Source organism: Tamandua tetradactyla, chromosome 4 (assembly GCF_023851605.1).
Source record: "Tamandua tetradactyla isolate mTamTet1 chromosome 4, mTamTet1.pri, whole genome shotgun sequence".
Lineage (NCBI taxonomy): Eukaryota > Metazoa > Chordata > Mammalia > Pilosa > Myrmecophagidae > Tamandua > Tamandua tetradactyla.
The window spans coordinates 84045878-84117966 of NC_135330.1; the positions used below are offsets into that span (position 1 = coordinate 84045878).

At 42.2% G+C, this 72089-nt stretch overlaps 1 long non-coding RNA gene across 3 annotated transcripts; it reads right to left on the reverse strand.

Moving 5' to 3' along the window:
• Positions 1-20022: 20022 nt before the first annotated feature.
• On the reverse strand, positions 20023-51784 carry LOC143679105 (uncharacterized). Of its 3 annotated transcripts, XR_013173558.1 has the most exons (5): positions 51583-51784; positions 51388-51460; positions 20891-21048; positions 20516-20653; positions 20023-20276 (listed from the first exon to the last, which is right to left on the reverse strand). It is a non-coding gene; the product is annotated as an uncharacterized LOC143679105 (long non-coding RNA). The 3 variants fall into 3 exon arrangements; XR_013173556.1 differs by having other exon boundaries at positions 51388-51784; XR_013173557.1 differs by lacking the exons at positions 51388-51460; positions 51583-51784 and adding an exon at positions 22758-22825.
• Between the last annotated feature and the right edge of the window lie 20305 nt (positions 51785-72089).

Consider the following 72089-nt stretch of genomic DNA (forward strand, 5'->3'; position numbering starts at 1 on the left):
TGCCTGCCCATGGCAAAAAATATATATATTTTTATATAAATAAAATAACAAATTACTTCTCCCCTGAGTTCCTCAATTTGACAGGACTGGAAACATGAACTCTGATTGTATTTTTCAAAATTGCTCCTATTTACAGTTACTCCATTTGGAAATACTGCTGCGCTGACAGCCAAGGTCACGTCCCGTACCCTATGCACCCGCAGACAGGTAAACAAGGACACAGTGTTTAAAGGCGGACACTAAACTTTAAAAATCAGAATTTTAAAAAGGCCCCATGAAAGCTCAATTTAGTTCAGTGAATTGTCTACTGTGGAGAGTTTTCCAGTAATAAATCTCAAAGCTCAGACTGTCCCAGCAAAGGCCAAGCCCACCCTGTTGGCCTAGCTTCCTGGTCCACTCTTCTGCAGGTTCACAAAGTGACCGTAAGGCTGAGATGCGGCCGTGTCCAACCTCTGTCCACCCGCTGCAGTCGCCCCTCCCTTTGCCAGAGGGCAATGGCGGTAATGTTCACTGCCCCAGGAATAGGGGTCTCCTTGTTTCCAGTGCCTCCTACTCCCCTTACCGCAGCTAATTTCTGCTTTGTAAAACTGTGCCTTTGTTGATTGTCTGTCAGGACTGAGGAGATGGGCTCAGAACTACTTCCCCAACACAAACGACTTCTGTTATCAGCCCACCTGGCGGGATCTTTGATTTTCACAGGCTAGACTGAAATGGGAGACTTAAAAAAAAAATAAGTGCTGTTGTTTTTGTAATCATCCTGTGGGTCCTTGAGGTTTTCCAGCAGCGTCTGTCCACCCCTGGGGTCTCCAGGGCCCCACCAATCTCCAGGGGAAAATGCTCCCGTTCTGACCTCTTCTACCCTCCTTGCCAGGGAGCTCTCACTGTCCACCGAGTCCTCTGGGTGCCAGGCTGACTCGGACACCCAGGCAACTCAGGGGATGTCCTGGGAGGACTGGGGCAGCAGCTGGGCGCTCCGAGCCTTCACAAAAGCTCTGCGTGTTCAGGTGGAGCTCCGGGCAGAAGGTTATGCTTCCTGCTCCTTTTAAAGCTTTAGCAGGCAGTGCAGAGAGGCTTCCCTGTGTTGATGAGAAAGGCTTTTTGGCCCACAGGTTTCCATAAGCAAAGACATTAAGCTGGTGGGTGGATTAGGGTGTGGCAAGAGGCCATGTCGGGAATAACATGCTCATGTCAGGTAGCAGCGGAGTTCCAGTCTCAGGGAACCATTGTTACTGCTGGTGGACTTCAGGCAGCTTATGTACCTCTCTGAACTCGGGTTCCTTGTCTGTGAAAGGTGATCAGTCAATCAAACCTATCTTGCAGGGTTGAGATTCAGAGTTCAATGGCTATTAATTATAACTAACATTATCGTTGAGCTTCTTTATCCCCTTCTCCAAAATAGGGCTTCATGCTTCAGGGTGATAAGGAAAGCTCTAAATCAGATTCAGGAGAATATTTCTTTTTCCTCATGCTGCAATGCAGCGCAGTTGCTTATTTAAACCAAACCAGCTGATTCTGTGTTTACAAAAACAAAGGATGAAACTGTGGATCTTGTGTTTATCCCTTTTTTCTTTCAGGTCCCACAGCTTGTAGAAAACACTGGCACCTCCAGATCCCTGATGGGGTTCCGCCTCCTTCCCTTAGAGACACTAAGGCTGGGATCCCAGCTCAGTCCGAATGTCAGTCCGGCTCGGATGCTCATGGCTGTGTGGCTTCAGGTGAGTTAATTTCCTCCTGTGCCTCATGCTTCTCATCTGTAAAATGGATATAGCAGTCCCGTCCTCTCAGAAATTGGGACAAGGGCCAAAGGAGAGGCTGGATTTAAAGTACTTTGCACCAGGTGAGCTTGGGGTGCACGTCACCAAATGAAACGTATGGGTTCTGTACATCTTTCAGAAAGCATTTTCTTTCTGCTTTTACCCCCCATTTGCATGCAAGAAAAGAAAAGCACCTTTAACTGTATCTTATTTCAGATAATCTTTGAGTATTTTCAGAGAATAGCGTTTTGTCTTCACTCTCTGGCTTATGCCCTTTGTGGGAAAAGTGTATTTTTAAAGCAAGTGTGCTTTGGAGATTTGACCGTGGTTCTGCATATAGCTTTTCTACACGTAACGTAAACTTGCTAAACTTGACCAACCCGCAGCCTCTCCATTTTGCCAGATCTTGTCTGTCCTGATTGCCACCATGTCCCTAAATGCCTAGCGAAGCCCCTGGCACATAGCAGGGGTTAAATGAAGGAACTGAATCCAACAGCTGTCCCAAGGCTCAACGGAACTTTGTGGGGAGAAATGTCAGGAGATAAAGGTGGTAGTGAAAATGATGCACTTATAGACATCGTTTAGCTTCTTTTCTCCTCTACCCACTCTTCGAGAGTGAGCCTGTCCTAGTTCATCCTACTGCATATGATTTATTGAGGAATCCCAAGTTTCTATCTCCAGCTACCTAATGAATATTCACTTGGGGTGTCTACTAAACATCTCAAACTTGACATACCCCATGCGAAGCATGTCCTCTCTTCCCTCTTCCCAAAGCTGCCAGCCCCACTGGCTTCCACATCAGTAAATGACATTCCATCCTCAAGTGGCTCAAGCTGAGAACCTTAGAGTCAATCGTCTCTCCATTGTTTCTGCTACCCACCCCTACCACTTCCCAAAATATACCCAGAATGGTACAACCACTTGGGAAAACAGTTTGGAAGTGTCTCAAAAAGTTAAACATAAATTTAAAACCTTGTGACCCATCATTTCAGTCCTGGCTGTCTATGCAAAAGGAGTAAAATCACATTCCACACAAAAGGTGGAAACAACCCAAATGTTCATTGACTGATGAATGGATGAATAAAATGTGGTATATCTGTATCTATATAAAAGAATATTACTCAGCAATAGAAAGAAATAAAGTACTTTTACTTGCTACAACATGGATCAACTTCAAAAACATCATGCTAAGTTAAAGAAGCCAGTCTTAAAAAAACACATACAATATGATTCCATTTATACAAAATGTTCAGAATAAGTGAGTCCACAGAGAGAGAAAGTAGATTAGTGGTTGCCTGGGGATGGCTGCAGGAACAGAGTGATTACAAATGGACCTGAAGTCTCTCTTTGGGGTGATGGAAATGTTCTAGCACTCAGTGGCAGTGATTGCTGTGCAGTTCTGTAAATTTATGAAAAAAATCACTGAATTGTACATTTAAAATGAGTGACTTTTATGATAGGTAAATTATACCTCAGTTAAGATGTTTTATACATTTATGTGCTCTCTCTCATTCTCTCTCTCTTTCAATTTTCCGCACATCTCTCACCAGCACCCACTCTTGTCTCTCACCTGGATATTGAAATTGCCTTCTTCTTTGCCCCACTGACACCCTCCCCCCTGCCCCGCCACCACCTTGTTCCCTGCCCTCTGGCCTCCATGCACAGCCCTTTAAATGTAATGAATATCACATATCTCTTCTGTTCTGCCCCACCCCCTTGGCCTCGCTTCCTGAAACCAGGTATTTACACTGCGTGTGTGTGTGCACACATGCGTGCACACAGGTCTGCATAGGACCCCTGTGTAAGATGTTATAGGATAGTCTTCAAGAAGGACTCAGCACAATGCAGCCTTGCGGCAAACAGCCTCGAAGAGCTCGCTGAAGAAAAAAAGGAACAACTGGCAGAACGGCATTTATAGAACAGAGGATGGCAATTCTCAGGACCAGCTCTTCAAGAAAAACCCAAGTCAGAGACAGTAGATTCTATAGAGCTACAAATCAGGCAGGAGGGTTGGGGAAAGCTGTTGTTTACATGCTGGGTAGGATGGGTGGTTCTCCTGTGTTTCCCTCAGTACAGCTGACGTTACAGGTATTCAGACTTGGGTCTCACTGGAATAGTGAGTGGCTCCCTTCATCTGTCTAGTCTGTACTGACAGAAGAGAATTTAAAACTTCTATTGGAGCATTCCGGAGAAAGACAGCAAGCATTTTCGAGCTCTGCAAGCAACCAAAGCAGTCATTTCACCTAAACCTGGTGGTGTCGGTTATCAGGGAAAATGCATCCTCAGGTGCTGAGGATGTGAAGTCTCCTGTGCTATGCAGCAAGCTTGGCAGCCACATAAGGTTTAAGAACCTGTTCTTGGCTCCAGGAGGCCCAACTAAGCAGGTGAGTGGGATCTGAAATCCAGCCTACCCTCTGCTCCCTACCTGGGCACTGTACGAGGCTGGCTCCTTCCAGAGGGGGCGCTTTTTCCCGATGGTCCCGTCACTGTAGGCGTTGAGGGGGCATGAACAATATGCCCCAGCTCTGCTCCCCCTGCCCCCCACCCCTGTAGTCTGACCCCCCTGGAACTTGCTGCAACCTCAAGAGAGGGAGATTGGAAGGAGCATACTTGCCAGAAGGACATGCTCCCACACAAGAGTTTAGTATTACTCAGCCAATAACCACAGCAAATGAGAGAAGGGAAGAAAGGACCTTCCCCTCCTAATACATATCCACCCCCAGCAACTCGGAAACCCTCAAAAGAAATGGTAGGAAGCATTTGACAAGGATGCTAATTACTATTATGACATTTAGCTGGCTGTCAGCATCATTCCAAGAGTAACATTTATGTTGAATATCTCATTATTTCCCAATGCAGCAGAGGCCAGAGACAAGGGCCCAGTGAACTCCTGCGGAAAGAAAACAAGGCCGGCTAGTGCTGGGTCTCCATGGCAGCAGGGCTAATTTGGCAGGACAGCCAAGACAGAGCGCTGAGAAGGAGAGGTTACTGACAAAGCTATCTTTGATACGGAGGCTGCAGGGAGAGGAAAGCAGTCCAGGAAACCCATTTCTAAAGACCATCCCAAACCTTCAGATGTGATCTTTGCTCTAAAGGGGGATACAGATAGGAGGGGGAGTTTTAATTCAGAGAGAACTCTTGGTTTGGCCTCTGAGTTTGCTTTTGTTGCAAAGCGCTCCCAAGGCTCAGGCTGGCCCCTATCACGTGGCAATTCTGAGCTCTGTCTCAGCTCCAGCCAAGCCTTTTTGTTCGGGATCACCTGCTCCATCTCCGTTGGGGCTGGAGACTGGCCCGCTGCACAGAGGCGTGATGTAGCTTCCTGTGTAAGGAGGGTACGGGGAGCATGGAGGACCAAAGTGCACGTGCACGCACACACACAGACGCCCACACACACGCACATTCATTTGCCTGTGTGATTCTGCTTTTTCATCCTCTCCATAACCAGTTCTTCTTTTGTTTTTTTGTTTGTTTGTTTTAAGATGAAAATAGGAATAAATGTGTAGTAACAAAACCCAAGGTGAGCACCTACTGACAGTTCTAGGCTTCCCAGGCTGAACCGCCCCTGAGGTGGGAAGCTCCTTTCCTGTTTAAAACGTCACTTTGTTCATGTCCCTATTACCTCCACTGATTCGAATTCCATCCCAGGTGAAGCCGTTCCTGATTTGCCTCATTTGGACATAATCTCTTCCCCTTCTGCATTCTGTAGCACCATGTCTCTCTCCTCCTAATATTGCCTTCATTGTCCCATAGGCTTTCCTATTTCCATCAGATTGGAAGTTTCTTGAGGGATCTTGACTCAGTTCTACATGCAGTCCTAAAACACACCGGGTAGGTGCTGGAGGACTGCTTGTTGAATGAATAAATAAATGAGATTTGAAAATGTCACAGGCCCTTTTTATTTGGGGAAACAAGGCGATATACATAGAATGCAGTACAGGATGACCTGTCTAGCTAAAAAAGAAAAAAAGGAGGGGCTTCAGAAGTCGGTGGATGCAGAAATAGCCACATGCTGAGCAGCACAGGAGAACTGGGTGAGAGCAGAGGGGTCTCCGCTGGGTTTTGAAGGATGGGAAAGAGCTGACTGGGTACAGGGGGTTTGGGAGGGAGGAGGAGGGGCCCGGGGAGCCAGAGGAGGGGAAAAACAATCTAAGCAGTTGGGCATGTGAATCTGCCTCTCAAGAATGAGGTCTGGGCTGCTAAAGAACTGGGAGCCATCAGGACAGAAGTGGAAGCTAATGCTGGTCAAGGCTGATGTGATTGCCCAGGAAGGAAATGTATATAGAGAGAAAAGCAGAAGACCAAAAGGGGTCTTCAGAGGAAAATAAAAATTTCAGGGGCCAGTGGAAGGCGAGGATGGCTGTAAGGGGATAGGGAAGGAGTGGTAAAAGGCGCTGGAGGAAAGCCAGGGGAAGCAGTCTGACCATGGTGGACAATGGTGAGAAGTAAAGCTCAAGGAGGGAGCAGCCTCCAGTGTCACTTAGACCTCATGGGACAAGGATTGGTTGGAAGTGGATCTTTGCTTCAAAACTGACCACACAATCACACGCTGCTACTTTTTAAAATGAAACAGTATATTTCCTACCAACACAAGAGGGTTGGTATTCATTCATTCATTTATTCACTCATTGCTCCACGCACTCAGCTCTGGCTCCAGCTCCTTCTTCGGTACACCACCATCTCCCGCTGCTGTGGGTTTAGGTCCAGGCGCCCTGTTGACTCAGCACCCTCCTTAGCCAGGAGAGTCCCCGGAACCAGCCTTTTCTCCTCCTTTGCACTGCTGTTTGTCCTGGACAGTTAAGCTGTCCCCTTTCTCTGAAATCTTTGCTCATCTCTCCTTCTCCCTTAACCATCTCTGTTCACCAGAATCCTACTTGGCCCCAAGGACCAATGCAAATACCACCCCTCTCTTAACCCTCCACTAACTCATATGTTGGCTTTAATCTCTTCCTCTTCCAATTCCCTAGAGACTGAACTTTCACACTGCCCCGTTTGATTTACTGGGTTACACATTTCATCTCCCACTTTAGATCATAAGTGACTTTGGGTCAGGCCTGCCTTACTTACAATTTATTTTTTGTTTCATGGAAGGCCACAATAATCCACCTGGTAAAGCTAAGTGCCACCCAACTCTTGTCCTCACCTGCTATTACAGGTCTTCTAGCATCCTACAGACGAGTCTCCGAGCAAGGTCTGCAAGAACCCAACTGGTGTTGGCCCTGCCCACCCTGCTGAGTGCCAGGCTTCCTCCCTGGGAGCCGCTGCCTTTGCTCCTCGGCCCACGGAGTGTTGCCTGTGGGCACTGGTTCCCCCGCTGGGCACCATCACCAGGATAACCGTCATCCTAGACTTCACAAGGCGTCCGAGTAGCTCTCTGCGTTCTCTCGAGTCCTCCACTCACAAAGGGCAAGTGCTGTTCCATGATCAAGTGGGAAAATGCCTTTTTCTCCCAGCCTCAAGACTCTTGCTGCTTGAGTCGCAAAGTCTGATTGCATTTTAAATGAAAGAGCTCTTTTTAGTTTTACTTTTAGCTGCCCCCAGCCTCTCTCCTTATGGCTTATACCTTCAAGGGAGGTAGCAACCATGCTAAAAGAAAAATATGCAAGTGATATTTTTCAGTCAAGTAAATCAAGTGATGCCTGGTGTGCATGCAGGTCTTCCTGGTGAAGGCTAAGGTTTTGTGACTGAGTCAAGCTCTTCGGCCTGGTCCCCTTTCTCCTTAGGCTGCCCTTCAGGCCACCGGACTCTGTTTGTCCCCGGTAGCTGAGCAGAACTATATCTACACACACACACACACACACACACACTGTATCTACACACAGAAACACACATATACTCACACACATATTGCAGCAGTCATTTGAGCAAACTGACTATTGGATAAAGTGAAAATCTTTTATCATCCTCTGCTTTGGATAACGTGTACTTTGCTGGTTTCTGATTTTAAAGGGGAAACTCATTTAAAAAGCTCTTTGTTGAATAAATAAAATAGAAATTGTCACTTCCATTTTTCCAAAGTAAGCACATTTCTGCATAACAGAAGATGATGACTTGACATTGTTGGTTTCCAAATATGCTGTTACAGGAAAATCCCCTCTACAAACTGTTTGTGCTTATCACTGAGTAAAGAATCCCCACAGAACAGGTCACTTTTCTGATTTTATAGAAACATGGATTAGAGCAGTAGTTCCTAAGCAGTGTTGTGTAGGTTGGTTTCTTTTTTACGCCAAAAAGTTTTGTTGACCACTCTGAATGTACTTTTGACTTCCATTGACTGAGGAAGTTCATAGCTAGAACGGTAATACATTTACACATGTAGGTTTTCTTAACCATACAACAACTGTGGTTAATTAACACAACAATAATATGGATGATGGCAATGCAAGGACTATTATTACTTGCTAACATTTATTTGAAGCTTTACTATATCCCAGCACTGGATATACGAAGTGCTATACACGTGTTTAATTAATTAACTCAATTAATTAATTTTCCCAGGATCTTTGCAATTAAATTTTATTTTTCATCACACCTTATAAATGAAGAAATTTTGAAGGCTTAGAAAGTTTATGTAATTTGCCCATATTCACATAAATGGGATTTTAATCCAGGCTTGTCTGCCCCCGATCCTCAATCACTGTGGACAGGAAATATACATTAATTTAAAATGGAGTGGATAGAAATGAAGGGCCTTCCTTTAGGATTATGTTATTTTAAAAAGTTAAATAAAAAAAGAGAGGACAACATCTAGTCTACATGAGAATCACAATACTTTCAAATCTCAAATACCCACCTTTTCCTTTTTTTCTTTTTTTGAATTTACATGCATACAAATGAACAACCACAATCTTTCTTTCAGGACACTTTCTCATCATGGGCCATGGCTGGCCCTCTTTATTTTTTTCCTGCTTGTTCTTAATTTCTAATAAAAAATTTTATTAGGAAAGTTGTAGGTTTACAGAACAATCGTGTGTAAAATAGAGTTCCCATGTACCACCTTCTTATTAACACCTTGCTTTGGTGTGGTAGATCTGTCACAATCAATGAAAGAACATTATTATAATTTTGCTATTAACTGTAGTCCATTGGGGTTCACTACACTGTATCATCCTATTCTTTAAATATATCTATCTACAACCTAAAATTTCTCCTTTCAACCACATTCCAGTATATCACCCAGTGCTCATGTAATAAGTACCTGATCCCACAACCCAACATAAAATTGAGGACCTCAACAGTCTCTCCTGTGGGGTCCTTCCCTTTGCTTCCTGTGGTCCGGGTGCCCATCATCTTCTCTCCTCTTCACTGCTTTCCTACTTTGCTTTTTATATATTCTTAACACATAGATATCAGTTCCTAATGACTATTGTCATTATAGCCATTTCCCATCAGTTCCTAATGACTATTGTAATAGCCATTTTCCATTTCCTGAGAAGATGTCACATTTCCTGCAAGCTTTAGGGACTTACTTTCTAATAACTAAGAGTCATCCGTATTTGACTACTGTTGTAATATTCATTTGACTACTGCTTGAATAGTTAATTGTGTGAATATACGACAGTTTATTCCTCCCCTTCCTGTTGAAGGGCATTTGGGTTGTTTCCACAGTGTTTCTGAGCTTTTTGTGCATGCTCCTAATGTGTACTTCTTAGTTTTAGGTCTCTCTAAGTGTGGAATTGCTGGGTTGCAGGGTAAGTGATTACCCAGCTCTGTGGTCTAGTCCTAAATTGTCCCTCAGGTGGTTTTACTGATTTCCAGTCCCATCATTAGTTTGGAAGATATAGTATAGACCCATATCCTTCCCAACATTCGCTATTGTCAGAATTATATCTTGTGGTCTTTGTTTGCAATGTACTGTTCACGATGAAGTTGAGCATCTCTTCGTAGGTTTACTCGCCATATCTGTTTCTTCATTTATGAAGTACCTGTACATGTCCTTTGTGGGCTCTCTGAATCAGATCACTCGAGTCTCCTTGTTTTTGTATATGATAGAGAGAATAGTGCCCCCTGCCCAAAAGATGCCCATGACCTAATCCCTAGAGACTGTGATTATGTTGCCTGATAGATGTGACTGTAAGTTAAAGATCTTGAGATAGGAAGATTATCCTGGTGGGCTCAAAGTAATCACCTTATAAGAGGGAAGCAAGAGGGTCAAAGTCAGGAAAAGGTGATGTGATGATGGAAGCTGCTAGAATGCAATATACCAAAAATGGGTTGCTTTTTACAATGGGGATTTATGAGTTTACAAATTTACAGTTCTAAGGCCATGAAAATGTCCAACTCAAGGCATCAACAGGATGATACCTGAACTCTGAAAACAGGCCGCCAGCATTTGGGACTCCTCTGAAACATGGCTAGGCACATGGCAATGTCTGCTGATCTTTCTTTCCTGGGTTTCATTGCTTTCAGCTTCTAGCTTCAGTGGCTCCCTCTCTCAATTATTCTGGTGCTTTTTCTGTGAGATACTCTTAATTTCATCTCTCAACTTCTATGTGTTTTATCCTCTTATAAAGGACTCTAGCAAGAGGATCAAGGTCCACCCTGAGTGAGATGGGTGACATGGCAATTGAAATAACCTAATCAAAAGGTCCCACCTACAGTAGGTCTGCACCCGCAGGAGTGGATTAAAAGAACATGGCCCTTTCTAGGGTACATAACAGCTCCAAACTCCCTCACGGAGGTTGAAATGATGTGCTTTGAAGATGGAAGGAGGGGCCATGAACCAGGCAGCCTCTAGAAACTGAGAATGGCAGTTCTCTGTTGAAACTTTGATTTTATCCCATAAAACTCATTTCAGGTGTCTGACCTCTAAAACTATAAGATAATAAGTCTGTGCTATTTAAAAGCCACTTGGCTGACTTGTTACAGCAGCAATAGGGAACTAGTACATTGTGAAGGCTTTCTTAATTTAATATTCTTGATATTAGTTCTTTTTCAGTTATATGTGTTGAAAAATCTTTCTAGTTTATAATTTTTCTTTCTAAGTTTTGTTAAGGTGTTTTTTTGTTTGTTTGTTTGTTTTTGATGAACAAAAGTTCTTAATTTTAATATGGTCAAAATTACCAACATTTTACAGTTAGCTTTGTTTAAGATAGCCTACCCTCTTCCAAGGACTAAAAGACATTCACCAAAATGATCTCTAAAGGATTTTAAATTAATGGAGAAAAAGATCATGTTTACAGATAGGAAAACTGACTATAAAGAAGATGTCAATTCTCCTCGATATAAACAAATCTATAGATTCAATGCAGTTCCAATTGAAATCCCAATAGAGTTTTTCATAGATTTCGACAAGCTGATTTGAAAATTTGTAAGGAACATAAAGAGCCAAGAAGAGCCAGGAGGACAAATAAATTTCTTAGCTTGATGTTTTAGTTCCTCCAGAAGCCTAACCTACTGTTGCTTCTTTCTCACTCCATAAAAAATCCCAGCCGGTCCTAATGGCATGCTGGTTTCAGCAAGGCTGAGGTTAACTTACTCACTTCCAAGAGAACATGAGCCATCATGGGGTAGCTACTAAATGTCTGGACTCTGATGTTAGCTTGCCTGGATTCAAGTCTCCATTTTGCTGTTAGCTTTACGAATTTTGTTAAGTTAGCTTTTTTGTGTCTCAGTTTTATCATTTATAAAATGAGGATAATATTTGTACCCAATTTGAGGGCTGTTATAAAGACCCATGAGATAATCTATCAAAGACATCTGGCACAGTGCCTTTAGTTAATTGTCAGCTCTTATTATTAATATAGAATTTCTGGGCCCATGAATCTCCCAAGCTCCCCCAGAATCAAGGAAGAGGGGTGGAAACTCTGATTTGTCGAGTCCTTGCTCCCCTAAACCCCAATAGTCCCCATTAGAGATCAAAGTAGAGGGAGTGAATCAGTTTCTCTAAGTTAAATGTGTATTGGAGAGCATTTGGCTCACCAATTGTATTCCTATTGCTGATGCAAAGAATTGCCACAAACTTTGTGGCTTAAAACAACACAAATTTATTAGAGTTTTAGAGGTCAGATATCCAACATGGGTCTTACTAGGTTAAAATCAAATTATCCGCAGAACTGCATTCCTCTTTGAGACTCTGGGAGACAATCTGTCCCATGTATTTCCCAGCTTCTAGAGGCCACCTGCATTTCTTGGCTTGAGGACCCCTACCAGCCTGCAGTTACATCATTCCAACCTCTGCTTCCACCATCACATTCCCTTCCATGACTCTTCTGCCTTACTCTTCCTTTTATAAGGACTCACTTGGATACAGTGGGCTTACTGGAATAATTCAGGGCACTCCTTTGTCTCGAGATCTTTAACTTAATCACACCTGCAAAGTTCTTTTTATCATATAAGGTCACATAGTCACAGATTCCAGAGATTAGGACATGTACACCCTTGGAGGCCATTATTAGCCTGCCTATTACAGCAAATAGCCATATTTTTACACAGAAAGGATGGAAGGCTTAATCGCATCACTGATATCAACAAGAACCTAGGAGGCCAGCTGAAGGGAAGGGAGGTGGCAGAGAACCCCGCCCCACTCAAGTCTCTGCTTATGGCAACACTGTGTTTCTGCTCTGCCTGGAATACCACACCATTGTTTTAGGTTGCCAAGCAATGAAAAGCAAGACTCTCACTCTCACCTTCACAAGACTATCACTAGGGACCCACAGTGATAGTCAAAAATGCTGAAAGACTCTTTTCTCATTTTCTCTTAAGCTTTTTTCTAGGATCTTGGTGCATTTCTTGATGTTTTATATATATATATATATACCTTACCTTAAAGTACATGCAACCAGGTAATTTTGAGACCCAGAGTATTATTTTACAGATATTATTGGGGGAAAATATTGTAACCTCCAAGAAGAGATTTAGAAGGCTGTATGAGTAAAGCATCAATCCAGCAAGTGCAATATGTACCCAGGACATAAGGAAAGTAATGACCATTTCTTTACCGACAATTTCCTCTGTGTGCTGCATTATTCTCAGAAAGTCAAAAGAAAATTGATCCTGGCACAAAATCATTAGGGGATCCAGGAAATGCAGGAGGGGAAGGGATGACAGAATGAGTTATGTAAGTTAACTTGAAAATGCTAAATGCATTATTTATCATCCTAGTGCAAAGAAAAAGTCCAATTCTGAAGGCAAGGAGTTTTAAAAGCCCAGGGAGGCTAAACTAATTGCTCCTTCAACCACTTTCTTTCAAGGAAATGATGCAGGATAGAAAAATGCCTCTGAAAGCATCAGACTGATGGTTCTTCTCTGTCAAAGAACAAGAGGGGAGGACCCAAAATGCTCATGAACAGCTCTAAAAGGGAACTGTGGAACTTGACTGACTCCGTTGGCAATTAGGCTAATAAACTGCCTGGACTGGACTTCATTTCTGGAAAGGTCAGGGTGTTTCTGCAAGGCTGCAGCAGAGGGCAGTGAAGGAGAAATGACCTATTTTCCGTTTGATAATCTACTTATTGCTTTGCCATGTGAAGATGAAATCTGAGGGCACAGGGAAAAAAGAGAGAGGCTCCCACAGGGGGTTGTTAAGGCAGCTAATCCACAAAGGGTTTCCTTGGTCCACCCAACTTGGACTAACCCTGGGCCAGCTCAGTCTTGCCCTCGGTAGGGGCAGTGGGTCTCCAGGAAGCCCAGGCTAAGCTGGATGGAATATGAGAGATTTTCCTTTACCCATGGAAAGTGTGATAGCTCTCATGGGCCTCATGGCCTTCATCATCATAATTCCCTGCTTCCCCTTTTATGGAAGTACCCTCACTTCGCCATTGTGGGAAGTTTAAGTGGAACTGTCAGTCAAGGTGCCTATTCTCTCACGTGGGTGTCACATACCCAAGATCAGCCAATTGGGGTCTTTCTCACAGGATTATTGAGCAGATGATGCTAGGATGGAAAGAAGCCATTGTGGCTGCTCCTGATACCCCGAGAAGCATTGCACAGTTGCAAAGCATTGTCCTTTGATCTTCAGGCACTCCATATCTTTCCAATTGATGGCTTTCTTAAGTTACACAGAGTTGGTATCTGTTGCTTACAACCCAGGAACCTCGACTGCTTCAGAAAAGAAAACCTGGAGGTTGTGATATGTGGGTATTTATCATTGTGACATTGGGCCCCCCCAAAACCCACTCCCAGGTTCTATTCAGCTGCTGTTTCAGTTTTCTTTTCACACCTCTGCCTCACCCCCTTCAGGTGAAATCTCTCTCTGATTTTCTTCCCTCTCCTCAGTTCTCCACAGTGTGGAATGACCTGGTGGCAATGCCCCACCAGGGGAAATTCCGAGTGAATTGCATTTTGAAGGCCAAACCTTGCATTCTGACAGCATTTTTTCTAAATGGAGAAAATATGGTTTTATCAACAGATAGGCAGTTTTTTTGAATAACCCTATTTAAATAGTACATGTAGTCACATGAGAACATGTGATAAAGTTTCTACTGAGACACAAGTGGAAAGCCATCCTGGTGTTTGCCCTGGCAGGTATAAATCTCTAATAATGCCCTGACTGTGAAAGTGAAGACAGAAGGCCCCATGGGTCCATCTCTGAGCTAAAGGTGAACTAAAGTGAGTAGCAGGGGAAGCAGTCTCTCTGAGCTCAGCCAACTTGCCGAGCAGAAGATGTACATCCTTAGACACTAAAACACAGTGCCATCCAAGAGAGCAACTACTGCTTGTGGGGGCAGCCATAACTTTTACTCCTAATTCAATATAGGGCAGAAACTTTTGATTAGATTATCTCTGCAGAGATGTGGTGCCCCCAATTGTGGGTGTGACCATTTGAATAGATGGCGATGTGATGCCACCCATTCCAGGTGGGTCTTGATTAGTTTATTGGGATCCTTTAAATAGGGAAACATTTTGGAGAGAGAGCCAGAGCCAATGTAGAAGTTTAGCTATCAAGACAGACAGAAATAGCAGTAAGCAAGGACTCACAGAAATAGCCAGAATGAAGAGAAGAAATCTCCAGCCTCAGCAGATGCTAAGTTAAGAGATAAAACCCAGAGTTTTGTTCGAGAGCAGCTAACTGAATGCCCACAGATGCTTAGAGAGCTGATGCCAGCTTCTGGCATCAGAAGCTGGAAGCAATGAAACCAGGAACAACGACCTGCAGATGCCAGCCACATGTCTTCCCAGATCATCCTTTCTTGAACCAAATTATCTTTCTCTGGATGCCTTGGTTAGGACATATTTATGGCCTTCGAACTGTAAACTTGTAACTTTTTAAATACCATTTTTAAAACCCATTCCATTTCTGGTATATTGCATTCTGGCAGCTTAACACACCAGTGTACCTCCTATGGATCAGTCGACCTGGTCTATGGCTTCATCATCCTGTAATAGCTGCACTGTCTTTTTTACGGCCCCCTAGAAACCATCCAGCTATGATGCCCAAAGATAGTGTTGGGCAGAGCTCTGCTTCCTTCTGGTTTACTGATGCCTTTTACATCGCCTGTAAATAATTTTTCTTTGAATTAGGGTTTATGTTTTGCTAAAAGATATTAACTGTTATTTATGCTATACTATTAAAAGCAGATGAAACATCAATTGATCCATTGGGTGTCCTTTGGGAGCTATAGACAAAATAATTTGAAAAGCTTTTTTCAGTGTTTTTTTAATTAAAGCTCCAGATGGTTGTTTAAGATGTGTTGCTAATCAAAAGGAATGGCACCAAAAACAAAATAATATCAACAAAAGAAATGCATGAATGAATATAAGTGTAGGGCGTGATTCATGTATTCAGTAAACTCTAATGGAAAGAACACTGGCTTCTCAGGCAGAAAAATCCCGATTGACATCCTGCATCTGTTACCTACTGGCTGTCTTATACTGGGCAACTGAACCTTGCAGGATTTCAATTTTCTCATTTCTAGAGTGGAGAAAATGGTATCTTTTTCAGAGATGTTGGGGCATTAAAAAAGAAGATAATGTCTACCTAAATAGAAAACACTTCATATACTAGGTCACACTAGAAATCATGTGACATGACTTGACATATAATAAGTGTGCAATAAATGCTATCTGTTACCATTTTCAATAATAACACTGCAATTATTACCATATTTGATTAAAAAATTCTCACATGCCTGTGATATGCACTTGGCATATATAATGAAAATTAAACTTGCCCTCAAGGAATTCATTATTTAAACCAGGTAACCAGGCAGGTATATTAGTATACAAAATAAAATATTGGATACTTTCCCTGAAATATATGTTTTCAGGATATAATAGATTGTAAGTATGTTAGCTGGTTGAACAACCTTTTTCTCACAAAGGTTTCTGCCAATTCTTCCACTGGTGGTAACTCATTACTTCTTTTTTGAACTGAGAGAAAATGCTGGAAGATATATTTCTGTTAAAGAACTTATATCCAAAATATATAAAGAACTCATATAACTCAATAATAAGAAAGCAAAATCTAACCAAAAAAACAGTAATAAAAAGGACAAATGAGCTGAACAAAAACTTGGCCAAAATAGAGATAATAGTTAAAAAACCACATGAAAATATGCTCAACATCATTAGTTATTAGAGAAATACAAATTAAAATCACAATAAAAAGGTGTTACTAATAAGAGCTGAAGGAGAATGTGAAGCTATCAGAATTTTCATATATTGTTGGTGGGAATGCATAATCTATAAAGCCATTTTGGAAAACAATTTGGCAGAGTCTTACAAAGTTAAAGATACTCAAACTCACCATATTGTTCAGCAATTCCAGTCCTCACTATTTACCCACATGTTCACGCAAAGATGTATACTTGAATATTTATAGCCCCAGTAAAAACTGGTGTGGTAGTTAGATTCGGTTGTCAACTTGTCCAGGTGAAGGCACCTAGTTCTGTTGCTGCGGACATGAGCCAATGGTACGTGAACCTCATCTGTTGCTCATTACATCTGCAGTCGGCTAGGAGGCGTGCCTGCTGCAATGAATGATGTTTGACTTAATTGGCTGGTGCTTAAACGAGAGAGCACAACGTAGCACAGCCTAAGCAGCTCAGCATACCTCATTTTAGCATTCACAGCTCAGCCCAGGCCTTTGCAGGTGCAGAAAGAAATCACCCCAGGGAAAGTTGTTGGAACCCAGAGACCTGGAGAGAAGGCCAGCAGAGACCATCCTGTGCTTTTCCACGTAAGAAAGAACCTCAGTGGAAAGTTAGCTGCCTTTCCTCTGAAGAACTAACAAAATGAATCCCCTTTTATTAAAAGCCAATCCGTCTCTGTTGTGTTGTGTTCCGGCAGCTAGCAAACTAGAACTGGTAATATTTCAAATGTCTCAGTATTTCTAACAGATAAATGGTTATCTCAAAATTACCCCCATAAAATCACTCTTGATTAATTATCTCTGACTGACTGATTACAAATATTTGCTTCCAAATGTAATTGTGTAGGAATAAAGAAATTTTTAAAGACTTATCTAATACCTTGGAGTTCAAAATACTCTTCAGACATTTTCTCATTTACCTTCACACTGTCTCTAGTCTTTTGGGAATCAGAGATGTCATTCCAGTTTACAGATGAACCCAGGAATGAGGATGGCTTGAGAACGTATCCTTAGCTAAGGCCTTGAACAGAATGGATTCCTGGAACTTAGCAGGGGGCTGGCTTTTCTAAAGGCTGGGTTGTTAGGCAATGTTTGCTTGATGTCAACTCCTATTTCCTCTTCTGCCCAACTCTTTCCATTCTTCAGCAGCACAGTGAGGAAGGACTGAAGGCACTGGCTGCACCTTGGGGCAAGGCACTCAGAAAGATCCCCCAAAGAAGGGTGTGCATGGCAGTTACCATTTTTGCCATTCGTGTATGCTTCCATGCCTGTCTCCTCACTAGATGGAGTTCCCTGAGTGTAGGGATCATGAGGTTTTTCCTTTGTATTTTGAGAGATTTTCTGGCTTCAGTTGTGGTAGGTGTTCAATAAATACCTGATGATCAATAATGAATGTCTGTACCCACTGCCAGTAGGTACATACTTCCATAGCTTAGAAAAGAACCCAGGGTATCTATGTTCCACTCTGATGTTGTAGACAAAACCATTTTTTTTCCATTGGAAAGTATAGTACGATATGAAGGCACTCAGTAAATATTTTTCAGATGAATGCATGAATGAAATAAGAAAGTGGATGTGTTATGTGGGAATTAGATAATCAGAAATTGAATTTAATGTAATTTCTCATTACTTTAGATAAACTGAAGAGAAAATAGTTTGTCTTAGTTGCATAAAATCACTTTTTGCAAAATTCACTCTTTCATTTATTCATTCATTAATCAAACACTTTTATGGGGCTAATTATGTGTCAGGCACTTGTACTGGGTTAGGGACACACAGAAATGAATAAAGAACTCACAAGCTGATAGACGATATAGACATATGGGACTAAAATTGCAGTATTGACTCAGTTATAAATTCACTTTATAGCAGACCAAGGTCAAAAATATGTCCTTGAATTCATCATCTATTTGTTTAATTCTGGAAATGGAGATGAGGGTTGAGATATTGGATATAATGCCTAAGAAAGAATAGTTTATAACAAGCATGTTTATGTGTATGTGAACTATGTTTCTAAAGTGTTGAAAACAATTTGTTCTCATGCATTCTAAACCCCTTCCTTACAATATGGTTTGCTTCATCAGAGTGATTGAGCAAATATTTTTCTCCTGGTTAGTGCAAAATCAACATCTGTCCAGTCTTCAGCAGGGTTAGCACATTTTCATTAATAAGATACAAATTAATGTATCAGTACTTGTTGGGGATTGAATCATATCTCCCATAAAAGGCATGTTCAAGTCCCAACCCCTAGTTCTGTGGGTGTGAACCCATTTTTAAATAGGACCTTTGAAGATGTTATTAGTTATGGCATGCCCAAAATGAAGGAAGGTAGGCCTTCCGGGTATGACTGGAGTCCTCATACACAAAGGAAATTGGATGTGGCAGGGGAAGCCATGGGAGGCAGTCAGGAAATGGAAGTCAATGGAACCCAAGAGAGAAAGAAGACACCACCGTGTTGATTGCCATGTGTTGGAAAAACCAAGGAACCCCTGAGTTCGCAAGCCAGCCAGAAGATACCAACCCAGGGAAGAAGCAAGGCTTCTAGCCTCTGAAACCGTAAGCCAGTAAATCCCTGCTCTATTTGTTTTAGCAACTAGAAACTAAGACAGTATGGTATTTTGTTTGTGGTACTTAACTGAAAATTTTTAAATGTGAATTGGGAAAAAGGGAAAATAAAGCCAAGAGAAGTCAACTTTTGGTGTTTTTGTGGATAATACCTGCTCCTGAGCCAACTGGTCAACTTAGGCTGAACAGAGATGAACACAGCAGAATGTGGAAAGATTATGTCTATAGTCTACATATTCAAATTCTGTAACTTCCTGAAATATGAGACTACGAAGGTATATATAAAGTATGATTTCAACTTACCCAGAGAAAATATATAAAAGTAATTATTTAAAAAATAATTATCTGTAGCTTATAGTGATTTTGATTTTTTACATTCTACTTTGTTATTTATATTTTCTAAACTTTTCTACAGTGTTCATATGTGAGTACTAAGGAAAACATTATGAAAAAAGACATACAAACAAAAGATGTGTTCAAAGAGGTAGCAAATATACTCCTTTCTCTGTTGTGAGAAACCTAAGACCATTCCAAGCTTCTAAGACTTTGACCTCTATGTGACCAAATAAATTCTTTAAATTTTTAAATAGCAAAGCATATTCCCATTAGTAGTATTTTCTACATGTCATTTAAACTTGGTGTTTTACTTAAAGCTTGTAAAATTACCATCTCTTATTCCACACTGGCCAAGAGAAAGGCTGGATGTTTCAGGGTCTTTCATGAGAAAACAAGTAATTGTTGCTCATGATCAGAGGCTGTTTAACATTTAACTCAAAAATATTTCTTTTGAATTACTTTACTTAAGAATAAAAATGACGTAGGAATCCCTCTTTGCCCTTTCCTCGGTTCCAGGCTGACAGCTTGAGCATGTTTGGAAAGCTCTGCCTTCAGGGTGACAAATGGAGAGCCCCAGATAATCATCTGCTGTTTTGGCTCCTGAAATTGTGCCTTCTGGGGAGTACCCACCAGCAAGCCTCCATCTAGTCAGATGTGGATGCTCATAGCAAATTATCCACAGTAGACATGTCCACCAAGTCTGATTTTCTTTGCTACTCAGACCCGGTCAGGGTCATCCGTCATCCCCATATCACCAACTACATTCATGGTTGTGTTTGGGAAAGAGACACTAACTTTCTTATGAGCTTTAGATACATAAGCTTAAGAAAGTAACAGTGATATCTATAAATATTTAATGCACTCTAAAACCAAATGAACAGGAAGGATACATGAGCTCTTGTTAGATTATTCCCTCTTCTTTTTTTCTCATATGTTAGTGTAAAACACTGAGATTTGATTTTATTTAGGGAAGCTTTCCAGTTCCTGCTGCTTAGACCATTGGAGCAACCCTGTTGTGACAGCCCCATGAATGTTAGCTTCGCTGGTCTCTTCATGTCTTCAGGTACCATTCCCAGGGGTGTCAAATTAATGATCTGAAGCGACCAAGTTGGGCATCACGGAATCGAGGTTCTCAAGAAAGAGAAAAGAAGTCAGAGTAAGTAACACGCCCAGCTCCCTTCTTCCACGTACACCTTGTCACTGTCTTTTTACACCAACCAAAGGCAATTCTGCCCCAGGGCTACCATAAGATATTGATACATACCAGCTACAAGTGACAAAAAGCTGCTTGGGGCAAGAGGTCCCCTATTTTCCAAACTTCTTTCCCTTTTACCTTGTCACTGTCAGATCTGAGACTCAGGAAGGTCAGCCCTTGGGGCAGAGTGGTGACAGCAAGCCTTCTTGTGCCACACACATTGCAATCATTTGAAAGATGAGTCAGGCTTTGGTGAACTTCTCTATTTGCTGTATGCTGTGAATATAGAAGCCACTAGATTTTACCTTTCAGTCATGACACAGTTAGAAATCTCAGCCCCTTGCCTCTGAACCAATATGCCCTCTGGTCTCTGAATGGCCCCAATGCTGGCTTTCCTTACCTGGCTTGCTCCTCTGCCTCCCAGTGCCACAAGTCTCCTCCCATAGGAAACTCCTGCTCTTGTTTGACCTTTCAGCTACTAGCCCTGGACTCCCACTATTAATCAATACCTACCTAGCTGATGCTGACTTCTCTATGAACCACAGGGAGTTGGACAATCAGTTCCTTTCTTTCAAAGTTGATGCCTCATTAAGGATGAGTCTGCCCATCTCAAAGTGGCTTCCATTGGTAGGCTTCAAGAGTTTCCTCATCATTATTGAGGTCACAATTGCCTTGGAAAGAAAAAAAAAACCCTTGTATCTATACTGAGTGCCTTCCTGATAGCTCTAGTAACAGGTTTTTATCTTTTGCTCTTATTTCTGGGCTGCCTTCTCCCCAACCTTTCAAATAGAGGCCTATTTGACTTTATCCAACGGAAGCCTGGAGTTAGTAACTTGAAACATGGCTTAGTGGCTGAAGAACCATCTTTTTCTTCCTCCATAGCTCATCCAAGTTTTGGGGTACCTGCTCATTTGGGGAAGGATTTTAGACAGCCTCTATGCGTCTGCTTTTCCTCTCCCCTTTCAAAAACTAGTGTTTTGAGAGCATGAGAGGAATGGGTGGGTGGCATTGAATTCTTCCTTTGGATCCCACTTTGGGAGGAGGCTTCACAAGGTTTGTTTACTTTTTCAATGCTGCTGGAATCCAATGCACCAGAAATGGACTGGCTTTTATAAAGGGAATTTATTTAGTTACAAATTTATAGTAAATTTATAGTTCTTCAGAGGAAATGCAGCTGGCTTTCCTCTGGCTTTCTCTGTCACATGGAAAGGCACATGACAACATCTGCTGGCCTTCACTCCTGGCTTCTGGATCCAAACATATTTCCCTGGGATGATTCCTTTCCACATCTCCAAAATCTGGGTCTGAGCTGCTGAGCTCTCTTCTGACCTCTCTTTTTAAGCCTCACTCATTGCAAAAGGCACTCTCCTTAGCCGACCACAGATATAATCAGTCATAGATAGAATTCACGTGGTGATGATTTAAGTCCACAGTGACAGAACAGCTGGGCACTATCACCTGACCAAGTTGGTACCTGAACCTATTACAGCAGTGCTGAAGTACATCCAGGCTAGCTTGGGGCATATCTCCTGCCCATTTTATCAGGGCACATCTCCTGTTCATTTTATTAGAATGAGGCCCACGCAAGACACAACTCTTCCTCTTGTGGCTCTATGGAGAGAGCAGAGTTACTCCACAGCTCCTCTGGCTGTTCTGAATCTTAAAGAGTAAGGACTCACTTGGGTTTGTCTAGTTCATGACTGAGGGAAGATCTCTGCCCTGAAGTGAGGAAAGAACATTTGTCCATTCTTGATTCATGTTTTCAGGGCATTACATTAGATTCAGGGCCACTTCATGGCAGTGGTATAGGGTTCTGCACTCAGGAGGTCCCCACACTTGGTTTAATCCTCTGCTGTCATCATCATGAAATTCTTAATTTTAAATGAGGGGTCCCATATTTTCATTTTACACTGGGCTCCACAAATTATGGAACTGACTCTAATTTGGTTTCTTATGGGTCTGAAAGAAAGCTCCATTAATTGGTCCCAGATTTCACTGAAAGAACAGAAACCCTAAGTGTGACTAGAGCAGTGCTTCTCAATAAGGGGTGACTTTTGACCCCCAGGGGAGAGTTGGCAATGTTTGGGGGACATTTTGGTTGTCAGTTGAGGTGGGGGAGGTTGGTATCTATTGCGTAGAGGTCAGGGATGCTGTTAAACATCCAGTAATGCCTAGGAGAGTGTCCCACCCACCCCCAACAAAGAATTATCTGTTCCAGATTGTCAATAGTGCTGATATTGAGAAACCCTGTTATTAGAGCAAGAGAATAGCCACAGGAGACACCTGATAAGAAAAGTCAGCATTGCCCTAAGGAGATTTCCTAGCATGAGAAGAGGCTGACAGTTTACCAGAGCCTGAGGTGGGAGGGGGAATCTCTTACCACATCACCAATTATTTCCTTCAGCCTAGCCTCACTTCCTTGGATAGAACACAGCTATAAAAATCAACAACAATGAACAAACAGGAACCTAGAATCTTGTAGAAATCCTGACTCTCTGTGACTAGGTAGCTCTCATCAAAGCTGAACAGATCAGTCCGCTTCTTATACCCCTGTTTTTATAAGGGAGGGCAACATTTTGGAAATGGCAGCAAAGATGTTCTCTGTCTCCCACCCTGGTCAGAGAGGCAGCTGCTGTTGGATTTTAACATCATGTGCTATATTCCTGCCATTTCAAATGCAGAGAGTAAAACAACCACCCAAGAAAGGCTCACTCTGGAAATGGTGCACAGCTTAGAGGCTGAGAGAAGGGGACGTTGTTTTAAATGTATTGTGTAGGCTGGGAATTGGAGGGTGGGGGAAAATGTCTTGTATGCTTTTTACTACGTTTTTAGAAATCAAAACATTATGAATGTGACAAGCAGATGGCCACAATGAAATCAATCTGCCAGGTGTTTTAATGAGACTGAGCCCCCAAAGTTAGCAATGCATTCTGGGAGTGGAGCACAATTCCAAGAGTTACCTAGGATACCTCCAGGTTGCTGTCTCTATTAAATAGCAGCCTTTGGCATGTGCGAATGCCTCAGGTGAAAACCTTGAAAAGCTGCCTGTATATTATCATGACAAAGGGACCAACCGACTGGGGGTCTATTCCATATTTCTTCCTCATCCACCTCTTTGTTATTCAAGGCAGATGATGGTTTTTTGTTTCCTTGTTTTGTTTGTTATAAAGAATCATCTTGGAGATCTTTGCTCTGGCTTGTAACTAAGCAGCGAGGTTTTGTGCTCAAAATAGATGTTGTTTGTAATTTTTCACCCCAGTTACCTTAGAAATTTCTCCAGTGATTTCTTTATAGAAGCAGACGTGTAAATCCATCACCGCCACCCACTGCCCCCGCTTCTTAAAGGGATAATGAGCTGGTATCATTCAGTCATCCTTTTCACTGATTACTGCTTATTAAGCTTCAGCATGAAGCTGAGCCTGTGTTTTCCCTCAGCCTTTTTATCTCCTAATGTGTGTGTGCTATGCATATTATGATAGGAAAATGCTAATGCTAATTTACACTGCACAGCAGTGCTGCCAAAGGAAGCCACCGATCTGCACAGAGACAACTGTCTGGTGAACCAAAGGGGGTGGCTATGGAGGGACGCAGTGGGATTAGGGAGATATCAACAGAAGCAGAAAGTAATCCACAGCGGGTGTGCTCCTGGGTGGGTGGAACTGGGACACGTGCTGGCAGCGCTGGCATGCAACCTTGGCATAGATGGTACAGAAGTCTTTAAAACCATTTAGTTACTGTGCTTCTAGAAATGAGACCGGTCTATATAAAACCCAAGAGAGCCAGTCCCACTATGCTTGGGTCTACTCCAAGCGGAATACACATTATTCTGTTTTCCCCGTAGCCCCAGGCCAGTGGGATTCCTCTGAACCAAAGATGTGCCGGACAAAACATATCCTAGAAATATCTGTCTCCAAATATTTCATTCCCATGTTTACTGACTTGTTTATTTGAGGAACGTGACTGCTGGGAGTATAAGGAATTTACTTTCTTGAGGTTGCCTTCTTGGAATCCCTTGAAGGAAATTCATGGGTGCTAAGACTGAAAATAAGTACCCCCCCCCCAAGTGTGCTGTTACTTATGGTAATTCAGTTAATCAAGTCACCATGTTCTTTAATCATGAAGAATAACAAAGCTTATCATACATTCAACTTGGAGAAGGATGTGACTGTTTACATTTTTAGCTCATTGGAATTTTGAGGGTTTCTGTTAGCTGAGTCAGTAAGTAAGCCTTTAAAGAGAAAATTCACAGCTGGTAAAGATTCAGAAGATAGTGCTTGAGCTCAGAGTATTTTAGAAAATTGATATTCCTGGATATAAATGGCCACTGAGAAAACAGGTAACAGCTAAGGGGAATCAGGGCTGGGAAACAAAGAACAGTTTGGCCCTATCCTATATTTACTAAATTTCTAGCAAAATGAAGGAAACATCTAGAATCTGAAGAGTCAGAATGGACCTTGGAGATGATTGGTAAACCCCTTCCGCTTAGTGTAGAGATGGTTGACAGATAGTTTACAGTTTCCTAAATCTCCAGCTCTGCTCAAAAACTTATATTGACAGGGAGTTTACTACCTCCAACCCTTCCCATGATGGACAGGTCTAATTTTGGTTAAAACTTGCCCTCCACATAACTTCTACCCTTTGATAGAAGGGCAAAGTGGGATAGAATCAGATATCAATAAAATCAAATAATATCTGAGATAATTGGTACCATCCAGTCTAATAATAATATAATAATAATAACACCATGATGGACAGGTCTAATTGTGGTTAAAACTTGCCCTCCACATAACTTCTATCCCATGGTAGAAGGGCAAAGTGGGATAGGGTCAGATATCAATAAAGTCAACGAACATCTGAATTATTTGATCTCTGAATTTCATATTAGCTTCAGAATTAAGGTTTATTAAATTAAACCTATATGAATGCGTAGAATTCAGATGATAGGAAAAATCTCTTTTAATTGGATTAGGTGTGTCACTTTCTTTTAGATGAAGATGTAGCAAGTTTAAGAAATTTTGAATGACTGCTTAAAAGAAGCAGGTGAATCAGAGGATAATATATTAAGGCTTACAATGATTCAGTTGCTATAAAAGGTACCAATTTTTCCGTTGATATTTCAAAAGTTTTCTGAAAGCAGAAATATTTTGGTACCCAACATTTTTCTTCTTTGTAATCTATGGTGTATGTCCAAAACATGGCTGAATTAATACCCACCAGAATGTTAGTTCCGTGAGGACAAGAATTTTTTCATTCCTATTAAGCACTGTATTGTCAACTTCTAAACTGAGCTTGACACCTAGTAATTATTCCATAAACATTGTTGAATGAACATATATACCCAATCTATAGACATACACATACACACAATATGAATTCTTCTGTTCTAATACTTCTTCTGTTTGGAAGAGACAGAGAGTTTTTGTAATCTGTCTAACTCATATGGAGATAGTTATGGAATATAAGCGGCTATTTTTTACTTTGTTGTAAAATTTATTATAAAATAAATGTAACTATAAGATTGTTCATGATATTTTATCAGGTGAAAAAAAAGGTTACACAGTAGGATATAAGGAATAATCCTTTGCTGGTTTAAACACGCATGCACACATGAACATACACACACATTAGCACACCGAGAAAAATGTTAGAGGAATTTATACCGAAGTGTGGGCAGTGTTTGGTAGAGTTTTCTTCCCCTCATTCTACATATTTATATTTTCCAATTTTTGTCAATTAGTATACACTACCTTTGTATTAAGAAAACCATCATAGTTAAATTTTTAAAACGAATTTAAAAGGCAGGTGTCGATGATTGTTTGTGGGAAATAGATCTGGCCCTGCAGCATGAACTGAAAAGTCAGCAGGACCACAACTGATTCCCGGAGGCTACCAACACCAGTTTTCCACATTTCCTCTTTAGTGATTTGGATTTTCCCCCACTGGCCAGGAATCCAGATTAGGCCATCAGCCCCAGAGCACTTTCAGAGATCCCCATGGACATCTCAAATATTTCTCACTATATCTATGTTAGTTCTGAATTGTCTCCCTAGCTTGACAAGATGCAAGTGGGAATGCCTAACATCTCTCATGGGAGATTTTAGTCTTTATGTAGAAAGGGTGATTAAGAAGAAGATAATCAACCACTTTTCATCTCTTCTTGAGCCAGAAGCAGAAGAAATGAGCTTAAGTTGCAGCATTAAAAATGAAGTGCAATGTCAGGTAGGCTTTCTGGCATTGAAGAGGACTCGTGGATGGAATAGGGACTGAAAGAGTTTGTGCAATTGATTTCTCTGGAGATCTAGAGTTTCCCCTGTGGGGATGGTTTCAGCAAGTCCAGTAAAATGTCACTTCCTCCAAGAAATCTTTTCTGACATCCTACCTCCAGAGATCAGGGACGTTGCCCCTGCACTGTGCCTTCTTAGAACGTGGGCATCCACCTAGTCACTTCATTATTATTGCTTATTTAATTCTTTGTCTTCACTCCAACTATATTAACTAGGACAGCACTAAAGGAAGGGGGAAAAAAAAGGAAAGAAGGAAGGAAGGGAGAGAGCAGAAATGATTCCTTAATTCAACAATCTTTATGTATCAGGCCCTGGGAATATAGCACTGAGTAAGACAGACAAAACATCCTTCCCTCATGAAAGAGCAGATATTTCCGAACAACTTACATAATTATTTCATCACAATTGCAATGAATGCCATAGAAGAGAAGTACATGATGCTAAGAGGATGAAGGATAAAAAGATCCACACTGGCCATGAGAGAGAAGAAGCCATCTCCCTGTATGTGATATCCAGGCTGAGACCTGAAGACCTCTGAATATGTGCTGAGGTACCTGTCTTTGTCTACAGGAGTCACCGAGAGAAAGAAAGAAGGAAATCCTTAGCTCATTCTGCGAACTCAACACCTGCTTCCCAGTACCGACAGTTGGGTCCAGCCAACTGATGAGTCAGCACATTTGCCTACAGTGAAAGTACACCCTTCCCTGTCTGCCACAAACTAACCAGACCAAGAGACCAAACCACTGTGCTGAAGGACATGCACACCAGGAAGCCATGGGCTGCCAGAGCCAGAGAGATCAGAGGGTACAGGGTGAGGCTCTCTGAGCCATGCAGGAGGCTTCCCTGATGGAGGAAGCTGCTCCCTTTCCACACACATCTCTCTGGAGGACAGTCCTAATTTGCTGCTGGCAGAGAGACAAGCAACACATTGGTCTTGCCAGCTGGAAAGAGAAAGGAGGTTGAATCCAAATGACCAGGCAACCCCATGTGATTGAATTGGGAATAAGACTCTTTTACTTTTTCTTTTACATGGCTGAAAACAGAGTGGAAGTTCTTGTCAGACTGAAAATGGGGGGGGGGGGGAGGAAAGAATTAATATAGTGCACGACAGCACCTCACTACTAGAGGAATAAATTATAAAGGCAAGGATATGGGGGGGGGGTAAGCATATAAAGGGAAATGGAAATATTTCAGTGTGACTACTACATGGAGAAGATTTAAGGCTGGAAGGGTAGCAGGGTTTTCCCCTGATCTGCCATATAAACAAGTTTAAATTTTATTCTGAGGGCAATCATGAGACACTGAAAGACCTAAGTGGCAGTGTAACACAATCAGATAAAAAATTTAGAAAGATTACTCTTCAGAATAAAATATGGATAGAAGATAGGGAAAGTTGGAGACTTCTCCTCACAACCAGGTAGAAATTTTTATTACTTAACAAGAGAGAGAATAAAAAGAAGAAGTGATCTGTACAGGAAAAAGATCACTGTGAAAAACATGGTGAGGGAATGTTGATTCAGTTCCATAAATTAGACATATCGGCAAACATTGCTTTAGAAGATATAGAATGACCTTTACTTCCAGGTCTCTATCTCAGAGTTCTCATCTAAAGTGCATACCATAGTGCTTTCTGAATGAAGAACTTTAGTTAAAAGACAGTATCAATAGGTCTGTTAACTATATAAGTGTGATGTAACCAAACAAATAGAAGATGATTCTTGATGGTGATTGGAAGGAGCAGATAAGGAGGAGAAGAATACAGAATGAAATGTAAACTGATGGTGACATCTGTTGGAACTCTGAGCTGGCTTCTTGTGTGACAACGTACATAAAATAGATAACGGGATATTTTCCCAGGTTGAATCTCTTAGACCCCTCATCTGCAAGGCAAAATTGGTCAGGTTGAGTCACCATGGGGAATTCAAGTATACTCTTACCCACTACTTTACATTGCACACATTGTAGAACTGTGAAACCATGGACAGTTTCGGAGATGGTGATGGACAGAAAAACATGGGGAAATAGAGAATTCATATGATGTATGTCAACTGTACTTACTTCCTGGCCCTCCCATGATTTTTAGCCATGGGTTATCATTTAAGGGAGGATAGATGATGACAGATGATAGATGATAGATAGAAGATAGAGTTAATCAACCATGTAATTTGAAAAAAGAAAACAAAAACACAACACAACACAACCTGTGACCATAGCAAACATTGTGGGTGGGTTCTATAAACTCAAAAAACTTACCAGGCACTCGCCTATTGTAACAAATACACAACTGGGATTCGGCTTTCCCAGGGACCCCTGAGTAAGGGGATAAATAGAGGATTTATCTTCCAGGATTTATCTACCTGTTTCCCAACTTTTTAAACTTGTGATAGCAGCTAGTCCTCCCCTGACATGAAGATGCTGTAATTGGTATAAAAATAATTATTTTTTTAAAAAATGAACACCAAGAGGTGGAAATGTCTTAAGTACATTACTGGTTGTTATTCAAGATAAAGTAGATTTTATTTAGTTGGCAATCTGAAAAGAGTAGCTTTAAGAAAAGCTGTGAATCAGCAAAGAACTACAAAGAAATTTTGACATAATCCCAGATCAGCTCCTGATGACCTTAATGACTGTGAAGAATTCTCTTTTTGCTTTGACAATTTCTATTTATAAGAATAAAGGGAAACAAGGGTTGCAAGGGTAGTTCAGTGATAGAATTCTCACCAGCCATGCAGGAGACCCAGGTTCGATTCCCAGCCCATACCCTTCCCAAAAACAAAGAAAGAAAAAACAAACAAACAAAAATTCAACAAATAGTGCTGCAATGACAGGATACTACATGGAAGAAGAATGAAATGTGACCCCAGGCATATAGCATATAAAAAAAGTCAAAAAAAGAATAAAGGGAAATAGAATCATACCTTTAGAATTAATATTTTAGGGTCTTATTAATTATTGAGATAAGTGTTTGTAATAACATAAAAAAGCTAAAAAACAAAAAAAAAGAATAAAGGGAAACAGTATCAGCTTTCTAGAAAATAATATTTCGGGGTCTTATTAATTATTGAGATGAGTATTTGTTCGCTTCAAACACGTTTTATAATGTCTATTCCTGGGAACCACCTCACTTCAGAAATACTACATTCTCTTTCTTTCTGTTTTCCTCATCATAATATACTTTTAGTGGGCACATTAGGTTCTCTTAGATTCTCTCTCAATTCAGGGATTGTGCAGACTGTGTTCCTACTCATCCATTAGTGTTGATTTAAATGTATAACATGTTTGTATTCACAGAGCATGAATCACAGAGAAGGAGGGATACAAAGAGCTCATTGTCAGTCAGGGTGGACTAGATTAATCTTTACTAACAAACAACTGCAAAATCTCAATGAATAAAATAAGAGGTTTCTTTTTTGCTCCTGCTATATATTCACTGTGACTAAACGGAAGTTCTTCGCGTCATCTTCACCCAATAATCCAGAATGATGGAATTCTAACTGGGAAAATTGCTGACTCATGGCAGAAGGAAAAACGGGAAACCACATACTAGCTCTCAAGCTTCTGCTCACAAGCAACATGCTCCTGCTCACATTTCACCAGCCAAAGAAAGTCACAGGACCAAGGTTGATGTCAACAGGGCGGGACTATATAATCATCCTACAGGGATGGACACAAAATTTTGCAAATAACAGTAGAGTCTACTCCAATCATCTTTTTCATGTCCCTTCCTTTAAGGCAGGAAATACAGTGATACCGGGATGTGTTTCTTTCCAATTAGTTCTACCCTTGATCCTTCCTAAGATGATAGCTTCATTGTTGAATACTCTGCAGCCATCCCGGCAAGGGTTGACAGCACAGGGTTAATTCCATTGGTTTGACAGCCTGTTGTCCCTTCTTCTGTTCCCCAGCGACCAGGATGTCCACGGGGGAAATGAGCCAAGTTGACTCTGCAGTTAAGAGGGCTGAGCCAGCAGCATCCCTTATCATCCTTATCATGGATGATTATGACATCATCCATATCCTGTGGGGGGCAGGGTTAGCACATCCAATTGGTCTCACAGGACACAATGACACATCCAGGAGCATGACCTACCTGAGACAGCAAATGGCACTTTAGATTCACTGACCTGCAATTACATCAGTGAGCCCTCATCGGGCTAGGAAACAATAGATTTTCCTTTCTAAGTGGTGGTAGAGCACTATTTTGGACATAACCCAAAGCAAAAGAGAGATCTGAGTAGAGCCTCAGGGTCAGAAAGTGCCTCTCTGGGGTCTTCCAATGCACTTAGAAAAAGGCACTGCACAGAGTAGATTTGCAATAAGCATTAGCTGTGAAAAAAAATTATCGTTTAGATCATGATGAACCTAGAAATAAAAGGCTTTTTTTCTTTAAATGCTACCATTATGAGGCTTGGCCTGAGTTTCTAGCAAACCAAACAGCTAAGCAAGCATAATTTCAGATTTTCTCTGCCACTGTTGTGTAGAAAATTTTATTGCTGGGTGTGGAAGTTTGAGAGAGTAATGTTCCCAAAAAGAAATCTCATCAGTTCTTTGTAATGCCCAGCAGTTGCTACTTACTAATTTGTGTTTTTAGGAAATTCCCTCAGAGACCCAATGCTCTATTTTCCTCAGATTACCTCCATTTAGCTATTTATGATGTACACCATTTATATTGGCATCATTGAGTTCAAGACCACCATGACTCATAAAGGTGCCTCTTTATTGTTCTGGAGAGACGGAGAGGAATGGGAAGGCATTCAGCTTTCAAAACACTTCTTTTTATAAAAAGGTTTCCCATGGTTCAGGCATCATGTTGTGTTGGGTACGGCTATCACAGACAAAGCTGGAGGTTGTGACTTCAAGACTCTCATAGATTAAAGGGAGAGGAGATTGTTGAACATGCAATTAACAAGGCAAAGGCCTTCATACCTAATAAATCCACAGGCACTGGACTCAATGGAAGCATAGAGAAGAGACACCCACCCAGACTACAGTATCAGAGGGGAAGAAAATCTTAAGGATAGGAAGATGGAGAGAAGGGCTTTCCAGAAGAGAGCAACAAATGCCAAGCCAGAATGCTGAGGAAGACTCTCATATTAGGGGAACTGTGAGTATTTCAGGCAACTGAAGCATAGTGTTTCACGTGGAAAGTGGAGAGGAGTAATGAAGAGTCAAACAAAGGAGAAGGCAGATCATGAGCTCCGTATATTTTCACTAAACTGTTTGGACTTTAGCTCTGAGAAGAATGGGGGAGCCACTGAAGGATATTGAAATTGAGGAAAAGTGCGATTGGCTTCATTTTAAAAACATAACGCAGACAGCAATAGTGAAATACAGAGTGGGGTGACAACAGAGGAAGCCAGGAGACCAGACAGGAGAGTGTTGAATAATTCAAGCAAGCAATGATAACCAGGAAGGCTGAAGATGAGGAGACAGAATGGACAAGACTTAACGACCAATGAGGGTGAGTTGAGTACACCAAAGCACAGTGGGCCTTGAAGTTGAGGGTGGCGGTGGCATTGGACCCAGGACCAAAGGGAGCACGGTTCAGTCAAACAGCAGAGTGGCCACTTCCTAGCCCCATGCACAGAAGAAGATACGCCACCACCATCCCCACCTTGTTCTGGGCTGCTCTTTGATACGAGTCACCTTTTCCCTCATCGCAGCAGTGAGCCCAGGCCTGCAGGAGCTCAGGAAACACGCAGCCTACCTCTGCACCCAGTGGGTGTGCTTCCGGATCGCATCCGAAGCCCATTCGGCCTGAGTGAAACTTTCCAAGTGATTTTCCGCTTCAAGGCCCTTCCACATGATCTTCCCTCAACTCTCCACCAAACTCTTACAACTATTCAGGTTTCTGCAAACATCTCTTATTTGTAAAAGTATTGCCCAATCCCAAAACCTAAATTAAGTCCTTCTGGTATATTCTCTGTAATGGCCTATACTTCACCTTTGCAACATTTAGAGCAACATACAATTGTATATTGGGGCAAGTGTCTATTTGTTTTATATTTAGCCTCCTAAATAGACCATGAACTTCATGGGGGCTAGAACCACTGTGGCCCAAGTGCCCAGTGCTGGCTCAAAACAGATGCTTAGTAAATATTTGTGGATGGTGAAAGGAATGAAATCGGTAAGACAAAGAGGACTAGATTGGCTTCCAGGTGCTGGCTTTGAACAGTGGGTGGTTAATGGTACCCAATTCCAGTCATTAAATTTAGGATAGATCTGAAGGGAAGACACATTATAAGAAAAGGAGAGAAGAGCCTCAAATTTGCATAAGAGTCATCTAGTCCAAGCCCCTTGCTTCACATTTTATGAGGAATCTAAGGCCCAGAAACATCAAATAACTTGTCCAAAGTCATCAAGCATAAATTCATAAGTGCCAGGGTTTGAGGGCCTCTTACAGATCAAGTAGTCCCCACATACTTCATTTTATAGATGAAGGACCTACGGCCAAAGGAACAAGTTAAAACTGACCCTCCTACGTGGTAAACTCACTCAATGTATTCCCCCAGAATACCATTGATTTTCTTTAGTGCAGCATCTCTGAGAAGGTAAGCAATACAAGAATGGTGACTTTTTTCTCCTGGACCATAAGGAGTTCTTTTTATAAGGCCAAGTGTGGGCTGGCAGAGGTTTTTGATCTATATAAAGTAGAAACAGGCCACTTGGTGCTAACAAGGGGCTCCATGGATTCATCTGCTTTGCTTCTGTTGGAAGATCAGGGTAGCCTGTCTTATCATTCCTTCCTCTGCCTCCTGCTTGTCCTCCTGCTTTCCTGCCATCACAGCATTTCCTCTCCTGGAAACCTTTAAGGGTTCTTTATTGCCTTCAGGTCAAAGTCCATTGTCCTCAGTCCACTTCCAACTACTCTTCAATAGGCATAGAACTTCCAGTCAAAACTACCTCCCACTGGCTCAAGAGAATGACCTGGTATAGCACACTCAAAACCTGAGTTTCACTCTATCCAACATCCAAGTGCTGTGTCAAGAGCAGAAACCTGTGATGGGGCAAAAGGCTGAGGTGGTAACATATTGAAGAGTTTTACAATTAAAGACAATGCATTTTTTGTGGATAAGGGTCTTGTTTGATGCAATTAATAATTCTATACAAATATATTACACTTATGTAGTGTCTTTACATTTTCAAAGAACTCTCCTTTTTCTTACTCTTTGGTAACAATACCTACAATATTTTGAATCATAGTGAACAGTACCGTGTTGATCACTTTGCATTCATTAACTCATTAATTCCTTCCAGGAGCCCTATCAGGTCAGTATTATCTGCCTCAATTAACAGATGAGGAAGTCGAGGTTTAGAGAGGTTAAATACACAGATCCAGATCAGGCCCATCTGACCCCAGAGCCCATGTTCTACGTTGTTACGTGACATTCATTACCTTCCTGGAAATGCCCCGTGGAAAGATTAAATCAGTGCTTGGCTCTAACCAACTAGCCCTATCCTAATAGAATGAGAGAGTAGTTCCCTCCTTTTACAGATGAGGAAAATGAGAAGGAGCAGTTAGGAGCCCAAGCCAACATTTCGCAGCAATGATGACATGAGAATTTGAGATCTCCTCCCTCTTTCCCTACCTCCCTCTCCTCTTCCACCAACCCCCCCATCCTCCCTCTCTCTTTCCTTCCCGCCATCATCAATGAAACACGTATTAAGAATTTGTTGCGTACAATACACTCTTCTATGAGGAAAAGTACAGAAACTCTTCCAGGAATCAAAAGAGATCTGGGTCATTTCCAGTTTTGTGTAAGTGAGTGTGTGTTTCTCTTGAGATGCCTCATTTGGCAAAAATCCAAGCACCTAAAGAAGAATTTTAAACATTTTTATATTGATGGTTTGCACTTAACAAATTAGTACTTGTATTATAATTATGATGTATACAGGATAATTATAAAATTTATAAAAATATCCATTCATACAATGTAATTGCAGTGTGATCTAGAAAAGGATACTCTTTTATAAAAGCATGTACTTTAATTAGTATGTACATTCTAAAAGTATGTACTTTCATTAGAAATGTAGAAAAGATAAGTGTCTCAATCATGGTAAAGTATGTGTGATAGTAGCTAAAACTGTATTTGGAGGTGACATTGAAAATTGAAATCTGAGGCTCTTCATAAGTGTTGGGTCCTGACTAAAGGGTGCTGCTGCCCTGACCCCCACTCCCACCTTATGTGTTTCTTCCAAAACACATAGCCTCTTCTCTATTGTCAGCAAGTTGAGTATGACATGAATAATTCAGGGTCATAGACTTAATTACTGCCACCTGTGATTGTCAGTGATGATAAAGAGACTGTATATTTGGGGGTGATTGGCCTGAGAGAATACAGTGGAGGTAGGCAGGGCAGCAGCGCTGCCACTACCACAAATGAGCTGCAGAACCTGTGCTTGACCTTGTTAGGGTATGACACTGCCAGGAATTCCTGCGTATCACCATGCAGTACATCTCTTACCCATATTTGCTTGTAGGAACTTCTGATTGGTGAAAGATATTCAAATCTTTCTGGAACTCAGTCCTCAAACAATAAAATATAACATCGCACAGGTTTTATGGGAGGAGTTATGGAAATAATTATGCCTCTAGTGAATCTGAAGTACAAATAGAAAAAAGTACAAATGGATGAAGAATCTGACACCAGCTCTGTGCATCCTTAAAATAAGTCATCCACATGCCACAGTTCGGGGAACAAATGGTTGACAGTCTTTGCATAGAAATTATGATCCCTCACATCAAGCTGTCCCTAAGAAGACATCAAATTACGCTCTGATTCTGCCTTTGATGGTTTTCCATTCAGAATCCTGAGCCAGTTTCAAGAATAACTGAGCAAGTCTTTTCTTTTCAACCTTCTATTCAGCCCTGGTTTGTCAGGGCTCTTCTGACATATACAACACATGGCTTAGCTTAAACATCAGAAATTTATCAACTCATACGTTGGAAGCCAAAAGTCCAAAATCAAAGTATCAGCAGACCATGTTTCCTCCAAAGTCCGTAGCATTCTAGTGGTGGGTCAATCTTTGCACCTTCACGTGGCCATCTGCATCTTCCTGTCTCCTTCTCTGGTTTGTACTTGACAGTGTCCAAATTTCCTACATTTATAAGGATTTGGGTCATATTGGGTGAAGCCTCACCTTAATGCAATTTGGCCTCATCCAAATAGAGTCTGTGGAGGTCCTATTTACAAATGAGCTCACACCCATGGGACCAGGGGCTTTGCCTTTGTGGGGGATGTGACTCCATCTATCATGCTATCCATCCTACAAGTATCTATTGAGACTTACCATCAGCCAGGGCTAGATGCTGAGGACAGAGTGAAGAAGAAGACTCCTTCTCCATCTTCTCAGACCTTACATTCCAGTGGAGGAGATAAACAGTGGTGAGGTGATTAAAAGGATGGCTGGTCTGCTCTGAAAGGGTGCCATAAAGTACTTGGGAAGGGCTAAATCCCGTCTAGGAGTATTGGGGAAGTCTTGCTAGTAAAGATAACAACAAGGATGTCACTTGAAAGACAACTAGGAAAGAACTGTGGACGTCCAGTGCGTGCAAAGACTCTGAAGGAAAAGATGACATGGCCTTTGCCTGGACTAAAGTATTCGGCCTGACAAGAGCTCTCCTCCCTGCCTTCCTTTGCCCTTGCTGCTCTGTCCAGGTTGCTTCCTCTTCTACCACCATCTATAATAGTGCATGCACACATTATGTTTTGGTCATGGTTGGCAAAGGGTGAAGAATATTATAGGTATTTCTCTGGAAGCTTCAAATCTAGCCTCCATGCCAGCATTTTCCCTAGAAACTGCTGTGTGCAAAAACTGTTTGCAATCATCCACATTAGATTTGGATTAAATCTAAGCCATGCAATACCAGTAGGTTGTGTGTAAACAGCATACCCACTTTGGTGGGTCAGCCAGCTGAGAGCATCTGTGGAGCACCTTGATGTTAGGCAATTACACTGCAGTAACTCACAGTATGGGGAATTACATGGAAAGTGTAGATAGTGATGCCATTCGGATTACCAATCAGTGGTTTGTTTTTCATCTGGTACAATTTTGTTTAGTATAGAACAGCTTCAGGAAATACATGTATCATCAAAGCACTTATTTTGATGAGACTTGAGTAAGCTCAAAGACTGCAGAAGGACAGTCTCTCAAACAGTAGAACTGAGGGATATCTAGTATTTTCTTCCCTTTACATCATATTTTACAAGATAACCTTAGATGAATCACATGATATTGTAGGACAAAAACAGTTAAATATTGGCAATGTAACACAGTTTAGCCTAAAGTAGCAAATTTCAGAATTTAACTAGGAGTTTTCTGGTACCAGCATCTCTTTGTTTCAAAAATTTTAACCCTTAAATTGACCATGAAAATAAGTCAAGGCAAGTATTTCTCTTCTCACTTTACAGATGAGGAAACTGATGCTCACAGAGTTTAATTTGTTCATTAGTTTGCCCAAAGCCACGTGGCTCATGTGCGGAGTGACTGGGACCAAAGGTTTTTGACTCCAGAGTTCTTTACTTAACCTTAAACTGATACACACCTTTAGGGCTGTCCTTTCTCTACACTGGGTTCACTGGGACACCTTAAATTCAGGCTCTGTGAAACCCTAGCCTCTAGAACCATCCAAGACCTCAGCACAGGGCTTTTGGAACCTCTTCTTAGCTTCATACCTTTTAAGATCAAGTCACCCTGGCTGCTGCTAACTGATAAATGGGCCCTGACACTGGCCTTTCTTATTCGTGGGTCCTTCTGCTTTCTCCAGCCAGTGCTGGTCACGCAGATCCACATGCCTGTCTGAATGCCTCTGTTCCTTCGTCCTATATTTTCAGCATTAAACTCCAGGCCTGAAGTCAGGACGACTCCTGCCCCACAAGTTGGTTCTCCGGGGTTGCTGGCAGGTGAGGCATTGTCTCATTGCTTACAACTGGGTCTGCCCTTTTAGCATAAGAAGTGGCTCTCCTTCAAGTGTCAGTCTCCACGTCTCACGCTGCTCTCAGTTTAGCCAGGGACTGACTGGGTACTGGAAGTAACATTTCTACCATGTTATCAGTCCAAAAGCTCTCCCTCTTTTCCCACAAAACTCTCCAGCAGCCTTTGAGGGATGATATCTTCAATCTTTGAATTCCTTTAGGCTACAAATTTTACTTGAAATGAAAATTTCAACAACTTGCCCTAGCTTAAGGTTTATAATCTCCAGCTGGCAAAAATGACTTCCCTTTCCACCACAGCCCATTCTCTGTGCTGCTGGGTTTGAGGAGCAGTGCCCAGTTGGAGATGTTGTGAAAACCCAAGGCACATTTTTAAGGAAACACATGGTGAATATGTATGAGGACGAAGGGGAGCAGGACATGCTGCATGCAGATTTATGACTAGGATATGGATAATCAGAAAGTTTGTCTCGTGTTTCTGAGGAGTCATGGATGGGAGGCAGACCTAAGCTATGTCTCATGCAGGTAGTCCTCCAGGGAAGAGGGGGTGTCATGGCAGAGTTCCATAAAACAGAGGCTCACACACATAAATTCCACTCCAACATCACCAAAATAAATAGACAACATTTCCCAAGCAGCCCTGCTTCCTCTCCCCAGATTGCATGCTACACTTTTGAGTAATAGTTTCCCTTCAAAGTCATCTTTGATGATTATTTAACTTGACTTCATTTGTGGAGATGGGATCTGAGGGGCCTGGAACTAAGAGTCTGACTTAATCATAGGCCAGCATTTGAAGGGTCCAGTAGAACTGGCAAATATACTGTAGATGTGCAAACATATCCACTTGCCCAAAGCAAGCATCGTTAATCAATCCTGACACCCTTTCCAAACCTTGACAAGGTCTCACAATCCTCTTCCTTGTGGCATTGAAGGGAGCCTCAATCAACTCATTGGACTGGGTCTCAAGATTAAACCAACTTGCCATCCTTGAGCTAGACTGGTGTTTCTCAATCCTGATTACATATATATGGAGAACTTTAAAAAATACTGAAAATATTTAAAATATTTAAAAATACTGAGGCCTACTCTGGGTCTGTAAACTGTCTCAAGTTGGAATTGATTAAGGGACCATGATTCTCTGTTTTTGCAATTCAAGTTAGGTTTCTGTTCACTTGACCTAGAATTCTTGTGCTTATACAACTCAAACAAGAATTCAGTAGACTGTCCATCTATTTTACTTCTAGGTACCCCATGATCTACTAAGCAACACCACAAGTCTCTGCGAGTCAGATTATTTTGCTTTGAGTCTGCTTTGAGTCTGCTGTCCATTATGGTGGCCATGTCCACCCTATCTACACTGTCACCTCAGGATCCAATCATCCTCACGGTGTTTAAGGATTCCAGCTCAGTGACAGCAGTTCACAGATACAGTAGTATCTGACCTACAGAGGAGGGCAACTACAGAGCTCCTCAGGGATGATGGAGCAAGTCTCACGAATTTATTCTTCAAGGTTCTGGTGAAAGATGTATCCTCTGGACATTTCTGGGGTGTGTGAGGAGGTCTCCCATGATAAATCCACTCTAAGATTCCAATCTCTCTAAGCCTCTGGATCCCCTCATCTTCATTATACCAGGACAGTTCGGCATTTCTACCTCAAGTAATATCAGTCACTTTTTAATGTTTCAGCCAACCATCCAAACAAATTGTTCATGTTCTTTCTAAACCTTTGAGCTACAACATTGAATCCAAAATCTTTGCTTAGTGGAATCATATCATTAAATTCAACTTATCCAACTTTATATTCCTTCCACTATTATTCCACACCCTTAATTTCCATTCCCACACATAGTCTCCTGATTCATACCTATACAGATTGAAAAACTCATGCAGTTCTTTTGGAGTATAGCACACCTCCTCATGGGTCACACTTTGTACCTCACCTTTCTGGGCCTGTTGGGACTTTAGCATAGTTATAAGTCCTGAAGAAAAGTGGGTGGTGGAGGTGGGTCATGAAAAGAAATAGAAGTGTTTTTCAAGTCAATTGCATTGTAGTTTCATCTGGTGAAACAAGATTAGTGGCTCCAGACAAAAGAGTGAAGGTTATTTCTCCAAGGGAGGTGGTTCCAGGGTTTGCAGGCACTGAAGGGTTCATCTCATTAGGTGAAGGTTAGATGGCAGACTCCACTAAGAAGACTGGAAGTCAGCAAGCTCTTTCCTCAGGGAAGTCCATTAGAGATCTATCTAGCAAAGGCTCAGCAGATTCCAGGGATTCCATCTCCCCATAGCCATCATTATCAAGCCATATATCACAGTCCCACATTTCAGGATCCCATTCATTTCCAATCAAAGTCCTTACTTTAACAGCAGATACCCTGCAAGATTGAGATTTTAGTTTAAGTTGTAAATCTGCTACTCACACAATGAGGCTCTGTGTCTGGTTTTCAGAGGTCTCAGGTCTGCAACCATAGGAAATAAGATTTTCTTTCAAGGCAAACATGGAAACTTTTACATCACTCATACGGTGTTCAGGTTGCAAATTTGAAGCCTTTAACTCATCCTTTTCCCTCACTGCTCTATTCAGCATATCTAACAACCAGCCAACCTCATAATACCTCTTAATACCACAAAACTCTGTAAAGGTGTCAAAAACACTCTCATCCAGAGCCTTGCCTCATATAAGCACATCATCAGCAGACTCTAACGGTGATTTTTTGAGTATCCCTCTTGCCAACTCACCCCATAGACTGTCAGTGCCACCTTGATTATTGGAAACAGAGTTGTTAATGTCTCTGAGGCTAATCAGAGTAGAAAATCAATTGTAAAAACCCATTTATAAGATTCTGTTTCTCAAGAACCACTCCCAATATCAAGCTGTATTAGTGATGGTTCTCTAGAGAAACAGAACCAATGGGAGACATCTGTAAACATGAGACTTATAAAGGTGTCTTAAACAACCATGGGAAAGGAAGAGTCCAAAATCTGAAGGGTTGGTTGTGAAGCAGGCAGCTCCAAAGAATGGTCTAGACAAACTCCAAAGGAAAGGTTTGTTGGCTGAGGAAGCAGTGAAAAAGTCTCTTTTCCTCCTTAAAAAACCTTACCTGATTGGACTATCTCATGGGTGGGAGACTTACCTTAGTTGATTACGGATGTAAACAGGCACAGATGCAATCAACTGACTGATGATTTAATACAGCAGCCTTTTGGTTTATAAACCAGCCAGGAAACATCTTTGTAGCAATGGTCAGGCCAGTGCTTGCCTGACCAGAAAACTGGACATCATCACTTGGCCAAGTTGGTGCCAGAACCCAACAACCACCACACATAGTATCAGTACATTTTTGCAACTGTGTGGGAGTGTACAAATACTTTTTTTTTTTGCATGGGCAGGCACCGAGATTCAAACTCTGGCATGGCAGGCAAGAATTCTGCCACTGAACCACCACTGCACCACCCACAAATACTTTTTAAATAAGCTGTTCTACCATTGTGCAAAAGCCAAAAGGAAAAAAATATACTGAGGCTTAGACTCTACCCTACACCAGCTAAATCTGAATCTTTGAGAAAGAACTCAGGTACCAGTAGTTGGTAAAAAAAAAAATTTAAAAACAAGCAAAATGTAGCAAGTATTTGTAACAGGCTGCCCAGGTTGGAAACTACTGGTCCAGGAGACCATCTCCACACCCAGAATTTCCTCCCCACTCCTGTTCATCAGACAACATCCTTGTAAATAATGTTTAAATTCCAGTTTATTTCCTATCTCTTCTATAAAACTTTTTTGTTTATTGAACAAAAAGCAGCCACTCATCCTGGTTAGCCAAACATATACCATGGCAAAAAAAAAGCCCACTTTTGCAGAATATCAACATTGAGCAATGATTGTCATTTCAGACCAAGAAATACAGCTAATGCTAATTCTTATGAAAGCCAAGCTTTGCATGCAGATCGATATTAGAGAAGTATAGCACATGCTTGAAGCAATAATGATTGGACCTTTTTTCCATGTAAATATCCATGTATGTATAGTAAAGGGTCATTAATGCCACCTTCCTTCACTGGTTTGAGATCAATGGTGCTCTGTACAAATAAAGGCTTAACTGAGCAAAGGAACAAGGTAAAGAGAAAATTGAAGCAAGGAATGTTTATTCTCTTAAGAGGCTAAAGAGTTTTCAAGCACTTTAGCGTCTCCTGTTTGTAGGCAAACAATGACTGCATCTAAGGGAATTGAGTCCGACCTTGTTGTTAAGTGGGGTGGCCATACTTCTAAGGGACAGAGCTAAAGCTCCTGTGAAATGAGGCCACCACAGTGTTGGGGAAAGAGGTCTGGATTTGACATTGAGGAACCTGGGCTTCAACTTAGAATAGAACTGAGCAGAAGAGAAACTGAGTGTGGCCCCAGCCAGAGAGCAGACAGCAGATCCAGTGAACGACTGGTGCGGAGTGGAGCCAGGACTAAGGCCACTGGGAGACACCCTGGACTCAGCAATGGCAACGCTGAGAGCCTGAGGTCCACATAGAGATGGAGGCTTGTTTGGTAAAGGAAACAATTATGAATGCTCTCTGAGACTTCACTAGACAGAGTGAACGATACCTACAATATACACATGACCCCCTAAAATGGTATGAGCACTAAAGGAGTCAAATATGGCAAGTGCCTGGCAAAAGCACATGCAAAACAGGTAGCTGTTCTTCTGATTGATACATTAATTAACGATGATACAATCAGTTAGGGACCTCCACCAAATAAGAGGTTGGAGGATCTAATTCTTGAGCAGAGTTCCTCCCACACCAGGCATATGTGACAGCTCTTGCATTGAGCCATTTAAAATGTGTCCTCTGGCCCCCAAACTGCTTCATTTCTGCTACCAGCAAGCTCTGGGTCCCTGGAACCATCATTTACCTAAGCTGCAATTTTCTTACCTGCAAAATCAAGATTTTAATAGTACACGGTGTGGTTATTTTAAGGATTAAATGTGATAACAGCAAAGTGTCATATAGAGCTTATTCTTTCTTTTATTCCATTTTTTTTAATAGTAATAAGAGGCTCTGGCCCCTCTGACTTTTCATCCTTTCAGACTGGACACCTTGAATTGATGCTTTGCTATTCTAGTTTATTCATCTGCATTACATTTCTGTAGCTTCTTATTCTAATATGTATTAGGTAAGCTTTAGTACCATGTACTTTTATCAATTCTGTTTAACCAGAAACTGAATATACCTCTTGAGCAGACTTATTTCTTGGTAGCATCCTCACTATTGTCTAAGGGAGTCCAAAAACTATTTTATACAAGCTATTACTAAGATGCACGGGTTTCAGAGAATGCTGTTTGAGAGAATCCAAGAGGAATCACTGGAAATAACCACGTAAATGAAGATAAAATACAGGAAAAATCTTGTAATGTTGGAGAATCAGAAGCTAGCGGGCCTGAACCCATTGGCTAACTACCGGCAGCGCCAGAAGGAATTAGAGCCCCAGAGAACATTCCAGCATGGGCTGGGCCCAGGGCGTGTCTAACAGGAGATTTCGTTGGCTGTTGTAAGGCCCAGGGCCTCCCGGGACAGGAGGCCAAGAGGACCGAGCAGTTTGAAGGTCCAACACTGGACGTCAAGAGCTGTCATGTGCTGGAATTTGCCATTTGAAGGCAAAAAAAAAAAAAAAAAGCAGCAGCAAGGTAGCAAGGTAGCATCTGAGCTTGAAGGGGGGAGACCCAGACTAACTTGATTGTGGCCAGGGGTGAGCCTTGGTGAGCAAGGGAGGAGGGTGGGGGAGAGGGAGGGGCTGAGGGGGCCGGCCCATGGCCAAGACACGGGCTGGAGAAGGATGAGTTTCAAAGGCAGAGCAGCGTGTATCCCTCCCTATGACCCCACATGTCGTAGATAAAGCTAGAAAACTGTAATAAACTTGGGTCTGTTCTGGGCGGTACTTTTCACGGGAGTGATGAGGAATTTTGCTGCAGATGTGGTGCAGGACCGAAGCGGAACCGGCGTCTGAGGAGACTCCTGGGTCGCATCTTATCACCTGGCTTCTCGGCCTGCCCATCGGGCCACGCTTGCTTGCCATCCGCTCAGGGCATAGAACCAAGTCCCAGAACGTTTAGACAACTAGCCTAGCCACACTGCTCCTAAGAAATTTGGAACCCAGATCTGTCTACCTTAGCTTTTTTGCTGCGCTGGGAGCTTCCCCCAAAAGCCACTGGGCCCCTTCAGACTGAGGGTCTTACCTAAGGAGGGCGTGCTCCCTGTGGGTGCCCCGACGAGTGAGGACAAGCGTGCTGGAGAACGGAGAGCCGCGTGGGGAAACCGCAGGCCTTTCTCACCTGCAAGCCCCTTACCCTCTGACCTAGGCCTGGTTGGAGTGTGTGTAGGGTGGGGTGGGGCGGGGTGGGGGTGGTGCTGCTACGGTAAGGCGGCGGGCAGAGGCCTCTGCAAGGGAAGGGGGACCTGGCCCCGCCGGCCCCGCCTCGTGCCGGCAGCGCAGCCTACCAAGAACCGCGGCGGGGGACAGCGGCTGCGAGGCCGGGGTGCCCGGACCCCACGCTTTTGTCTGTGCCCCGCCCGGTCGCGGTCCCCATTCAGCGCGAGGCGCCCAGGAGCGCTGACTTGGGTTTGGCGGGACCCAGTCCGGCGCCCCCAGATACGAGGCGCAGGCGGGGGAACGCTGGTCGCGCGCCGAGTGCACACAGGCGGCCGGGCCTGGCTAGGTTCGCGTCGGTGGAAACCACCAAGGCTCCTGTCGAGCAAAAGCCGGGACAGGCCTCGGGGCTGCAGGCCGGGTCCCCAGCCTCTGCGAACTCCTTGGAAGGGTGGAGCCTCCCGCCTGCAGGCTGGCTTCAGGAGCAGCCTCCTCGCTCCACTGAAATGGGGGAGTGGAGGTGGAGAGGTGGAAGAAGGAACTTGTGGGGACAGAGAAGAAGCCAAGAGTGGAGGACAAAACCCGTCCAAACGATGTCTGGCAATAAACAGCTGCTAGAGGCAGTCTGAACAGAGAGGGCCCAGGGTGCCACTTTGGGAGGCACCCCGCATTTGCAGCGAGCAGCCAGGAGGTCCCAGGAGTCCTATGAGGGACTTCTTAGGACCTTCAGAGCCACCTTTGAAATTCACCTTCTGCCAGAGAAGCCTGATTAAGGACGTATGCATTCGCCAGTGTTTTACTGCTGTTGAATTTAAGGCTGGGTGTAAACTAAAGTAAGAACCCCAACATCTCTTTTAGAAAGCTAAGAGACGTTAGTGGGTGAAAGCGCTCTGCAAAAAGGCCCCGCCCAGGACTGCCGGCAGCTCTGCTTTCTGTGTCCTTCAGCACCAGAGGCAGCTTCCAGGGTTGGGTTGTTTAGTCACCTCTGCAGAGCCCAATTCCACAAAGGCAGGCACCCAACACCGAACACCTGGGGCCTTAACCGCGCCTGCTCGGGTGCATGTGTCAGTGTGTGTACGTGCGTTTGTGAATGCAGAGGCCAGGGAAGGGCAGGGGGCTGGAGTCTGCAACAGCTAGAGGTGGTGTCCTAAGTTTTAACTTTTTCTGAACCGTTGAGAGTGTATTTGTGAACATAGTCGGATGTATCATGTAATGTGCAGATAGGTTTATGGCTTTCATAACTAAATTATGCCTTGAATTTGTGTAATTTTCAACTCATCAAAGTACTCTAATATACATAATCTCATTATAATGACCATTCATGCAAGACTTTCCTCTCTGCCAGGTTCCAAACTTGACTCCACGTACATTAGTGATAATCGTCCCAGCAAATTTGCATGGTAGATAGGGTTATCATCTTTTGCCACTTCAGGAAAGCAAGGCTCGGACAGAGTAAGAAACACCCTCCAGATCACAAAACCAGGAAGTGGTGGAGCCAATGTTCAGCATGGACTTGACGCCAGAGTCCACGTTCTTTCCACAGAGCCACGTTGGAGGGGTAGTGGCGAGAAGAGAGGACGACGGGAACTACAGACCCATCAATAACTGGCTGTGAACTTTGTGCTATGAGAATCAAACTGTCTCTGTACGTGCTCTAGCCACGTGGAATGGCTCGATCTCAACAGAGATCATATCTGTCTAGACAAATATTTTAAGAGCTGGACAGACATCCCTGCTTTAAGTAACCCTTATATGAATGCCCATACTTCTGTTAGCAGGTATGTTGGAAGACTTGTCTTTAACTTCATAAACAGATTCACTAGTAAACAACGGTGACCCTCTTTCTCATATAAACTAAGGATAGCTTCAGTTAGACTATTTTACAGTTTTGCCAATACCTTCATACCCATTACCACACAAGTGTAATTCAAGACCAAATGTTGTCTTTCCTAGGAAAGAACTGTTATAAAGTGATATCTTCTATTTACAGTCCAAAGAAATCACCGTTCAGTACTCTATATAAGCGCCATTATTAAAAGGTCTCATTAATGGAGTGAAATAAATGAAAAGGGTTGAATTTCGCAAGACTTCTATTTTTGCCAGCATCTGCCTCAATTGACACTTTTTTTTTTCTGTCTCCATCTGCCTGGATGGAGACAGAAAGTTGATCTTATGCAAACAGAATTCTACTTTTTTGTCACGTCCCTTTTTTCAATTCTAGACATTTAGTCAGCCACTCTTTGAGTGTTATGTGCAATCATACAACTACAAAATATGGATTCATTAAGCAACAAAGGGGGAAGAAACAGAGCAGGAAGAAGAGGAGAGAGATTATAACTGCAAAGCAGTGAACACTCTAAGCCTGAACCTGCCCCTCACTCCTACCCCTGCACCCCCAGTGTTCTCTGGTTCGTTCTGTTCCTAGTTGTATCGAGAGAGTAATGTTGTTTGGGTCAGCCCTAGTTAGCGAGAACGAGGACTAGAGGTGGAGAGGAGGCTGGTGTAAATCATGCCTCAAGGTGTCTGAACGGCTGCTGGTAAAAGACTGATGCTAAGGATCATCTCTTTACTGCCATCTCTGATTGCTCCAAGCTACCGGCTTTCCTTAGGGTGATGGCGATGATGGTGGGTGGGGGTCCTCCTTGTTCCCAGACCCAGCAGTGAGAAAGACATAAAGGTGACAAATGGGCAGAGGAAAAGCCCAGAGAAGAGACCATGTGTAACAAACTGTAAGGCGCTGGCACCGCATAAATCAGTCCACGTCCGTTATCACCAGGTCCTATCCCCCCACTGCACCGGAGTCAGCCGCAAAGCTGCCTTCCTTCCAAGGAGCTTTGAAGACAAATTCAGCAGCTGAAATCACAATGATAGAGCTGCTCTCCTGGCAACCCTCTCCTTTCCTTTTGCCTACTCTTGGATTTGTGCCCAGAGGAGGAGGCAAAAGCAACGTCCAACTCTGATTTTCTAAAGTAAGAATCTAGGCTCATTCATCAGTAGTTGTTTTGAAAATTGGAATTAGGTAATATTTTCAAAGGAATTATTACTCAGCAACAAGAAAACTGTATTTTGTTTACAAGAAGCAAGGCCTGGGAACACTCTTGAAAAAATGACAAAGGATGGTTGGAAAAATTGAAGCACCAGTGGGTTTCCACAGCCTTCTGTTTCCCCAAACAAAAGCACACTAGGCCTGTGGGGGATAAGAGGAACCCCCTCAGGCCTTCCACGGTTGTCATGGACGCCAGGAGGTCTCAGGCTAATTGCAGAAGTAGGAACTATTCCCCCTTCCCCCCACTTCTAATGACCAGTGTGGAGAGCAAGTCTGGGAACCTCAGACTAATGTCCCAGCTTCTGGTCCTACCTCTTCCCCATCCCATTACCCATTCATACTCCATGCCAACTCCAAAGTTCTCTCTCTAAAGCCCCAATGTCATTTTTTTGCTGCAAATACTTCAATTGGTTCTCCATGGCTTACCACCTTAGTCGTGGGTCTCTTGCGGAGATTTAGAATAAATGCCCCAGTCTGGTCAGCATCCCCAGAAATTTAGATGTAATTGTTATGGGGTGGAATCCAGACATTGTTTCAAAGCTCCCCAGGTGATTTCAGCGTGGAGAACAAAATGAAGTCCAGTTCCTGGCATTGCAGGTCCTTCAGTCTGGCCCCAGGAGGAATGCATCTCATCTTGCAAAAGAAAGCAGTGCCCACTCTGCCCCTTTGGGATCCTGGCCAAAACCTCGTAAGCCACCCCCAGCACTATCCCATAAAACAACTAACAATAACAACACACGCACACGCATACGCACACACACACGCACACACACGCATGCAAATATACTACCTGATTCACTTGGAGGTCCACTCATACCAAATCCCTTATGACTTCCCCCCAACCCACCCTCCTAGTTCATGCAGCACTATGCTTCTTGTGGGCTGCCTGAAAAAGTCTTAGTCGAACTTCAAAATCCAGCTCAGACGTCACTTTTCCAGGAACCTTCCAGAGAAGCCTCCAGAGAGAGCTCACTCCCCTTAGCTCTGTGTAATGCCTAAAGCTTACACAGAGCCTGTGTCTTGGGGATGCAGCCCATTGCTGCGTGATCTGTTTGTTTTGCATCTTTCTCTCTTGAACCACGTGTTAACTTCTTTCTCTGGGGACCTCCATTCATCCCTACTGTCCAGGGCCTGGATTGGGCCTTTCACACAGCTTACCCTCAAAAAATATTAGTTGAAGGAATGAACGAATGAATGCCCCAATTTCTAAATTCCAACAAGTATGGCACTCGCAAAGTGTGCATGCACTCCACCACCACAATCAAGGTGACTCTCGTTTTAGGGGGCTCCTCCAGTTTACCTGAAGGGTAAAAATTTCCTAGAGCCCTGTGCTATATCATCATGAATGCTCAGAAAAGGGTAAATATCTTAAAGCAAAATACCTTTGTGGAGAAAAGACATAACAGCTCTTGGGAAGCAAGCCAGCACCTGCAATAGTTTTGCAGAATTTTCCCCATGATTGCCCCCACCCCATTGTCCCAGAATGGGCCAGATCACAGGAATAGGAGGAGGAGGTGCCCCTGGGCCAGCACACAAAGCCAAGTGCCTAATGTTTGTGGACGAGGGACATCAAGACCAAATTAGCTCATTGTACTAATTAGTTCCTTGCATATACTTTTCTAAAGAGAGGACACTTCAGATGTTCTAATAAATAAGAAGCAGTGATGGCTTAAGTACCACTGTCAGGAAAGAGGGGTGCAGGAGGGCAGGGAATTGGAGTCCATTTTCCTTGAGACACTTCTTGAGCACTAGGCACAGAGCTGTGGCCTTTCTCAATAGCTAAGTTGCTACACAGAAGGTAAGGTAGTGCCTTCCAGTGCTGTCCCTTCTTGGCCAGGATCACAAAGGGGCAGAGTGGGCATTGCATTTTTTTGCAAGGTCTGATGCATTCCTCCCAGGCCAGAGGGCAACCGCCTGAGGCTCCGGGGCCCTCTGCCCCAACCTGAGTGAACCCAGACACCCTCAGCCTCCTCCCTTCTCCCTGCAGGGACTGAGGCAAAGACAATGAGCAATTGCTCTGCTTCCAGACTGCTGTGCTCCCAGCAGCCTTCTGACGCTTAATTTTCGGGAACTTGCCAGCTCGTTTTCTAACTTGTTTTGTGATGTGGCAACAGCCTCAAATTACAGCAGCCTGCACAGCCCAGTAAATATTTACACAGACCTGCTGCTGATGGCCGGAGCTGACATGCTTTCGTCTTTGTGCTGATGGCGGTGCTGGGAGGGCGGGAGGAGGGGAGACCTGTGGAAGGAGCCAACCAGCTAATGAACCCAACCCCGGCCACAGCTCAATACAGATGGCGCGTTCAGTATGGGTGGCTTTCAAGCTACGGGGAGCAGGGGCTCAACAGTGAGCTTTAGAAACCTCAGTGTAAAGCCCCCGGATCCCATAAGCTGGGGGCTGGGGCTCCCCTCGCTTTGTGTAGTCAGCAGCTGGCCAGGGCTCAGTGGAAGCATGGTTTGGGTGCATCCTTGAATCTGTTTTCCCTAAACAACAACCACAACAAAGCAGCTCACCAAAGCAAAACAAACAAACAAAAAACTCTCTCCTATTTTATGATTATAGTAGATAAATGTGAGCCATTTGAAAATCGTCAAATAGTCTATCTCTGGGCTCAGCTTCAGTTCTCTGGTGATCAGAAACAGAGTTCATGTGTCATTTTTTTCCCCTTTTCTAAACGTTTTTATTCGTATGGTTTTATTAACAAAATCACGAACTCCATGCCAGTCAGGGTAAGAAGATATTTAATATTTATGATAGGAAAAGGTATCCATCATTCTTGTGTTATTATCGCCACCTGTTCTATGCCCAGCCTTTTATCAGTGTTAGCTCAGGTAACCAAGTCCTTCCTCCATGGTGTTATTCTCAGGATCAAGAGAAATAAAAACAAACAAACAAATAAAAGCCCCAGACTGCTGTCTTAGCTATCCTTAGAATCCTCCTGGCCATTTATCATAAAAGCTGTGCATTTTAAAGACTCATTTATTGATGAGTTTCCTAGTCCAGTGAAAGATGTACAGACAGATCCAAAAGGTCTCTATCCTGTGCATGACTCATTGAAAGGCAAAGACATGCCAGTAACCCACAAGCACCAGTCTTCAGCGGATGAGGATTTCCTCCCTTGGAAATCATCAGGCTGTTCTGGAGGAGGGGCCATAGGAGGAATAAGACTCTACCAAGGCACCCGTGGAACACAACCTCAGGCTCCCATGGCCAAGTGAGGAAAATAGTTCCCCCTGGAAAACTGGAAATTGGAAAGGAGTGCATGGTTTGCCCAACCAGCCTCCATTATGAATTTCTACTACCTAGTGGCCCATGACTTGATGGGAGGACCGCTCATGGGTCTCCGCAGCTGAAGGGAGACCATCGTCCTGGAGAAAATGAGGCAGAAGCAGCACACAGGGCCCTATAAAGCACATGTCAGAGGATGGAAAAAACACCTCACTTATGGGCCATCCACTGTATATGTAAAGAGATGGGTAGAAATGTGTAAAATGGGAATGAACCTCCAAAACTTCCGAACTCATACCTATCACATTGCAGATGAAGAGACAGAGGCCTGGCAGGGTGGAACGACTTACCACAATTAGTGAGAGAGCCAGAATAGGAAAAAAAAAAAATACTCTTGTCTCCTAGCTCAGTAAGGAATGTTTGGCTAGAAATACTTGGCAGTGGGATTTGGGGACCCATGACATGCTTATTTTCACTTGCAGGGCTCTGCCTGCTTCCTGAAAAAATGGAGGAGAGATGAAAAGAGGGTGAACAGAGCAAGCCTAAAGAGAATTCAGGGCAAACTATTTAGCCCAGAGTTCTCTCTCTCTCTCTAACTCTCTGGCTTAAAGCTATTTCCAGTGCCCCTGTCCATAAATTGTGATTTATTTCTCTCTTCTCCATTTCCCAATTTAGAACAAGTGCCCAGCAAAAAAAAAAAGGAAAAAAAACAAAACAACACTCTCTCTTGCTGACTCACGGTCCTTCAGGAATGCACTGCAGGTTGGATCCAGACAGGTGGAGGCCTGTAACCCAAGTGCAACCGTGACTGAGCGCCCCACAGCCACGTCCTTTCACATCTCTTCCTTAATCTAGATTCGCCCTTTGTTCTTGGGTCCCTGTGAGTGAGCCTCTGTCTGGGAAATGGCCCCTAACTTTTCCTTATCCTTAAATAGATAGATGTTATATTCATGGCTCTTAGCTTGCAAAGAAACAGAGGATTGAAATCTTTTAAGACTCAGACAAAATAAATGGAATGAAACCAACACATATCCCTGGTACTCTTCCCCACACATGACTCTTGGCTGGTTGCCACCTCTGGACCTTCTATGACCTCCCCCACCCCAATCATGAACGTGACTGAGGGAACTGAACTAGATCATTATAATGTTCCCAGGAGTACATTACCTATGCTACACAGCATCAGATGCTCCGTGGAATTTCACCATTCTTTTGGAAAAGTTGCTTGATGTTACTGAGGCTGTGAAGAATTATAGGATCTCAGATCGCAAAATCATTTGATCTAGTGCCCACCAGATGCTTGTATTCCCTCTGCAGGACAGAGAAAGAAATCTCCCAAAGCCAGAGTTAGGGGACACCCACGGATAACTTTCTGGAATATCTGCCTCCAATTCTGATCCTTCTTCAGCTCTGCCTTTTTCCAACTTCTTGTAGATCATTTTCATCCGATGTTCCACTGGTATTTAAAGCTCATACTTTCAACACTTTCTCTTTCATCCCTCCCCAGCCTCATCTCCTCTCCTTGGGCCCTGTTTGAGTAGCAGCCCCACTGTTGACCAGGTGACCAGGATCAAAACCCTGAGCTCCTCTGAGCTCCCTTCACCTCTTATGCTTGCCTCCAACCCACTGTGAAGTCATGTCACTACTGCCTCTGAATTATCTCCCACATTCACCTGCTATGCCTCTTTCTAGCCTCTGGCCCCTTAGGGCAGTCCCTTACCACCTCTTATTGGAACCAGCACTAAAGTAAAGTGTCCAGGCTGGATTCCAATTCCCATTTGCGATAAATCAGTCTCTGTCATTGCTAACTCATTTTACCTAAAGCACAGCTCTGAGCATGTTCTGCCTCAGCTCAAATACCTGGTGGAATAAAGTCCAGATTCCTTCACAGGGCATTCTAGGCCACTCATCCTTTGGCTGTTTCTCTCCATCCCTTTCCCATTGTATTGTGGCGTATCCTTAGATTCTAGACAAAAGCTTTTCTTTACTGTCTGTACCTTTTTTCCTCCTGCTCTACCCCTTTGCTTAAGCTACTCCACACTGGAAATGACCACTTCTCCAAGCCATGCCCAGGTCCCACCTCTTCTTGCCTCCTCTCAGAAGCCTTCTAGAGCCTACCCTGTTGGAAATAATCTCTCTTGTAGCCCTTTATTGGTATTTCTCATATAGCATTTGTCAGTTTCTGCCTTCTAATGCTGTAATTTGTGTACATGTTGTTACACTTTCCAGAAAGACTATATTTCATTATTTTTGTTACTTCCGTGCTGATTAGAATGGCACCTAGCACATAGTAGTCACCCAAAGATGTTTAATTGAATGAATGAATGAGTTTATTAATTTTAGTCAACTCTGATTGTTAAAAATTTATTTCCTCCATCCTACCAAACTTGCTCTGCCTTGAACTTTCATGCTCTGAGCCCATCTATGGAGTCTGGAAGCACACAGAATAAAACTTATCTCACTTCTGCATGATAAACTACCTTACAGAGGCCCGCCTATTCCATTTTTTGCTGAAGGCTAAACTTCCTCAGCTAATTCATCTGTCTACTGAGATTTGGAATCTACCTCCCAGCCTGCGCACTCTCTTCCAGAAAATCTTATTTATTGACCTAAGTATGTGTATGTCTGCATTACTGCAGGAAGCCCACTGAAAACCTCTAAGTGCAAGTGAGAAAAGAACGATGGAATAATGTGACCTCTTCTTGAAGAACTAACAATACCGTGATTCTGTGGAAGCCATGGTTTATTGCATGCAGAGACCTGTACTTAAAGCAACGGCATCACCTTGCTCAAATTTCCTCTTTGGATGTAATTGCTATGGGCTGCAAATAATTGATGGCAATTCAATGCTTCTTCAAGTCACCCCATATCATGCTGAGTCCACCATTTTTCAGATTTTTATATATTTTTCACAAATAGATGCAATCATAAGCTGCTTTGAGAAACAAATCAATGAGAGCTGTTCTGCAAGCATTTTAGAAGTCAGCGTTGTCACATACACCCTTTGACGCTCTCTCTAAAGAACTCTGGGCATTTGGAAAACAGGATCGCACTCTTTCTGCAGGGTAAACAGTCAGCATTATTGGTGGGGAGCAGGAGCAAAAAGAAATTCTGGAAAGTGCCATAGAAGTATGAAATGTCTTCTCACTACTTAGTTATCTGGGTTCCAGACCCTCTTTTCCAACAGCTAGCTTTATCAGAACATCAAAACAGGTTTCAGTAGAGAGCAGCAGAGCATCCTCTCTCCCTTCTGTCATCTGCAGCACTGCCAGCTACCCAGAGAGAGGGAAAAGTAAGACTGGGAGCTCTGGGGTGGGACAGTGGCAGGAGAACCTCCGGCTCTGCAGATCACTCATTGTACAAGCTTGAACAACTTCTTTAACTTCCGTGTGCCCCCTTCTTTCATCTGTTAAATGAGAGTAACAGTATCTTCCATCTTCATGGCTGACAAGATGAGCACATGAGGAAATCCCAGCAGAGGGGGCTCGAAAAGAGTGAATGCCCAGAACCTGTTAGCTATTCCTATGAGGAAGTAACCTCAACACCGTGGATTCTGGTTGTGAAACATCAAACTATGACCGTAGCATATGAGCCCAGCCTTCACAGTCTGGGAGTCAGTCTGTGTTAGGATTCTCTGACAGTTATGTCTTTCTGGAGCAGGGACCAAAAACTGCAACCCAGGAGCCAAAATCAGCCCTCCCCTTGTTTTGGCACCACCTGTGAGCTAAGAATATTTTCACATTTTTAAATGTCGGGGGGAAAAAACAAAAGATGGCTGTTTTGTGACATATGAAAATTGTATGGAATTCAAATGACAGTGTTCATAAATAAAGCACCTGCATTTGTGTGCTTTCCGTGGCTGCCTTGGACTAAGGGCAAATCGACTAGCTGCAACAGAGTCCAAATGACCCCAAAGCTGAAAATCTTTTTTATCTGGCCCTTTAAGAAGAAGCTTGACAACTTTTGTGCTAGAGTCCAGGTTGCTATTGAAAATCTGTCAGTGAAACCAAAGGAGCAGTACTGAAGAGGCTTCACAGTCCTGCATTTACATGTACTCTTCAGATAAAAAATTTTGCCACTATGGACAATACAGACAGAGAAATACAAAATGAATTTAAAATGTGCTAAAAGATACTTGAATAAAAAAGTAAGGCAGCTAAAAGAGCCATCTACCTTGCTACCCAGCTATCCTCAGGGACAATGGAAAGGTAACCTAAGACCTTGCTCTGGTGAAGGGCTCTTAACGCTGGGTATTAGTCAGGGTTCTCCAGGGACACAGAACTGACAGGCTATGTATATAATCCATTATGACATTCATTATAAGAATTGGCTCATGTGTCTGTGAGGATAGGGCAAGCCACAAGCTGGCAACTCCAAAGATTTCCGATTAATTCTCTAGGAGAAGCTGGCCGGCTGAAATAGAGATGGAAATTCTTCCTTCTGACTGCTGAAATCATCACTTCTTTTAAAGCCTTTAACCGGATGAGACTTGTCTCATTGCTGAAGGCCATCTCCTCAGTTGATTGTGGATTCCATCAGCCACACGTGCAATCAACTCACCGATGATTTTAAGTCCACAAAATGACCTCACAGCAACAATCAGGTCTGTGCCTCCTTGACCGAACAACTGGTGCCTCCATCACCTGGCCAAGCTGACACATGAGTTCAACCATCACACATTAATTAACAAAGTGCCTGCCTCAGACCCTTTATGGAATGAGTGAGAAGGGTTATAACAGAAAATAAACCACAAGCAAGTTCATACTAGAAATCAAACTACTTGAAATTCTGTAGAAATTCCTTTCTAAGAGACTTTTGAGAGGAAACTATGGGATGTCTTATCTCTCTGCTTCCCTCTAACATCTTGCACAGAGGTTGGCTCAATTGGGCATCCAATAAATGTGCGATGCTGAAAGAATGCATGGCGGTGTTTGGGACAGTTTTGTCTAAGAGAAGCAGGAACCATGGACTTGTAGCATGTTGAAGCCAGAGAGGCCCTCAGAGTTTGCCCGTCTAAGCCTCTCATTTCACAGAGAAGGAAATCGAGACTCAGCCTCTTACCTAAGTTTACAAATCAGATTCATGACAGAGGCAAGCCTCGAAGCTGGGCCCTGGCCTCTCCACCAGGGAGGCCTTTGCAAACCTGTGGTCCTCATGGAATACCCCTTCCCACTATCCACCCCCTCACCCCACCCACACACACACACTGTGAATCATCACAACTGATCAGATTCCACCAATTGACCCTGGCACTCTGTTCTCTTGGAACACAGATAGCGCTTCAGAATTGAAATTTGAGAAGAAGCTCATTTGTAAGCTATCTGAAGGCAGGGCCAGGTCCTTTTCTTTTGAGTTTCCATCTGTATGGCCATCCCCTATCATGATGTCAATTCCTATTAAACCCCCAGGGGTGTTTGTGGAAGGGAGGGAGAGAGAAAGGAAGATGGGGTCTGGGGTTAAAAGGCGAAATGACGCAGTACCTCTAACACTCAGAGTTTCTTCAAACTATTGGGTAGAGACACAACTTGAAACACACAGTCCAGCAAAACGTCATAGATGATACAGAGGATCACTGAATAAGAAAAGCTTGACACACTTATTAAGTGCCAAAGGGACTTGATTTTAAAAGGTTTGGGCTCTAATTTGAGCTCTAACCAAGAATTCCATTCATTTTTTGTTCTTGTTTTTAACTTTTCATAGTAATATAGAATCTCTTGGAATTTATAACAAAATTTTATCCTTTTGAATTGTAATCAACAAGCATTTTAAGTAGTAAATAATTTCTTTAAATGTGCCTATTGTTAAAGTGTGTATGCAAAGTTCATTTAAACATACTTTTAGTAATATCATATCATTTCCTCATTTAAGTTATGCATTCAATTTAATTTGCTTTCAATTCATAATGTAAGAAAACCCCTTGATTCATCAATAAATGTAATGTAAATCATCCTACTGTATTTAATTTAGGGTCTGACTGTATATTAAGACACATTATTACTTTTGTGTAATCCGCCACCAAATCATCTCATGATCCAAACTTTAATTTTTTTTTCCTTTGAAACTTTTTTAGAAACAGCAGCTCTGCTTTTCTAATGATCAAGCTTTGTTCCCAAATGTGATGAGAGGTTTTGGGATTCTATTTTGAAACTCTTTTCTGCAAATAATGGTGAGCTGGCCTGTATTAACAAAAAAATGAAATATACAAAAATTGACTATAACTACCATTATACTTTCCTTTTCTTCAAATAAACTGTGACAGCAAAGAGACATTTGCATGTTCTATGGGAGTGTTGCCAAAAGAATGCAATTCAAAAATCACCCGTGAGATCCCTGAAATAGATCATCCTGAGATTCATTTGCAGAAGAATTATGGTTGTTTATACTCATCAGCTTTCCTTATGCTTCCTAAATAAACACTATTGATAGAAATTGGATGATATATGACATTATAAAAACTCTTTAAACTTGTGCAGAGGTGAAAATGACCCTGTGGTCATGGTGTTCCACTGCAGGAAGATTGCAGAGGGGCTGAGGTCACATGCGTCCGCATGTGCTGATTTGTCACCCTTGGAACTCTGACACTGGTCCCTTTAAAAAGAAAACAATATTAAAACAAAACGGTTATTGATTTTTAAATAGAGATGGAAAGAGTCCTCTTCATCTCTTTTAAACACGTTTAACACCAGTAACTACATATATGAATACATCAAGTATCTTCTTAAACTATTGGGGGATTCACAAAACACCTCTAGAGAAGGACGTATTTAACCTAAAAGAACCCAACTCTGATGTTGAAATTCCAGCCTTATGAGTGTTGGGTGAGGGAAACACGTGGGGAAACTTTTTGGTGTTCTTCAAATTACACCATATAGGCATCCATCTGTGTCCTAAATTGATGCCACTTTGCTGTCCTACTTGGTTTATAGAACCAGCCTTCTAAATGGTACTCTGTTCTTCAGTCTTGCCACATGTAGGCAACCATCAAGCATCTCAGAGGCATCTCCAAGCAAAAAGAATTCCATTCCCTCCAGCATTCTTTTCTTTTTCACCTCACTTCTTATGACTGAGCTTGACGAGAAGCACAATTCAGCTTTTTAAGGGCTGAATACTTTTGACCTTTATTACCTGCTGAAGAAGGTAATAAAGCCCTAGGACTGGAGACAACAATTGCCTCAGAGAGGGCATTCCCTGCTACTGACACGGAAATTCTTAGGAAGTTCCACCTAATCTCTTAGTACATAAAGTAACTTCACAAAAGGAAGTTCGGCTTTATGGGCACACTGCTTTCTCTTTCACATCAAGGTCATTAAGTTTCTAGTTCACATTTCATTTCAACTTTGTGATTTTTCTCATGCTCCCCATCCCACCGCCTAAGGCTTTTCAATTTCCTAATTTTCCAGAAAATGAGGCATTATGAAAACCCTTGTTTATTTTAGCTAAATATCTCAATTAAAACCTTCCGATCCAAAAACACAACCCAGAACTTGGCACCTTCATGTTTGCATGAACCAGCTGTTCTGACAGGCCTCGTTCCACTTAATAGCCATTGGAGAAGCTGTTTCCTGTCACTTGGTCAGGTCAGGTTACAAATGAGCTTAGGCTATACCCTATATGAAGTGAAAACCAGAGGCTTCTAACTAAGAGGGTTACAGATAACCCGCGCAAGGGTGACCACGATGCTCTCATCTGTTGGTCCATTCAATACTTCTGATGGATGATGCTCAGCTTCCCGTGCCACCTCCACCATCCTGGGTGAGTGCTGCTGGCAACCACCCCAGGGAAGCAAGGCATATGCACCATCTCTTTCCAGGGGTCTATGTGTTTCCTGAGACCTGGAAGGGATTAAATTCAGCTCATACTCATTTAGAACATAAAAGCACAAATCTCTGTATATCTCTGCTTGGAAACTTTTGCTGAACATATAAAAGTCAGTATCAGACTTCTTCTCTACTAGACCCTGGAGGTGCAGGGTCAAGATTCTGCCCTCAGGTAACTTACAGGCTAATGGAGAGTGCCAACCAGTCAATAGATATTTGAAATATAGTGCAGTCATTGCTAGATAACTGAGGCTGGAGAGGTAAGAGATGGGGGTTCAGAATCTGAAGGGTCTTGGAGGTCAGACTCAAGAGTTTTGGGCCTTATCCTGGGTATAGTGAGAGTCACCAAGAAGTTTTGAACTAGGGAGTGATAGAATAAGAAACACTTTAAAAGTTCACCCTGCCGAAGCCAATAGATTATTAGAAGAGGGCAAGACCGAAGAACAGAGTACCATTTAGAAGGTTGGTTCTATAAACCAGGTAGGACAGCAAAGTGGCATCAGTTTAGGACACAGTGAGAAGAAAGACAGCAGGGGTCAGATGTGAGAGCTCATTAAGGAAACAGAGAGGGTAGGGTTTGGAGAGGGAGAGAAATAAATCAACAATGGTTCCGGGGTTCTGTTATGGATACATAGGTGGACAGAGGTGCCTAGCTTGGAGATGGTGGAAGAAAGAAGAGAACCATGCTGAAGATAATGGGTTGAGTTGATATTCCAAGCAGTTATGTCTCAAAACCTCCTGATCAACAGATATTCAAGATAGAGATATAGGCATAATAGTTGCCAACATATAGATGGAAATAAAGACACTGGAATGGATGAGAATGTACAGAGACAGTATTACAGTAAGAAGAGAGAGGGCTTGGGCTCTAACTCCAATATTTAAGTGTTGGCAATAGAAACAGAACCCAACAGACACCAGACACAGGGAAGAGAAATCAGAAGAGTCTACTTCACAGAAGCCAAAGAGCCTTTCAAGGAAGGGGTGATCAGCAGTATCATAGGCTATAAAGATGTCAAGTTAGAGAGGAAGGAAAGGTGAGCACTGACTTTAGTTAATGGATAAAATTAAAATAGACAGCACTATTATAAGAATCTTACTTGGGAAAATGACAAGAAATGAAGTTTACTTAGAAAGAGTTTGATACCTAGAGAAAAGGAAATGATAAATGAAAACTACAGAAAACTGCAATCGAGTTGTTATGCAGTTTCCTGGAAGACGAGAAGAGACAAATGGAGTGCTTCTAAGAAATGAGTGCAGCCATTCCACACATCTGTGCCCATCACAGGTTTACATTGGACCAGCAGTCCTGGTCTTTGGGGGAAAAAGGAAAAGGAAAGGAGATACTTCTTTTTTATCTGCAAGGTGTATGGGTTCCTTCCCATTCCCCAAGTAATCAGCCATGACTCTTCTGACACCAGTGAAATTTAAAATAAATGAAGAAGTTCCACAGAGTCAATGAAGACCTGGTTGGCAGAGGAAAACAGCTCTCCTGTGAGCAAAAATATCAGAATCAGTGACCACAAGACACAGCACGCCATCAGGACCGTGTCGTCGTTCCAGCTGATGGAATGATGGTCTGGGTATGGGCTGCAGGACCACAGCGTTGGCAGCACCGGGGGCTAGTTGGAAATACAAGATCTCAAGCATCACTACATGCTTATGAATCAAAATCTTCACTTCTGCAAGGTTCTCTGGTGATTTCTGTGCACTTGAAAATTTAAGAGGCACTGCGATGGGCCAGGACTCAGCAGACTCTATCTATCAAGGCCCAGATTGTACATATTTTAGGCCATATAAATATTGATGGGCCATACTAGTCTCTGTTGCACTGCTCAACCCTGTCATTGTAGGGTGAAAGCAGTCCCAGAAAATAAGTAAAGAATTAGCAGAGCTGTAGCCCAATAAAACTTTATGAAAACGTGTGTGGGCTGGATTTGACCCAGTCACTGCTCCAGACCAGTCCTTGCTCCAGACCATTTACCGCCTGAAAGCAATCATGCTTCCCTTGCACATTTAGACATGCACAGTGATGTTTCCAACCATGAAATAGTACAGGCAATGGCTGAGTTGAATTGCCACTGGAAAATTTGTTTCAAGCATAATCAGTTCACAAAACGCTAAAACCTGATGAATACTAGAGTAGTCGTCAGAGTAATACCAATTAATTGAGCACTGGCTTCCTGTAAAGTGCCTCATACATTGTAAGTCACTTAGTCTTTGCAATAACTCTGTGAAAGTTACTTTCTTCTTTTATTTTTTTTCAAACGAGAACTCTGAGGCTTGAAAAAGCTGAATTACTTGCCAAGTTCAGGTGTATTTTAAGAAGTAAAACTGGGATAAAAATCAATACTTCTCTACCAATAAAGCTTTTCAAAACTATAAAATGAATCATTAATAAGAAACGTATAATACTCAGCCTAATATAAAATTAGATACTGTCCGGTGCTGGGCCGATATTAGATTTAACAATTTTTTTTTTAACATGAGCAGGCACCAGGAATCAATCTCCAGCATGACAGGTAAGAGAAAATTCTGCCACTGAGTCACCCTCCCACTACCCCAGATTTAACAGTTTTAAGAGTCTATTCTTATCATTCTGTTTCTCCTCTTAGGCCTTCATTATTTTGACTTATAATTAGTCAAAACATTTAAGATAATAAAGTCCCCTTTTCATGGTCTTTGAACTTTAGATGTCACTTGGTACAACTAAAACCTTAGTCATGTCCATTCAAGAAAAAAAAATTATTTGAAATCCATAAAAGATTTGGTTCAAGTCAATCTAACACACTATGGGCAAAGCATATGCTTAGCAACAGGGAGGGGATGTGGGAATGATAAGAAATAAAGCCCTTTTCTCTCCCACCCTCAGGGGTTCATGGTCTGTAAGATATTCCCATTATAATAAGGACACCCATTGGGTGGTCAACAGGTGTTAAGATAGCAGATACAACCACCTTTATCTTGAAGTGCGTGTTGATTTCCTTTATTAACATATTTGTCAAATCAGTTAGTGCTCTTAAAAGTTGCCATGGAGCAAACAGTTAAAGAAAAATGCCAGACAGTCCTCGCTCTGTCACTGAAAGGTTAAGACATTCCAGAGACATAGTAAAAAGTCTGGACAGAAAGGCATGCTTCTCTGCCTTGTCCTTCCAGACTGACCCATTACAAATCAAAGCTTGGCAAACAGTCAGAATGGCTGACTCTTTTCTTTCTCTACTTTTTCATTTCATACATTGTTCACCTTTTTCCCAAATCATACCTTCGCATGTCTCAACATCTCTGCCACTAAAGAATTTGCCTTGCATAATCGCATACACATCTGGCACATACTCACTGAACTGAAGGACTATTGAGGAAGAGACTGGTATGTATGTAACTTGGGGCAGGATAGACCTATCTCATTGGGCCCCTGGGCAGGGAAGTATCGATAATGAGGGCAAGAATAAATACAAGGATGGCCTGGTATAAGTAACTCGCTCCCCCTCCACTCTTGGCAAAGCCACAAAAAAGGAAAGATGGTGACCACAGCGACACAGTCCATGTCAGCATTCCTGTTCGTTAGCTCTGCCTCTCTGTGACTGGGTCACGCTGTTTCAGGTGGCGTGTGGAGCTGAAAGGTCCATCCTTAAGCACTGGGTGGATTTATACCCTCTCTCTGTTTCATTTAGGCTTAAAGACTCCATTTCCAAGTCAGGTGGCCATTTTTCACCTTGATAAGAATAGACTGGATAAGAGAGTGCTGATTCAGCCTGAACTAATGCAGCCCAGTGGAAGAAGAGTGAAATGAAACTACCTACTACTGAATCTTAGGTCTCCATTTATGGTGATGGGACCTTAAGTGTGTTGCTCTCTGATGTTCCTATTCTTCTTTAAGAAAATGCTCTCAGTGGCATCTACCTCATGGCAGTGTAACTATTAATCAAGTGCTTAGCACTATACTTACCATATGAGAAGCTCATTAAATATTGGTTATTCTTTTCCAGGAACCGAATAGCTCAAAACACTGACAATGATGATGAATCAGTATCATTGCCTCATTGTAGAGAAAAGCTGTCTCCATAAACAGCTGTGTCCTATGTTGCTTTTTCCTACCATCCGGTAACACCATGCTCCAGCTCTGACTGGGCAAGGAGAGGTTGATGAGCTTAGACTTAGCGGCTTTCCCAGTCAAACCCCTTGTGTGAGAGCCCTCTAAGCTGGAGCCCTCTAAGCTGGAGCTGGAGGATGAAGAAAGGTCAAAGGGATACTCTGTTGCCAAGTAGACCAAGATAAGGAAGTTGGGTTGCACAACCCTATATGTGGTCCTAATGTACAGCCAAATCTGGAGGCCACAACAAGCTGCCAAATGAGTCTCCAGCTAATAAGTAGATGCCAGTGTAGGATGGGGGAGCTGGCCCCATATTCTATGGAGCTCACCATTCTTGCCTTTTTGTTATGTTTCCCTGATCTTTAAATTATGTCCTGTTTAGAACAGTCTGGCACTTGTGGCTGCTGTGTGGGTGGTTCTCTTTGTCTCACTGAGAGTCCTTGTCCTTTAGCAGAAAGGAACATGGAGCCAGGAAACAAGTGACTTGCAAGGAATTCATATAATGAACTGGCCTGAGTGGTTCCATTCTTCCAATATTAAGCAAACTCTTAAGGACTCATAACTAAAAGATAATTTGATATAAGAACCACATTGGGTATCTCAATGGTAGAGAGTGATTGCTGTGTTCTTAGTGTTTGACCTAGTTTTTGTCTTTGATCTTTGCAAATGTTGTGTTGGATGAGGTCCTGTTCTCTGGTATAATCTTAAGAACAACCAGAGGAGAAAACAGTCCCAAACCAATCACTGGTTTGGCAGTACTGGTCTAGTATACAGAGTTAGGGTTTTTAACTTTGCTATAACATGCAGATCAACAGCATGCCATCACAGAACTAGATTTTCCAGTTATGCAGAAAACTTTAACAATAATGCATTTATAAATGAGTATACAAAGTAATCTCTGATGGCAAATGTATGCAACCTTAAGGGCCAGATTGTGAAAGAAAAGCACAACTTTTTCAGTGTGATTTCTGACAGGTCTCAGACATACTAGACAAGTTTCTGCCCTTGAGCCCCATGAAGTGGTTCACTTTTTCCCTTTTACATATTAGGTTGATGTAATGTGGTTTTAATGTCATCCTGGCAATTCTGAAAACCTGAACATATATTTGTAATTCATAATTTTTATCTCATCTAAAGCTATGGAATGTGAGACCAAATGACATTTGGACGTTATTGTCCAAATGAAGATGATTTTGAAAGAGAAAAAAGGACTAATATCAAAAATTCTCCAGGACAACAGACCTAAACCAGGACCATTCTGGGCAGACTGGGCTGTATGGTTGCCTGGGAATGGGCAGTGTCCCCTTCTGAACCCCTCCAACCAGAAAGATCTGTTGTCAGGGAGAGCACAAGACTTAAATGCACTTATACTTTGGCTGTTGACCAGATGAGAACTCCCTTAGATTTGTCCCTATTAATTATGGGACAAAATTAATTGTCCCAAAATTAATTTGTCCCAAGTTAATTTTCTATCAAAGAGAATATTCTTCTTTTCCATTATGATTTTAAATTATATCCTTGCCAAAGTACTTAGTGGAAAAGGAGATTGATACTTTTTGGAACCCATTTTACTGTGTACATGTCCATTCATTTAGTCCTCATATCTTACCAGATAATTATCAGCTCCATTTCCCATTGAGGAAATTGATGACCAGAGAGCTTAACTTGCTAAGGTACAATATGGTGAAAACAGAATATAGACACAACTTTTTCTGGACATTCCCTTTTCCCCTGTTGTTCCTTTCTCAATAATAGGAACAGTAAGAGGTAAGAAAGTCAGTTAATTGGAAATCTTTCTTGATTTTCAGAGAGAAAGCATCCAAACAACAAGAAACTGTTTCCGTTCTTTACATTTCCAAATGCTCCTTTCTTTTTATCCCAGAGCCTGGACCAATAGGTGCCACAGGAGACACATAAGGCATGTCCTTCTCCCTGAAGTAACTTATGATCTCCATGGCAGATAAGACTTAAGAACAATGAGCAATTAAAGAACAAACTAGGACAATGTATAATCAAGGGCTAAATTAGATGATTCTCTCTACATCTATTTGAGTTAGTCAAAATGGGGGAGATAAGAGGGGATGTCTTCAGGGAAGGTTTATGGGAAGAGATGAGAATTGATTTCAGCCCTGTATTATGGTAAGATTTGAATAGGTAGAGCAGAAAGGGGTAGGCATTTCTGGAGGGTCAGAGAAAGGAGTATGGACTATGGAGAAGGCCGTAGGGAAAATAAAATTAAGCTGGAGTGAAGCCTTCACATAGATTGCTAGGACATGAGGTTGGGGTTATGAACAAACAGATAAGTTAATGAAGGGTCCTCTCCAAAGTCGTGGTGGATTTGTGGCCATTCAACTTGGCTGGAACTGGGAGAATTACAGAAATATGGTACAAACTCTGGTTGTGCAAACATGTCCAGGACAGTCCAGCCCTGGAATATGTTAGGAAAAATTGGGTGAGTTAAACAAACTTCATGAACAAGTTAATCATCCTGCCGGCTGATTTAGGTTACAGATGTTGTGGTCGTGTAGGGTAATTCTTGATAGGGCAAAGGGAACTCTAGGCCCTTGCAGTAGTGAGGCCAGAATATGAACAGCGACAAAGAAAAGGAGACTTAGATTTATCACCAAGGATACAAAAAAAGGGGCAGACTGGAAAGCCCTATAATAAGCACAGGTGAGAAGAGCAGAGAGAAATTGACCTGGAAAGTCAGGTGTGCTTATTGATGTGTGAAAATGTAGATGCATGGATTGAGAGATTCAATGCCCACAAACAAAACCAAAATCAGTTATCACAGTTCTGAGAACAGAATGGAGGTACACTCGCCCTGCCAGTCAGTTAAGATGTGGCCCAACTCAGTCAGGACGGGTCTAATCCTATTACAGGAATCCTTTATAAATTGAATGAATTCAGACATGAGAGAGAAAGCCACAGAACTAAGAAATTGGAGGTCAGTGGAACCTGAAAGGCAAAGAAGGAATGAGAAGAGGCTGCCATATGCAATACCATGTGACAGAGGAGTCTGGACCAAGAATCACTGCAGCCAGCCAGAATGCTATTTTTCAGGTGAAAAAAAACGTCACCTACATGAGCTTCAATTTGAACTTTCTCTTAGCCTCAAAACTGAGCTAATGAATTTCCTTTGTTTAAGCCAAACTATTGCATGATATTTGCTTGAGCAGTCCAGGAAAATAAAACATTGCCCCATTTCCAACCCAGGTCAGAGGTCCCAGTTATGTACACTCAGGGCATTTGCATTCACTGCCCTTTTCACATTGATAGTTTTACAATTACTTGTGTATTTCTCTTAGTAATGCCTGGATTCCTTAGCAGATGAATTCAATTTCAGACACCTTCCTGGTCCTCAGCAGCCAGGGTAATAGCTGGTCATGTCATCAGTGTATTGTAAATCATTAGGTAGTCATGGATGGTATTTAAAAGAATTTCTTATCTTGCCTTCCCTTGCCTGTATTCTCAGCCCCTTTATTTTGAATGGCTCTGTCTTAGAACTCTCTCATATTCCTGGATTGTATTTAAAGTAATTAACTTTATGCTGTCATCTGAAAGGGCCTCTCTTTCCTTGTATTTCAGTCCTTCACAGATGCATAGTATGGCTCCATGAGGGCAGGAATCTTGTCTAATTTTGCTCACTATTTTATTCCTTAAGAGGCAGTAAATACTCAACAGATATTTGTTGAATGAATGAGTGAATAACATGGGTCTAGAAGTATGAATAGGGTTTTGACATTTAGAATTGGGGGAGGGAAGGCATTTCAGGAGGAGGATATAGGATGGGGTATGAAAGTATGGGATTTCAATAGGGAGCAGTACAAATGTCAGTTTTCCTAAAGCCTAGGGTGCACTGAAAGGGGAATTGCCAAGGGATCAGAATAATGAAGGTTATGTGACACCAAAAGTGCATGGAAGATGGAGCAGTAGTGAAATGAAGCTGGAGGAAGTTCGTAGAAATGGGGGGAAGTGGTAGGCAGGAGCAATAGCCTCTGGAGCCCAAGGCTGATAGGCACGTGGCAAATACACTCTGAGTTCCAGGAAATGGACAGGACCACCAGATTGCACCGTGTGAATAGGGCCCCCTGGAGGCACATCGTTGTGAGTGATAAACCTAGGAGTTGTGCCGCTCAGTGGTCCTGATGGCTAGAACCAAGGAAATGTGATCTGAAAGAAGGAGTCAGTTACGTAGGTGGACAGAGTGAAGATCTTGGCTTCACAGGAGTAGACAATGTCAAGCAAAGAGAAATCTGCCTAAGACAGAGCAGACAAGGGGCAATGCAGCCTTATCAAATGAGACTTGCAATATAAGACAGGTTGAAAAATTTTTCTAGCTGGTTGCTGTGTCAAATAGGGTCCTGATGCCTATCAAGGAAGAGGCAAGAAAGGCACAGAAGCCTGAAGCACCCAGGGGTAAGGTGGGCATAAAAATTGTGCAGGCCAAAGTAGGATGCTTTGGAAAATGAAAGAGGTACAACTGAAAACTAAGCTGAGACAGTGGGTGTGAAAGGGTTGGTCCCAAGCATATGGGAACTTGTGGACACCTATCCAAGAGGCTCAGGATAGGCCAATAGAGTAACCTGGCTTCCCCATGAGATTATTCAGAGGAAACGTATCAATGAAAGGCTTTAAACTTTCTCCCTTCATTCACGAAATATCTATTCAGCACCAAGCATGTATTAAGCTGTCTGATGGCTACTGGGTGGCCAAAGAGGTGGGCAGCATCCTACCTCATGACGCTTATATTCTAATGGAAGAAAATGAAAATTATTTCCTACAGGTTCTCAGGAACAAAGCCTATTGGCATATTGCCAGCTGGCTTTCCATCGTTTTCAAGTAGATGGACTGAGTACATCATTTCAGACAGAAGTCTGGGACTCTCTGTGAATGGAGAGAGCAGGAATGGAGTTGGCACAAAAACCAGGAAAGCTCTGTCCTGGGATGTTAAATTTTAAAGGTAAGCTGGGGTCAAATTGTAAAGAACCTTGAAGAAAGGCTAAAGGATTTGGACTTTATTTCGTAGTTTTGTAGGGAACTCTTGCAAGTTTTTGGCTCACATGTGCAAAATAGATTAAAGGAAGGAGAATTAAGAAAGCGGGAAGCCTGAATTATACAGTGTTTCACAGATGACTCAAAAATGAATAGCACACAATGACTAGCAGTATAAAGTTTCAACGTTTGGAATTTTGCAAAATTTGCTATTATAAATATATGACTCACTAGCTCCTTCTTGGAAATGTAGAAGTTTATTAATCCATCATTGCCAACCTTGTGTTGTGCAGATTATAGGGGGAAAAAGAGGAAATGTGCATAGCTGAAAGAGGAAAATGAAAGAACTAAAAGAAATAAAAAGTAAAAGAAAGAACCCACTTTGTTTTGAGTTTCCTTAAAGCTGTTAGAGTGAGTGACTTTGGGGAAAGAATCTCAAACTGAAGCTAGTGACTGAACATCAGTCTCTAATTAAGGTAAGAGCAAGAGAAGTAGTGTAGACCAGCACATCCAAAATTCTGGATTTTTTGAGGAAGTCTGTCCTGTGAGGATTGTTATAAATTGGAATAGAAGTTAATGAGATTGACTCTTTTTCTCTCTTAATATATATATATTTATATATATATTTAAATTTAATATACATATATATATTTAAATTTTCCACAACGAGCATTGATTTTTTTTTATTACAGCAAAAGCCCTACATATCCGTTGCAAAAAAATAGATACAAATCAATAAAATAGCTATTGTTACTATCTTCTGAACCATATATGTGTGTATGCATATGTACTTACATGTGGTGTATCCATGCATATATATATATATATATATGACTTAATGTGTATATGATCTCTTAATGTATATATTGTGACCTTTAGAAAATAAAATTATACCAAAATTTCATCAACCCTTTTTACTTCACAATGCATAATCATAACAGTAGATACTGGGAACCAGCTATTATTCTAAGTGTTTTATTTTTATTAAACAACCACAAACACCCTAAGAGGTCAGTGTTATTAATACACACATTTTCCCGTTGCAGGGACCATCGCACAAGTAGGCGGAACGTGACCAAAGTCACAAGGTATTAAGTGGTAGAGTGGATCTGAACTCATGTAAGCCGGCTCCAGGCCCTAAACTCTTCCCCATTACACCACATCTTGCATGGCTAAACCACTCCCCCATCACTAGACAACACTTTAGCGACTCTAGAGTATTTATGGTACACATGTGCCAGAATTTATTTAGATATTTCCTTTTGTTGTTTCAAATATTTTCTCTACTATAAGGCACATTGCAATGATTATCTTAAAGCCACATTTTCATCTATATACTCAACTCTTTCCTTATACGTCCCCCCACCTCTCCATGATAGCAGTGAGCCCACTGAACAAAGGAAATGGATATTTTTTAAGTGTTTGGGATCCTAGCATCTGACCGTACTAGGATCTTGTAATTCAATAATGCTCTGTAGTTAACAGATTTGCAGATTTCTTCTAAACGGTAGGCTTAGATGAATTGTTCAGCTAAACAAAGATTGAAGACTGAGTTTAGAATTTTGCTCTTTCTTTTGTAGGTATTTATTGATTTAAAATATAAGTTCTGTTTCGGCTTCCATTAAGAGCCCTGAGGATAGCTCCAAACCTCTGAAAAGAGTTTTCATGAAAGAAAAAAAAAATGACCATACATTTGTTTGCCTTTAGAAAGAGTCTTTCAAAATTGAATTTTACACATAGCGAGCAGAAGCTCAAAGTGGTCAAACACAGAGACTCAGGAGCCAGACCCCATGGGTTCCAATTCCTGCTGTCCATTCCACTTAGTTGTATTACTGCAGGGAAGGAACTTCACAATTTACAGTTTTTTCTTCTGTGAAAAGGGGGCGATGACAATAGCAACACTTATTTCAGTTGTTGTGAGGGTTAAAGGAATTAATATCCTCTGATTAGATGAATGCCAGGCATGAATTAAGTGACATATAAACATAGCTGTTTTTATTACTCATAGACCCATCGTGCACGCAATCCTATGTATACACATGTGCACGCTCACCAGAGTTAAGGCAGAGAATTCATCCACAAGCACTGATTGAGGACATCAATTAGCCTGGTTAAAGAAGGTAAAACCTAGAGCACCCTTAGTCAGCTAGAACACGGAGAGCTTTGGGTGTTCTTGAAAGAGAGCAGTGAAGCAGCAGGCTTGCGGGCTTGCAGAGTGCTCCTGCAGGACTAGCTCGAGGACCCATCTGACTTTACACCCACCCACTGTCAACCAGCCCAGACCCTGGGGGAATGAGCAGGAGTGTGCCCCAAAACGGCACCGCAGCCTCCCTTCACCTCCAAGCACTCACTGCTCTTCCAAAGAACAAAAGAACATGATTTTCAACTTCTCTGCTGATGTAACTCATCTAGGGTAGAGAACCGATTGTGTAACCACCAGGAAGAAACTGTTTATCTTTTCACAAAGTCCACATCTGGCCATGCATTTTCCTGATCAGATTTAGCTCACATTGAGGTTTCCTTTGAATGCCCTGGCAACAAGGCAATTGGAAAGCACCAGAACCCTATGCCCCATAGTGTGGGGAGGCAGGATTTCAGAGACATTAAGTGTCAATTTCTGGCATCACACTGCACACCTGAAAGCTTGTTTCCTTCTCTTTAAAATGAAGATAATAAAAGTACCTATTTTATGGGGTTGTGAGGACTGAGAGGATGAGGCATGAGAAAACAATTAACCCAATAGTCAGTACTTTTAAAGTGCTTAATAAATGGTTCCCATGGTGACGATTTTACATGACAAATTTCTACGTAAAACAAAATTCCGGTCTCTTACTGTTTTAGTTTGCTAAAACTGTAGAGGTGCTATATGCCAGAAATGGGTTGGCTGTTATAATGGGGATTTATTAACTTATGAGTTTGCAGTTCTGAGGCTGCAAAAATGTCCAAACCAAATCATCAACAGCAATACCCTTCTATCCTCAGCTCCTCTGTCATATGGCCAAGTACATTGGCGATGCCTGCTGGTCTTTCTGTTCTCTCCTGTGTTTCATTACTTCCAGCTTCTGGCTTCAGTGGGTTTCACTCTATTTCTGTGGTTCCGTTCTGTCTTCTGTGTGTCCTCTCTCAGCTTCTCTGGCTTTTCTCTCTCAGTTCCTCTGAAACTCATCTCTTATAAAGGACTCCAGTTAAAGGATTAAGACCCCCCTGGAGCTCACCTCAACTGAAGTAACCTAATCAAAAGGTCCCACCCACAAAACTAGGTTTACACCCACAGAAATGGATCAGCTTTAAGAACATGCTCTTTTCTGGGGTACATAAGAGTTTCAGACTATCACACCCACCCACGCAGAAAGCTTTTCGACAATCAGCAACTTCTCTCCTATATATAAGTTTAATCCCCATTTGTTTCCAGCCGTAACTGCTAGTTAGTTATAGGGGTGTATACAAACTCCTCCTTATCACATCCAAAAAGTGATGAGTTTCCAGGGAACACTTACAATCACCTTTGGTCTGGTTAAGCTTTCCAAGAATTCCACTGTATATACTATGCCTACTTTTTATAAATTGATTTTTCACTGTAAATGGGATCATGAGTTTTTTTACCAGACAGGAGAGTCTTTCCATGGAACGTGAATCACGTCTGTCTTGCTTGCTGGTATTCCTCTACCACCAAGGCTGGTGCCTGGTCTGTGGGAAGGCTCAATCAATACGCTATGTTGAATGTAAAAAGGAAAGTCTATGCATAGACTCAGATGCTCAGGATAGGCAATTCCATGTTGAGTTTTCTTGGAATATCCCCTGGTTAATTCCCAGAATCTTCTCATTCTCCCATCCCTGCTTGAGGAATAACTGACGAAAAGGGGAGGTTTCAGACCCTATGACAAAGAAGGACTGTTATCCTGTACTCATTGCTTTGGATCACTGGATAGGAACCCAGCTTCTTGCTTGGATGTTAGTGATTCAATTTGCACATCTGGAAAGTTTCAGCATCACAACTAGCTTGGCTGGCTTTATATTTGTGTACAGAGAGCACATTTCATCTGAGCTCATGACTTCAGTTCCACATTCAAGCAAGACTCAGTAAGAGTACTTAGAAGTGATGGAATTTTGGATATTACCCTCTTGGTTAATTCTTCTTGCCTTACTTAATTGAATCAAGGTGTTCTGTTATATAAACTAGTGTTTCCCAAACTTGCCAGATTATTGGAATTATCTGGGAACCTGGTTGAAAATATAGATTTTTAGGCTTTTACCCTGGTGTGTGCCTGAGACCCCAGTGAGCTCATTTCAGTGGTAATGAAAGGTGGTCATCCACATCCCAGTAGACTCTCCCTCTAATGAATTCAATGAAGTCTCCTGCTCTCGAGGTGAAAACTCTAGGCAGTGACATAAGAAGCTCTGAGGAGCTGCTGCAGGAATCACGCACAGGAAGCAGTTGTGGAACAAGTCCTACGTCCTGCGACTCCCCACCTGCTCCTGACCCCCACCCTGTGACCCCGTGATTCCACCTCTGAACATTTACTCTGAAAAATAACTCGCTTGCACAATTAAGCTGACACCTAGATTTTCATTACAATGTTGCATATAATAGCAAACATTGCAGTACAGTCAAAATGCCTACCCAAAGAGGATTTCTCTAGTTAATTATGTTATACCTACAAAAGGCAATGCTAAGTAGCTACTCAAAAATAATAGACAGGAATAATTGATAGCCTGGAAAATATTCAATGCATATTAAGTACAAAATATCTTTAAAATATTATCCTCTATCAATCGTATGGTAGCCCATGACAAATTCTGGAATCTGTCCTATAGCTACTTGTTGAAGAGTTTTTTGAAGACTATTGCTTTTTCACTTCTTTGCTTTGTACATATGTTATACTATACAATAAAAAAGTTAAAAAAAATTATCCTCTATCTATTGAAAGATAGATACCAAAATATCAGTATTCATATTAATATTTATC